The sequence below is a fragment of the Pterocles gutturalis genome, unplaced genomic scaffold (assembly GCF_000699245.1).
Source record: "Pterocles gutturalis isolate BGI_N339 unplaced genomic scaffold, ASM69924v1 scaffold5941, whole genome shotgun sequence".
In the NCBI taxonomy this organism is placed as follows: domain Eukaryota; kingdom Metazoa; phylum Chordata; class Aves; order Pterocliformes; family Pteroclidae; genus Pterocles; species Pterocles gutturalis.
The window spans coordinates 1,167-72,664 of record NW_010100170.1 but is presented as its reverse complement, the minus strand read 5'-3'; the positions used below and the strand labels follow the sequence as shown (position 1 = coordinate 72,664).

Genomic DNA, 71,498 nt, shown 5'->3' with positions numbered 1-71,498 from the left:
TTTAGGTCTGGGTTCCATAACAGAGAAAAACCACAGCGGTGGCATACTTCTAGTAAGTTTTTATTTAGTTTACAGTGCATCTGTGTTATACATTTCTTACAAAAGGTTATTATTGTGCTCGCAGCTTTGGTTGTCTGTTGTAAATATCACTTAAATCTTTAATGATACCTAGGTTGTTGCATTTTGCACAGTCTAGAGCTAGAAAATCATTGGATAATTGTTAAAATCCAAAGGTTATGCCTTCTGATGATGCTTCACTTCTAGTATGAGGCGTAAATGCTTGTTTCTGATTAAAATATAGACAGTGTCATTTAAATTAGCTAGAGTCTAGAATTGCACTAGTCTTCTCCAAAATTTCTTAGCAGCTTGTAGTAACATTATCCAAGGAAGCTGTAATGTAAGGAGAGTTCCTTCAACTCTGACTTTTTTGCCACCATTTTATCTAGTCCTATCCTGAGTGTATCTGAGTTCTACAACAGCCCCAAGTGCGGTCATTCTCTTCTGTTCTTACTGTGATTTTTCTCAGCGTTGTGTTGAATTTGTGGATTTGTAAATGTGCTATACTCTCAGACAGAATTCTTTCTTCCGCCCCCCCATGTTGAATTGCATTGATCATGTTCTTCAAAAAATTGGGAAATTACTGTTGCTTTGTGTTGCTCAGTAAATATTTTATGTCCTAATCTGTGAATTATCTGATGTTAAGATAGTTCCATTTGACTGCTTTCACTTACAGTACCAGTGACGGTTCTGAATGAAGTCTGTCAGGCTGTTTTAATCTTGAAGAAAGATATTTTAAAAATCAGTTGAAGTCTACAGAACTACACGAGCGCTAAAATATATTGAGTTGAATAAAGGTCAGTGCATGAATTTATTTAGTTCACGTGTTATAGCAAGCGTTTGTGTCAGAACAGTCAACAGGTGAGGATACTTTGCCAGCCACAAAGCGCAGTTACGCTGTGCTGTAAAAAGCGGCGATAAAACTGGAATGAGCTGGAAGAGTTTTGTTGGTAAAGAATCAGAGGTAGGCCTGAGGAGTTGTTAGATTTGGTTTTCCTCCTCCTTACGTAGGCTTTCAGGTTTCCTGGCAGTTTGCTGATTAGGGAAATACAAGCGCTGGATCTTGTGCCGTGGAAAATGGACAGCATCTCCTCTTCTGTCCTGCTCTCGCTCTTGTTGATTGGACTGTTCGTCCCTCACAGCACAAAGGTGGGGCTGTACTGTACGGTTAGAGTGCTACAGGAAGAAAGTGCTACTTTTTCTATGAACTTATTAAAAAAAAAAAACCCTCTTGTGCTGCTAATAGTATTTCTTGAGGAAGGTATGCATTATTTAGAAAAAGCCAGAATATTCTTGGGTTTTGCAAAATAAGGTGGGCTCTCCAAACCTGGCTTTTGCAGTGGGTAAATCTAAGAGTTCCATTAATACAATTGAAAACAGTGGTTAACCTAAATCCTAAATTCTCATTAGGGTTGTTGGAAGCAGGACTGGAGTTTATGTATGGAGAGCAGAGCCTCGTTGTAGGAACAGCGTTACTGATGGGTAAGGTAGCACCTGTGTTTGAAGGAGCAAGGCTGTGGTTTCACAGTTGGCTTCAATGGCAGTGCAGTCCTAGGTCAGCTTCAAGTCGGAGAGTCTGAGTGCTGGGGTTTTTTTCTCTTTGTATTCTCTGGCTTCACTTTTCTGGGCCCTTCCTTGTGTTGACTCCAGCAACTGTGTAGCTATGTGATGAGCTGAAAGCTAATCCTACCAAGAAAAAAACGAGGTTTTTGCATTGAAGGTGAGGGATGCCCAGGAGAAGCTGGAAAGAGGGCAGGACTGCCTCTGTAACCAGCTGTAGTTAGATGGGCTTCGGCCAGCAGTAAAACAGTGGGGTGCCTTCGTGTGAGGTGTGTTTGACTTAATGACACATGGCTTACTGAAAACTAGTACTTAAGAAATCAGAATCTAAAAATTACATAGTGGGTGGACTAAACTGGTGCAGTCATAACAAAGTCAACAGGCATGTGTCTAATCCAATCAAATTGGGACTGATGGATGCTTGGCCCTTGGTATTTTAATCAAAGTGTGAAGTGTGTGTGTATATATATACTTTTTACATATACAATATATAGTTATAGATATTTAAATACATATAAATCAGTTGTGGATCACACAGACGCCAAAGAATTGTAATAAACAACTGAGCAGCTGTATGGAGCAGCCTCAACTGCTTGTTTCTGTGGGATCAGCTTATAGGACAAAGTTTTATTCATCTGGGTATAAAATTATGTGTCTGTGTTCAAGGATATGTAATGGGGTATCATGGCAAGGAAAACACAGATCTTGGAGGAGGAAATCGTAGTAGGAAAACAGTTTTACAGGAGCTCCAATTAAAAGAGCAAAAAGGCCCAATATTCATCTTCGGTTGTGGAGTCAGGAATGCGTTGAGTAGAAGCTAGTACAGGATTTGTGTGTGTAGGTAACATATGGGACATAATGCAGGAGATGTATGGGAAGTATGCAGACAGTCCTAATGTTAATGTTTAAAAAAATAAAGCTGTTGGGGAAAAATTAAATAGAAATCCTGGGTGTGGAAAAATAGCAAGTAATTTTTAGAATTGTACTTTTAATTTACGTTTAAAGAGTTCAGGCTGTCCCGTAATGTCTGTCTGTGTAGCTAAACTTAGCTGGGTAACTCTGCTAGTGGTGACATTCTTTTTCTTCTTTGTTAATCACACTGAAAATCTGATCAGGCCCCAGATGAAGACGTTTTGTCTTTATGTCCTTGAGGTGGATAGGTTGATCCCTAAATGAAGACAGCTTTTAATGTTCTGTTCTATCTCATGGCCTTTGAAGTGTGTCCTTGCTTTGCCGTCTTACTTAAAATGACAGCTCACCATTGGGCCAGACCTTTCTTGCAGGTGTTTAAAAAAGGTGGATGATTTCTTTGGGTGTCTTCCCTCCTCTCATCACAGTAATGAGATGACCTGGCTTCTGACTTGGCTTAATGGCACGAGTTCGTTACCAGGCAGGCGATTATGTGCATGCTTTAATATATAAAGTGTGAGTGGTCACGACGTGCAGTGTCTGAGATCATTCTGATGACTTCTGGGAGGCTGGTAAAGATTAATCTCAGTGATGTTAGACAGTGCATATAAAGGTAGCTTCTGTGCTTGTCTGCTGTAAGCAAAGCTCATTTCCTATTTGGGAAAGAGGATCCAAATCTTGACATTGGCAGTGGCATATTCAAGGAAGCAGACTATTGACTTTTTCTTGCTACTTTAACTTTAAATACTTTCAATGAAAGCATAGATAAGAATGCTTGTAACTTTAAAGAAATCTTCATCTGTAGATAACAAAGCTCAGGACAAAACCGGCGAAGCGTTATCATCTGAGGTGAAGCGGGGAGAGTGATACAGAGTGGAGAATAGATGTGCTAAAGATCATAAAAAGGATAAACCAGGTAAAGCTGGGATTTAGAGCCACTGTCTTTTGACTTTCTGCCCATCGGCATTGTTTCTCTTGAGTTTAAATCTGCAGAAAACGTGGTTCTGTTTTGGGCTTTCTGAGACTCTGCATTTGGGGTGGTTCGGGTTCGTTGCTCTCTTACATGCCCTATTTGTGTTGGGCTATCAGCTGTATTTTAGCGTCCTGCAGATTCTTGGCAATTACTTTTTTTTCTACTTCAAAATACTCTTTTTGCTGTTGCTCAGGTAAATTAGACGAGGAGAAGTGATAGCCCCAAAAGTGAGTAAAAAAGTATGGCTTACATGAAGTGTTACTGACATTTACAAAATTCTGAAAGTGAAAGAAAAAGTAGCAGTGTGTGAGTATATGTGTCTGTATCCTGTTAATTGCCTGTAATGACTCTTGGCCAGTACGTATTTAACACAACTTACAAGGATTGTTTTCTTGCAGAAAGGGAGAGTCACTGCAGCCATGGCTTTAGTATTGTCAGTGTAAACTGGTTCAATGGGTCCTTTCTGTGATTCACGAGTTGTTCCAAATATGCAGAGCACGTTCAGACTATGTAATTTACAGGTCACAGTAAAAATATTTTTTATTCCTGCTTAAATTAGCATGTGTGATGCCATCTTGCTGCAAACATCCGAGTGACAATGCCATAGTAAGGTTTTCCAACCCGCAGCACCGTTTTTTGGGATGCACGCATGCATCCCTCTGCTCCGTCCCGTGCTGTTGGGTAGGGTGGGCTGAGGAATATATCCAAGTTAAAATCAGCCTCTTCCTCTTGCCCCCCTTTTTCTTTTTAACTGGGTGTAGAGGACTCCTGTGGGTTGGCGTGTGTGTGTGCACGAGTGGTAGCTCAAGTCAGCCAGATGTTTGCAGAACAGCAGGCTGTTTGTGGGATCGGAGGCGTATCTTGGCTGATCACATGAAATAGTTTTAAACAAGTGACATACACTCATTTTCGTTCTGCCTTGACCCAGATTTCAGTATCACTGATGGAGTTAAATGGAGTCATAACTAATTACATCTGTAATGATGCTTCTTTTTAACACACCTAACTCTTTGATTTGGAGTTTATATGTAGATACCTACATAAATTCAATTATAGATGCAGCTGTGCTGGGATTTAATTGAAGGTGGGAATCTGCATCAGTAATACTGGAGGCATGTTCTGAAAACTTGTGCCACCTTGGTGATTTCTTTCTGATACAAATAAAGACCAGGCTGTGCCCTTCTAAACCTGCACCTGGTGAAACTGCTACTTTGTGTGTACCGGGACATGAGGAAAGTAGATGGACTGGACTCAGTGAAAGTTTGCTGATTCATTTTAGTGAAAGGTGGTCTGCTACATGCAGGTATTTTTCGTGGGAAACATGTAAATATACTAAAATGAATCTTCTTTTATTCTTGGTGGGGGAAGAAAGATGTGTCTGGGTTACTTATAAACATGGCTGGTTAAAAAAAAATCCTTAAATGTGCAAAGGAACTAAATATGTCTGGATAAGATGCACAGAATTACATTCATGCTTAACTGTCTAGAATGAGAAATTCATCGTATTAATTGTACCAACCATTTGGGTGTCCTGATGACAAATCTTTAACTCTTAACAGAAATATTTCACCTTATATTGTTCTGAAATTATAATTTGTGATGTGTATAAATATTTATTTTCAGAACAAAAGCTCTCACCCGCTATTTTCCCTGACAGATTTATTAAAATAATGGTTTATAGCTCTGCATAGAAGACTGCATGCAGGACTAAATGAGAAGTAGCACTGTGCTTAGGTGTAGTAATATTACAGTATCCTCTTTTTTGTTTAGCAGCAAAATAAGTACTTCTGTCTTAATTTATACCAGGTGTGATCTAAGAAAGTTTGTAAGGTGGAGCTGGTGTAGGCAGGTGTTGTCATTTGGAAGCAAACGGAGTCACCTGTAAAGGTGAAACAGGACAGAGTTGGGGAGAAGTGTTCAAGACCTGGCTGGAGGAGCAGAGCAGACACAGGGATGCGAGGTATGCCAGGTTTTGTGTCACTTTATAGTGGGAGCAGAAAACAAATGCGGGGTAAAGCATACAGAAATCTCTCTCCTGTATTTCAGTGTTGCTGATGACAATAGTGCTCTTAGCCAAGTAGTAATGATTGCATTTTCAGTGTGAAAGTCTGAAGATAGTGAGCGTTTCTCTCCCTGGCACTGGTATTAATACATAAACAGACACGAAATATATGTGTTGCTAAGTACTCGGTGTAAATGGATGCGAAGGACCTGGTTCTCACGTGTGCTGAAGAGCACTTGCTTGTGATCAAAAATGTTTGGCTTCTTTAAGATCGAGCTCACGGTGTATGATGCATTAATTGACCAAACTTTAAAGGTGGGTATAATGCATGTTAGAGTGGAAATTTTCTAGGACTTTTATTTAGAAGATTCTAGTAGAAAATTCAAAAACATTTTATACTGCTGTTGCAGAAACTTCTCGGTAATTGAAGCCTGTGAACAACTGTATAACATTTTAAGTGCCATTTTTCATAATTTCAGAAAGGTCATACACGTGGCATTTCTAAATGTCTAAGTAGCAATTCTGGATGTTTGGTAAAGCATTGGTGAACAGAATCTTCAAATGTGTATAATACACTTTTATTATTATAATAAACTGTTGGTGAAGTAGGGATGTGTGGAATGGGGAAAAACTGCTCTTGACTTCTGGTCGAGCTAATCAGTGCTGCTGTACAGGGGAGGTGCCCGTGTGTTCGTACAGAAGCAAATGCTATCTGTAAATTCAAGATGCCAGGCAAAAATTCCAGTTTGCCTTCAATGGCTGGATAAGTGCTTCTTGTCAAAAAGCTAAAGGGTTTAAATCTTTGTGATTGCACTAATGCAGGAGTGGCCAAGGTGTATCCTGACGTTGTGATGTTATATTGTATGCCTTTCGTGAAAATCTTTCTTATTTGGGATTTCTACTTGAGAACTGCGTCGAATGATGATTTAAAATGTTGTTGGTTTCTGCTTCCTTCTGCAACAGGAAAAGAGAAGGCCTTTAAGGAAAAAGTGACTTGCAGTAATTTTCAATAGTACATGCGTCGTGCCTGGCTTGTCATAAAATAAAATATTTGTGTAGTCTTCTCTCCCTTGCTTAAGCAGTTCCCACAGTTCATAGTGTTCTCCCAATACCTGTCTTACAAGGGAGTGGTAGAAGAATCTTAAAATTTCTATAGTCCTGTCTGCAGGGAGAGACAATATTAAGTTTTTTGGTTCCCCTCCCTTACAGCAAGCGGTGGTTCTGCCTGGGGAGGTACTATATATTTACATTTATCTATGTCTCACTTGCTTCTGTGGCTAAGAGATCATGAAGAAATTTCTGTTCATTTGGGAAATCTGAATGTGGCATTGGGAGTATGTGCCTCGGATTTCCTCATTACAATGTTTATCATTTTTCCTGAAAGTTCCTTTCCTCTGGTGAATTGTTCATCCTGTAGAATAAGTCAGCTATTTCCTGTGCATCAGTGTAATGTAACTTAGCCTACGCCAGGTAGTACTTTGGACCCGGTCAAAAGCTTTATATTTTTTGTAAGTGTATTGAAATTTAGAAACTTCACGCTCCACGTTTGAACAGTTTTTCCTAGTGCAGTCCGAGCCTGGAGCTGCACTTGTTCTGCACCCACCCTGCGTCACAGTGATGGAGCAGCACTAAATTAAAAGAAAAATGGTCCCTGGTCAGCCTGACCCTTTTGGATGGTGCATTCACACCTCGGCAGCGTGGTGAGTAGGAGCACTGCTTCCAGCAGTTGCTTCTACTTTGTGTAGTTTGAACACGATTTTGAATTGCTCTGTCTGATCATCTTTGCTTTTTGTTTGCTGTCAGTGGAATTTATCGCACCTATAGTTGAACTTGTAATGCCAAGCTGGAGCTCGTAATGCCAACTCTAGGTAGCACTTCCCATGGTAAGAGTTTTCAGTTGCTGTTGAGCAGCCTGCTAACACGGGAATTCTTCATGCTGAGTAGCTAAATTGGGCTGAATTTATTCTGGGAAGATTCTGTCAAAATTCAGCTGATTTCAAGAGTGGGATTAAAATAATGTCACACAGCTTTTAACAGTCCTTTTCTCTTGTGAATCCTTTATTCTTGGGCAGGACTGCTGCCAGCCAGGGATGTGGTAACAGGCAGATGTCTCTGTATCAGCCTGGTAAGGAGCAGGGCACAGTTCAGCAAACGGCTGGGGACAGGAGTGGACCTCATCCTGCTGATGCTAGAGGCGGTGATGCGCTCCCTGCGTGAACAGAGGCATTAACGACAACTCAGAGGGTTCAAAAGTTGGATGAGGGTGGAGAAGAAGGGAGTGTCCTGGAACAAGGAACTGTCTGGGACAAATGGGCGGGTGGTGGAGACCGATTTTTGGCAGGAAGAGGTGCTGGGGATCTTTGGGTGCCCGGACTCTGGTGTTGTAGCAATGAACGTGACACAGGGTCACAGGGGCCGCCCAGATTCTCGTGTTTCCAAACTTTTTAACATTTGGCTTTGTAACCAGGGAATGCGGTTGCTGTGTGCTGTGTTATTGTTACTGATGGGAGTATGTTACTTACAAGAAGTTGTCATCCCTAGCAGAGGTGTTTTGTAAGAACTTAAGATGTACAGCAAATGCAGAGAATGTGAGCGGTTACTGCTGGGTAAAGGGCAGAAGTTTAGAAACAAGTAGGAAAGAACACCCTTCCCCCAGATTTCTCCCATCTGTTCCTTTGCTCCGCATGTTCGTCACCTTGATCTATAGAAGAAATAGGGAATTAAGGGCTGGCTTCTAAGTTGCCGTGATTCATAACATAATTCTAAGAAAAGCTTGCAGATAAGATCAGGATTACTCCTTACATGTAGAACAAAAGAAATTCTTCAGCTTTTAGCAAACTTGAGAAGTTGTTTTTTGTTTTTTTTTTTTTTAAATCCTCGATTCTAAGAATTTATGTGATGTCTTGGTCACTTCATTAATGCTAATATTTTATTGCTTTAAAGGAGTCGGAAGACTTTCTGTTAAGTAATATGTGATAATAATTGAGTTCTGTAGTTTTTAGTGTTCCTTTGGTCAATTTACATGCCATCTATTAATGAAGCTTTTGGTGTTACAATTAATATTTTTTTTCAGATAAGTTACTTGCTATTGATGAGTTAGTTGCATGAAATATTTGACTTTTTTTAGTTAGTCAATACCAGTATGTTAAATGGACAAAGAAAGCCATGGCAGTCATCACTTACATACTCTGATGGATCTTGCATTGTATGTAAAGATTTCTCTAAGGAAGAGGGGGAGGTCCTCTTAATTTTACAGTTTGTCCAGGAACGGCTTGCTGTGTTAGTGGATTGATTTAAAGTGCTGTGCTTGCTTTGTTCTGAGTTGCCTGTGCTGTGAAAAACTTTCATCCCCACTCTCACTATATATCAAACACAAGCACACTCAACATGAGTTTGCAAAAAGAGTTGAAACAGTGAGGAAACAGATCATGTAGTGGGCAGGTGTATCTCCAGCGAGAGAAGGGCATCGTGTCCTGTTTGCCGTGTCTTTCAGAGGCCTGTGCAGAAAGCGGCTATAGACAGACAAACTGGAGAGAAGTTACAAGAATGCTATCAGATGTATGATTTTTTTTTTTAAGTCAACTAAAAATAAATGAACTGATAGAATGTGAAACTGCAAAGTTTCATTTTAAGCAAACTTAACACTTAATATTGTCTAACCAGGAAGAAAAGTAAGCCTTTTTAACTGTTTTCATATTTATACAGTGCTACTCATTGATGTTTAACAGTGCTTCTCTTTTTTCCCCCCAAGGCTTAATTGGTACAAGGCTGGAACAGTGTCTGCCCCTATGAAGACATCTTTCCCAAAAGGCTGCTCATTTTCACACCTCCTTGAGCTTTGGGCAATTATAAAGCTATTAAATACTTGATTTTTTCAGCTGATCCCCTTTTTCCTGATTTAAGGTCTGTGAAAGCCCTAACTGCTTCCCAGGGAGTTGTTTAGGAGTCCCAGTGATGTTCCTGTCTTGAACTTTCCAGAGCTAGAGGTCTGTTTCTTTTTCAAATGCACTACATGCATCACCTTTGTGCTGAAATAAATATCTGTTTGTCAGCTTAATAGTGAGTTGTCAGAGTTTTAGAGGTGAGGTGTATCTCTGTTGTTTTAAGGCTATTAACTGAAGTAGCTAAAGAACAGAGTACAGTTTCCGTCAGATACGGTGTTAATGGTATTTTATGGAATTACCTTTTTCTAACAAGATTTTTTTGTTATTTGCACACATGTGTATTTTTTTAAGGGCATGCTTTCTTCCTTTTCTCTGGCTATGTTTTTAATTGAAGGATTTACGATATGGTTATTTTTGTTATAGTGAACCATTTCATTGTTTCAAAAGTGAATGAATCACATATTCTGGGTTATTTTTTCCTGGCAAATATTTTTCTTTAATGATTACTCAGGGCTAGCTTAAATTGTACAGATGAATAATACTTGAAGTAAAGTATCTGATTCATCATTTCAAATATTACAATGAAAAACCTTGTGAAAAAAAAATATGTAGGTCCTTTTCCTTTTGTTTGTTGGAACACCACCTTTACAGGGGACTAGACTGGCTACGTGGCTGTTGTAGGGCAATGAAATAATACTGCCTCTCAGTTCTGTTACGTGTTCTGACTGCATCTCCATTTCCTACAATCCCAAGCTCTTGTTCTGTTTCCCAGGTTCCTTTCCTTTATCCCACCTGGAAAAACAGGTACTGGCTCTGCAGCTGAGGCTGCAGCAGGCGGTTCCAGATTCTCTTTGCGAGGGGCAGGGTGGTTGCAGCAGATGAGCGGTTACTGGGGTGGGCTGGGGAGAGGATGTTCTGCAAACCCCCAAAGGGCTGTTCTGATCGCCTGTAGGTGGGTGAGCCCTGTGTGGAACTGCATCATAGCAATCTTCTTGCGTAGGTTTGCTACATCCCTGTCAATGGCTCTAAATTGTTTTTCCCTGCACCCGTCAAATTCTTGTTTCGCTTCCTCTTGGTTTAGGAACTTGCTACAACTTTTTTTCATTCATTCATACCATGTGTTAGCAATGCTGTGTGCAGTCCTCCCTGGATCTGTATTCTAGAAGCAATCTGTGCTACGTCACCAGTCTCCAATTCTTTCCTAAGTGGAGTTTGTGCTCAAGATTTCTTATTTATTTTACTATTTTTTTCCTGTCTGAAACCAGTCAAGACACCAGCCCATTTTGGATGTTGTGTGGATATGGTCATGAAGACAGACGTTAGCAGGGATGCTCAGCCAGCCTTCAAGTAGGCAAATACAGCTAAATTTAGCTTTGGCAGCAAATGCAGCAGAAGGTGGTGTGGAACCTGCCCACAGTAGATGGTCTTTGCTGAATCCCAGTTTCTGGCTGGCCTTCCAGGTCGGTCCCAGGTGGAAGAGTTCAGGTGCGCTTCCTCAGCTGCTCAGCATGAATTAACAACGCTAGGGCTGGATGCTAGAGATGAGCGAGCAGCTCCACAGCCCACTGAAAATGGAAGAGGGGAATGTAGATAGTCCATATTTTTTGTTAGCAGAGTGGATGCATTCTCATATTTTTGTTGATTATACTGAGTTTTAAAATCGTTGAAAGAGTATCCCAAGAGCATCTAATATGGGTATGTGTTTTTGGGAAAAGTGAGGTTTTTAAAGTGCAGTGGGAATTCTGGGCAGTGTATAAAACCTGAGAAGACTGAGTATACTTTTTTTTTTTTAAATCCATATAACTGATGTATGTAATCCAGAATGTAAAGACTAAATTCTGTTACATTTTGTTTTGGAGTAAAAATGTCATACATTAATATTTTTTTTTGTATGTTTCCCAGATTCTCTGTAGGTTTGGGTTGTTGGGGTTTTTTTTTTGTTTGTTTGGTTGGTTTTTTAGAAACACAGCAAAAACCAAAAACCCCCACCTATTTTCTCTGTTGCCCCTACCCTTTTAAGCTGCTGTCCAGACAAATATTTATAAACAGAAAGTAAGGCAGTTTCTTTTGCATGCACAAAGCCCTGGGGAAAATGAGGAAATGTTTTAGTGTGTGTGAGGCGTTTAATACTTTGTTTTGCTCTGATTTATCTTTCAAAGAGCTGTGGAGGCCTGCCTAAAAAACTGGGATACACTCCCTGTGAGCTTATGTTACCTTTTGTCTAAAATAGTCAAACCTCTGCTGCTGGGACTCAGGAGGAATTAATGGGCAGAATGACTAGAACAGCAAGTATAACTTAAAAAAATGTGGTTATTGGATAAAGTGGTATGAGCCCTGCTGCGGTGGATGAATTGATTTTGCTGTTGCTTTAAATCTATGATGTGTTGGTATTTTGGCAGAGTAAGAAAAACAAGGATATTAGAAAGTAATTTACTGCAGTGGGGTTAGTGAAGAGTGTTCTGTGTCTATGGCTGGGGCAGAACAGGATGGTTTAGATGTGTCTGATAAACAGGACGAGGTCTAGTCTGACAGCTGGCAACAATAGCTTTTGCTCAAAGTCAGGTGTACTAAATTAGCAAATCTATTACAGGGATACAGGAGAAATCTCACAGAAGACAGCCTTGTAGGCAGAAGGGTGCCAAATGGGAAATGATTCATCGTCTCTGAATGGGATGAGCACTGAGCAGAAGCAGTTTAAACCTCAGACTGCTTTGGCTCATAAACCACCAAATATGCGATTAACACTTTATCTTCTCCAATCCTGGGCTTTTTGTTGTCTCCTGAGCAGCACTCTGTATTTAGGATCGAAATCTACAAGGCTTGCCTGTTTGCTATAATTTCTCTTTCCTAAGTTTGAAGGTGATTAGGTACTTTTTTGACTTTTAGCTAAATCACAGAATGTTTGCATGCATCCTAAACGCACTCTCATCTCGTGACCGTTTGGCAGTATCACCTTTTAGCGAGGACTGTTACGTGTCTGGAATGCAAGCATGACACGAGTGACGCTGGCAGAACTTGGTGAACTGACCTAGTATAGATTATTTGCCAATATTTAGGGGAAATACCGGATTTGCTGGAAATGTAGTTTAATGTAGCATGCCAGGTGCTGCATTTGGATTTTTAGTATTCTAGAAACTTGTATCTATTTATTATTGACAGTGCCATTCATAGCCTCCAGTGCACAACAATAAACAGGAAATATATCTGTGAATTCTTAAATTTAGTTAATAATCAATGCAGAAGGTGGTACAGTTAACAAAGCTAGTTGAAGGAATGTAAAGGAGGAAGAGGCTTGTGACTTTCTTCCTTCGTTGTGCATATAGCTGATCAGAGTTTTAGCATGGTTTTGGTCTTGTTTTATTGAATAAAAATTGTTGTATTGGCTCTGAGAGATGTAGATGATAGAGAAACAAAAGGAATTGGGTCATTGGAAGGTGTTTGGTATTAAATAATTGAGATGTTAGAAGATTGTTGTGGGAAGAAAAATTATTTTCCTTGTTAAGTTAATATATTGTTCAGCAAATAATTATGTGGGGGGAGGAGGGACCAGGATAGCGCTCAATTAGCAGCTGAGATACCAAGGAGCAGTGTGCCTTGGAAGTGAATGTAAAGATTCCTCTGGAAGACTGGGTCTGCCATCCTTACCTTACCTTGCGTGTGCAACCCTGTGAAACGGTAGGAGTCAGGAGGAGTGGTGTATAAAGCTTTGGGAGTGGAACTGCCAGAGGCTGAGGGTTTCTAGAGTGAAAGGCACCAGAGTAAATGAGGGTTTTCTGCCTCTGTGTCCCCTCAAAGTCCCTTTTGTGTCCATTCAGACTTTCTGGAACTCCTAACTGGTGTTTGAAATCAGTGGAGGTGCTTGCCCGCTCGTTATGCCTGAAGGCTGTTCTGCCTCTGTAGGTGCCTAGTGATAAAATATCCTCTAACTTCTTGGAAACACCTTCCTGGATTTTTATTCATTTGCTGTACTGCCGGGAGAGTTGATTCACAGTGTTACATGCTTGACATGAACGTAATCAGCTTTGTATTCCTCCTTTCAGCCTCAACCTGCTTCCCATTATCTTCTCAGTCTTTACTCTCCGCTGCTTATCTTCTACCATGTGCTCCCCTTTCTCAAAAACATTGTTGTCTTTTCACCGCTTGAACATTGCATCTTCCCAAAAGGTTTCTGAAGTTGTAGTTTGAGTTGCATGGTAAGCTTTTTCTTGGGCAAGACTCTTTTTTTTTTTTTTCACATATTGCTGAGCTGTTTCGTTTGAATTGCTTGGCGTTCTGTTTCTTTAAAATCCCTTATATAAAATTTCTTACATTAGTATATGAATTGTACTGAGTTGACTAAAAAATTTAAGCAACTTGTGTAAAACAAAGCAAAACAAGAAAAATTCGGCTTTAATGTACGTTGCTTTATTTCTGATGAAATAAACAGGATTGCTCATCCAATTAGCTTATCTCTGTTTAACAGCAGCAGCTTCTTAAACTGTTTGGATTTGATCTGTAGAACACATCTGTTTACCCAGAGAAACTAAACTGAATCTGTTCATATTATTAAATGGCTGCAATAATTAAGTTTATAAATTGTATAGTCTATGCATATAATTATCTCCTGGTGATGAGGCTTCATGGTTATCTGATGGGGTTAAAAAGGGCTGGGCTGAGGTACATGAGAATTTTAATAATGCATGAATGGTGGCATTGTGTTGGTTCTCTGTATGTTCTCTCTTTAAGCAGCTGGCGTTTTCCTCACTTAGGTGGTATTACATTTCTGCAGGTAGAGACAGAGTTATGTAATCGGAGGCATAAGCTTAGTAACCAGGTGAACATGTCTGTATAGTCCACACATCTTTCTGCTGACCCTGGTTTTTTTGGCAGAAACCAAACTGTCAAGTTCCAGAGACAGTTTCCAGAGTTGAAAGCACTCCACTAAAAACAATTTTTCCCCCAAAAAAAGTAAATATAGGGACGTTGTGCTTAAATATTTCAGCTACATTAAAAGAGGAGGGTCAGGATCCCCATGTTGTCATTTTTGGCAGAAACCAAACTGTCAAGTTCCAGAGACAGTTTCCAGAGTTGAAAGCACTCCACTAAAAACAATTTCCCCCCCCCCAAAAAAGTAAATATAGGGACGTTGTGCTTAAATATTTCAGCTACATTAAAAGAGGAGGGGGCAGGATCCCTATGTTGTCAGGCACACAGTTCAGAATCTGGGTCTGAAGATGTGGATACTGGTGATAATGCAGGAGGTTGTAAGGAGTACATCACTCATCTTTATTCCTTATAGAATATGATTTCAGTACATCAGGTGTAGTAGTAAAACATAATTGTGCCGAACTGGGAGTTTAGATTAAGGTGGATGCTTAATTAGTGATTTTTACTAGTGATAGTTGAAATCATGGTCCTCATGAACTCTTCAAATTTTTACTAGGGAATGATTTTTTTAAAAATCACTCAACTGTTTAAAGTTGTATATTTGAAATGCTAGAGTTTACTTTTTTTTTTCCTAATGAAAGTTGTCACCTTATCTGTTGTCATTGTTTCTCATAAAGCAGCTGCCAATCCTTTTGTTAGTGTTGATAATATTAATATTTACAGCATTTTGCTGAACAGTGGCATGAGAATGACTCATGCAGGGTGAATGATGTGCATGCTTTTAGTGTCTTTTTTTTTTTTTTTTGGTGGTTCTTTTCCTTTCTCCTCTTCCCAGAAAAGCCCCAGCAGTAGCAGTGTCCCCGCAGGATCACGTCTGTAGCGGAGACAGGATTTTGAGACTTCCTGTTTAAATCAAGTATGTGACTGTGTCCCGACAGAGATGGCAGCGCTCCTAAAGTCTGGAAAGCTGCTGGTATCTACAGCTCCCGATACCCAAGAGTCTGGGTTAGTTGCAGGTGCCTCTTGTCTGAAGCCCTTTTTAAAATGCAGGGCATTTGTGTCTGCTGGGTAATTAGATCATGAGTTTCTTTTGTTGTTGCCTCTACTAGAGATCATTCAGAGGGTGGAGAGTTCTACTGCAGGGAAACAAATCCGAAGGCTCTGCTTCTTGTTAGCTTTTCCCCCAGCACGTTTTCAGAGGTGCATGAAATACATCAGACAGAACAGAGCTATAATTTGTTTCTTGTGTTTTCCCCCCAGCCCTGTTCCTATCAAAACGAGCTGAGGAATACATGGGTAAATGTCTGTGTTCCCTGTTTTCATTTACCCATCCTCAGAGGAAGAATCCTGTGCTTGCTCAGTGTTTTGCAAGTTGATAATTTTGGACTGATCACTTCTGTCTAAACTGGGTGTTGGTTAAAAACTAGCTGCTGGGATTTCAAACAAGTCTTTAAGGATTGAGGTAAGATTTTAGCACAATGATTCTTAAAAGTTTGAGATAAGGCTGCCCCCTTTTCTTTGCCAAGCTCTTAAATAATTTTTTTGTATTTCTAGGATAATTGTTAAGTTCGTAATACAGTTTACTTCTTTTCTTTGCCAAGCTCTTAAATAATTTTTATTTCTGTATTTCTAGGATAATTGTTAAGTTCATAATACAGTTTACTTGACTCACACTTGCATATAATAACCACCTCTGTAGGCTTGAGATTAGTTAATCCTGGTAATGCTACTTTAAATAAAAAGCTTTTTTTAATAGCAATTATGTTTTTAATGCTGCAGGAAGATTAAAAAAAAATTGAGAGGATCAGACAGCAAATCTAACAGCAAAGCTGGTGGGTTCGTTTATATTTAATGAATTTCTGTTTCCCACTCTGTTTCCTGGAATACAATTTTATGCTTACTGCAAAAGTGAGAAACTTAAAAATTGGTCTGAAAATTATCTTTGCTGAAATTTTAAAGTATTCTAATAGCTGTTAATGTAAAGCCGTGTTGTTTCCCCTGCTGCCCCAACTGACCGGCGTGGTGTTCAGCCTTTGTCAGTGGTGTGTTTTTGGTGAGTTCATGGTACGGTAGCGGTTTTTCAGATGCTGGGAAAACGGACAAGATGTGAGGGTTAGGCTGTTTTGGAGTGGGGTGGAGAAGCGAAGTGGAATTTCTAGTGTATGAAAGTTATGCATCAGATACATCCTGGCTGGTCTGAGAGGCTCCGTCCACACTAAACCAGGAAATGCAAATATTCCCAATAGCCTTTGTTTTCTTTCTTTCCCACGTGTCACTTCTGCTTCTTTCTCACTGTCCGAGGCTGTGACTGAAGCTTACCCAGATCCCTGATGGGGATGGTTTAATCCTGTATCATTCAAATTTAATTTGCATATTTGATCCATAGCTTTAAAAGAGGCAAAACAAGAACAACTGAAGGTGGTTGTAATATTTCATTTCACTGCTTCACGTGTGAATCTCTGTGAAAGGGACTTGTAAACCTTCACAGTAAGATTTGAAATGCTTGGGGAGGGTTGCTACCTTAAGTGGCAGCGTGATTTCTTTCCTTTACCCCTTGGCAGGCGTATCAAATAAACCGGACCCATGAATAGAGTCGGTGACGTGTGTGGCAGTAAGCCCATCGCTGGATGGATCTAGGAAATGTGAATGCGTTAGTCGCTTGGAGGAGGAATTCGGTGGTGTGGGGGGTTTTGTGTTTTGTTTTACTTTTGGCTTGGAGTGGATTAAGGGAGGAGAAGTGGAAAAGGAAGCCCTTTGTTTACAGTAAAACAATACTGTGAAGTAGACATCATGATGTTAAAACAGGAGTCTAAACATGGCAAATCTAGGCAGGCTCCAGCTGGCCATGGCCACAAGTCGTTCAGACATCCCCGGCGCAGACTGCTGGAGTCTTGAGTCGCTGTCGTGTCATCTTCCCCTTACGGGAATTTCAAATAACCTTGGAGACTCTGTCCCAGACTTTTGTTATTGCATGAGATGAATGATTTATTGGCTTAACTCTTTATATTCAGTGATGCAATGTATCTTCGTTAGTATATTGCGTTATTAGGAGGCTTTTCACTTCTGGATGATCCATATTGCTATTTGGTGTTGAATGCAGGTTATTGTGGTTTTGTTTGTTTAGTCTCAGAGGAATAATTCCAATTTGTTGAGACGCAGATTTCTAACTGACAGTGCTTATCAGCAGGTGCATGTGATCCTCTGAAATGGGTTTCACTTTACATGTACTCTATCAAGGATTTAGCATCTGGCTTTTGTTGAAATTGAACTTGCAGAAATGTGTTTATGGGACAATTTGGAATTTTAACGATTATTAAAGGAAAATCTTGTTAAAAGTGCTTTTCTAGTACTAAGGGTATCCCAATACATATTTTAAAATTGTATTTAGAAGCTTATGTTTGGATATCAGCCTAGCAATAGTGCTTTAATATGTCACTTAGAACTAGTGTTGAATTTTTTTTTTTTACAGCCTGTCAGGTTAGTATTTAATAGCACTTTAAAAATTCATTTGTACTTCTGAATTGTTCTAATGCATATTCCGAGTAAGGCAGCTAGAGTTGTTACAAGTCTAAATTTACATTAGATTTAAATTAGGTTTGTAATTCTGAAAGAGAATTGGAAATTAGTTTCCTACCCGTATAGGCTGTAAGAGTGTGGGCAGGTCGCTGTGCCTGCTGCAGAAGTTACCGTCCCTTCCGAGTTGTCCTGGCTGCTGGAGCTCTGGGGGCAGAAGGCATCGTGTTGTGCATTTCCTAATTCCCATCGGAGAAAGATATCTAGATGAAACAGCTCGTGAGGGTGGTTTGAGGCTTACCTGGCTGCTCTGGAAGGCAGCGCTCACTCTGGGCTTTCCTGCGGCAGAGCCGTGGATCTCGGGACAGCGGAGAGTGTTTACATTTCATCTGATGGAGCAGAGCGTGTCTGAAAGCAGCGTGGGTTTGTCCGGTGTCCCTGGGTGAACTGGGCTCCCTGTGCGTGTCATACGGCATCTGCGTCTCCGCGCGCTGGCTCTGCACGGGGCTCAGCAGAGGGTGGTGTTGGAGTTTGAATCTGGGTAGCACTGGATTTCAGATCGAGTGTTGGGGGAAATAATTCGGCCTTTTTAAGAAGGGCATGCCGGCCTCTGTGTTTTCACAGGGTTTGTACTAACTCTAGTTCAGAGCTTGTTAGGTTACTCTAAATTTCTGGTGCTTTGTGAGACTTGGAAAGAGCAGCTGTCAGCAGGTGAAACAGAGCAGCCTGAGAGCAGATGGGTGTATACTTGCAGGAGAAATGCTTTTTTTCAGTTTTTAATTCTGTGCTTCTCTGTGTGCTTCGGGAAATAGAAAATAAAACTCCATCCAAATGTTTAAGGTTAAGATTGTGTCTCTGAAAACCTGAAGGATGTGAGGTGTGATTTTTGGTATCCTGATGGCAAAAATCTGCTTTCTGAGTTTTTGTTTGTTTTGGGTGGGTTTTTTTGTTTGTGGGGTTTTTTTTTGTTTGCTTTGTGGTGTTTTGTTTTTTTTTTTTTTCTTAAATGTCTGGAACTGTGAAACAGAGACTGGAGGGAAATCTAGCAGTCTGCATTAAAATTAAAATCCTGGGGGAGGGTGTTTGTTTCTAGACATGAAAAACCTCCCTGGTGTGGAGTGCACTTTTACAGTGCAGCCGCGCGTTGCCCTGGGTCCGGCCGCTCTCCCCTCCCCTGCAGCCACGGGCTGTGTTAGATCCACGGATGGTGTGGCTGCAGGGTCAGTCAACGCAGCTCTTGGAGCCAGTGGCAAACTAATCCGTCTCCCCAGAAGGTTAATTTTCTGTTACACCAGTTTGGCTTCCTGATCTACCTTGCATCCATGGGATTGCTAGACCTGATCTGAGCGCGGAACAGCTGCAGCCCCCTTGGTTGTTAGGAGCAACATGAAACCCTCCAGCTCCTGTTGATCCATGGTCATGGTTAGAATAATGGTCAGCTGCTGCGTTTTCATCCATTTCGTGTTTCAATACCTTCTCTACTCAAAACCCCTGCGCACCTGCAAAGCATATATTTGTTAAGTTTCCCTATCTTTGTGGGTCCCTTCTTGCCGATAATCGATCACAATCTTCTAAAATGAATGAATTTCATTAACTGAAAGTAAACTCTTAGTTTATGATCGTGTTCTGTCACTTAGTTTGTTTATTTGAAGAAAAAACACCTTTCAAAGGAAATTGAAATGGAAAGGAAATGAAAATGAAAAAAAAAATCCTCAGAGAGATTAATTGTAAAATAAAATTTTATGTGAGTAGTTGGGATAAACAGGTTTATTTCAGAACCTTAATTGAGAAAGTTATTACCATAACAGCTGTATGTGCAAATCTGTATGGCGTTATTTACAGCTCTTTTTTCCGTGAATAGTTGAAGACCTCCTGTTTTATATCTTCCCATGTGGGAATTTAGGCAGGTCGAAGGAGGGAATGCAAGCAGAAAAATAAAAGCCGCTCGGTAGTGTGCCAACAATGGAAGAAAGCGGTAGGAATTGGTTAGAAACGTTTAAAGCATTGAGCTGTCCTGCTGGAACCTGTGCACGTGTGCTGTTTACGCGTCGTTTTTCTAAAAATCAATAACTAAATTTATGAAGAGCTTTATATAACGTGGAGAGAAGTACGTCATGTCATCCATAGGTTCAAAACACCCCAACCAATTTTGGGGTCCCAGGAGCAGCCATGCGAAGGCAAGAGGGGCGTGTGTGCGTGTTGGGTTGTCTCCCTCCCTCTCCCTCCCCCCAGCAGGCTCATTCCAATCAGCAGTGTAATTGGAATGCAACCACAGTCTGGAGGAGGAAGGGGAATTTTTGGCAAGGAGAGGCAGAGCAGTTGGGAGCTTTATTCAGATTAAAGCATAGACGACCATTCATTATCAGTACAACACACATTAGCAACAGCATAGCATTGTGTTTCTACAGCTGGGACTTATTTTAGTGGTTGTATTGCGCTGCGTATTACATGCAAACAACTGGGATCTGATCACAAAAAGCAACGCTCATGGCTTTCATTAAAAGATGGTGTTTGTAGGGGGAAGAAAGACTTGTCTTCAAAATGAACTATTGTGGTAAAAATTGATAGGCAGCCTGTCCTTCTCCTCGCTATCCCATGTGTTACATATGTTCTGGAACAAGCACTTTTTCTGGGAGAAAAACCCTTGGGTAAAGGGAAAACCAACAGGAATTATCATGTTAGAACTGCTGGTTGGATTCAGAGGGCTGAACGAGTTTTTCTGGGGTGATGACACGTGAAAAGCCAGAAGATTAAGAAACGTAATCTTAGCTTTGGACCCGCTCCTTTTCTTCCCCCTATAAACTCGGGGCTGTCTGTTGACACAGAGCTCATTGCTTATGGATGTGTGACATGAGGTGGGGGGTGTTTTCTTATTAAGTCACGTACTGAGTTTTAAATGTGTTGATTGGGTGTTTCCTTCTGTTTCTTCAGCTGGTGTTCTCACTTCCATGGGCATTTGTGGGTACTTTTTATTTTCTTAGCTGTCTTCCTGTATCTTTCACTGATAGTATTGATGTTTTCCCAATATATAAATTTAAAAAAAAAAATTTTCTTAAGAAGACAGCTTAAGCAATATTATTTTTTAATATAGAAATTTTAAGCCCAATATACATCTGTTGTGATCGTCTATAAGTGTAGCCCTGCAGTACTCGTACGTCATGTTGCTGGGTATAAACACATGTAAACCTTGTAATTTGTCATAAATCAAGAGACGCGCTACAACAGATAGATGAGAGTGTACAACACGCAGGTAACATAACCCTAAAACATACCTGTGGGGGCAAGCAGTATTCCTGTTCTGCAGGCAGGCAGGAACGTGGTGAACAAATCGGCTGTGCAGTTTGGTAGGGATTGCAGGAACAGGTTGATATCGGTTGGAAGTACCCGTGAGGGTTAAATACAAGATCGCTACCCTTAAAGGAGCCAAGTTCCTTAAATTCACACGACATTTCCTTTCTGAGTGTTGACTTCCTCAACGCTCATTCTAGGTCTGTTGTCCAGCCATTGAAGGTGAATGGGTTCATTGAAGACTCTTAGATCAGATCTAAGACGTGGTGATTCTGTGAAATCTTGTAGATCTTTATCACTTTTTACTTGTTTTCCTTGCAGGCTTCCTACAGTGGCACTCTCTATGTTCATGTTCTTCCCTTTAAGTATGGAGACCTTGTGTTTATATGCTTACTATTCTGAAGTAAACATACTTTTAAATACTTATATAAAAGTGGTAATGTATAACATAGAATAACTTCAATAGCAACTGTTGGCTGTCATAAAAAGTTGGACTTTTTCTGTAAAAATGAGTCCAAAGTAAAAAGCAGTTGTAACAAGAGTTCTTCAGTAGCTAGCAAAAAGAGTAAGAAGAGTTCAGAAAATAAGAAAAAGATTTATCTTTCTATAAAATTCACATTTTCAATAATCATACTTCCTTTCAGTTTTTTATGGGTTCCACCAATTATTTCATCTCCATCTATAATTGCTTGTAAATTTTAGTAGCTAACACATAAATTAGAATACAGGAATTTGGGGGTAGTAAATATTTTGTAATTCCTTGCAGTAGTTAAATTTTTTTTCAGTAAACCATTCCTTGTCAGTCACTGGAGTAATAAATCAGAAAAAGGAAACCGGCAAACGTGATTCACTTAATTCCTATTTTTGAGCATTTGAGAATGTCACATACCAAAGCAGTCACGGAAGGAGACTAGGTAGCTTATAATATTACGCTCTTTTCAGGTTTCTGTGAACTCACCTGAGGAGCATATGTTAGAATGAGATCATAAGCACGATAAAAAGATATTTAATGAACGTGCAGTATGTAAAACTGATGTGCATGTTTGTCTTGGCACATGTGTATTGTTCCTTCATATTGGAATATTAATGTTCTCTTTTCTGTAGACTACCCAGGAAGTCTGCAATAAATACAAAACATAGCTGTCCACTGACTCATTGATTCTTTGTCATGAATACTTTATCTACACATGTGCTAGAAGCCATTAATGTCTTTTGATGATGCACTTATGCTGCAATGCTTCCCCCCCCCTTTTTTTTTTCCAAAGCCAATACATGGAGGCATTGGTTTGTGTTCCAGGTTGTGAAAACCTTCAGTGCTTAACTTTTTTGTTTAAAAATAATCTTAATAAAAATGCTTTAAAACAAGCACGTACAAATAATTTTTCAGTGGCCTTGTGCCACCTCTGGAGGATCTGTTCATGGTGCAGCCGTGTAGATCTGACAGCGATGGGGGTTTGGGTCCAGGACCATCGGCATTTTAGCTTGGCTTTGGCGTGAAAAAGAAATCTCACTACGGTTCTTTCTTTTTTTTGAATCTTTGGCTCAAATTTGACACAGGATAGAGGTCTCAAAGATAACTAAGTCCCATGAGTTTTGTGAGAATGATTGCCTGGATAAAGAGGAGACCCTAGCAGTGACCTGAAATGAGAGGAAAAAGCTGCAGCGAGAGATCCCGTGTTGTGAAGACCGCTGGAGAGTCTGCGTGGGAGGGTGGCTGTCTAAATGCCCTACCAGTGGGAAAAGCCTCAGCTATGGCTTTCAGTCAACCGTAAAACATAAATCCATAGGAAGCCAAACTTCCTTAGTTTTTATTCTCAAGGAACTATTAATCAGTTGGTTATCAGAATCTTCAGAATGGGTTTTAATACGGTATTGAAACAGTTAGAAAAGAGGAACGGAAACTCTGGAACTTTTCCCAAAAGTTCTGTCCAGAAAAAATCCTGAGATAGATTAGAGCTGTGAGTGTGGAAGAAGATTGTTTGACTTAGAATTGAGCTGATGCTCCTGGGACCAGGGCTTTTTCCCCTAGAAATACCTGGCAGCGAGGGTGGTGTTAACGGAAGATTTCTCAGCGTCTCTCCCGGTTTGTTAACCTGACAAAGCCAGAGTGGGTTGACATCTGACTTTCCTTAAATGTGGTTACTAGAGAGGGAAACCTTGAGCCAAAAACATCAGTTTGTTCACTCACGGCGGATTGCTGGGGAGATGGGTGTTAGTCTGTATGCTACGTGTGTGCCCGAAGAAAAGTGAGCCTTGGGTGAAGTTGTGGTGGCAGACCTACTTCAGATTTTGAAAAGGAGTGTTTGTAATTAGTTAATCTTGTGACTTCTCTCTCAAAAGATTAGTCAAACCTCTTTTATTTTGGACATTATACAATTTCAGGAACATACTGTGTTCCTGTGGTCACTGAGCAATAGACTAATTTTGATTTAACTACGGAATTTAAAGGCTTTCAGCTCCACTCGGCGCTCCCTGTTTCTTGTAACGCGTGAAATTGTGCACATCATTCTATCTTTTTGAGATGTTTTTAAACGTGGCCATCTGTATCAGCATCTTTCGAGTTTTTCACCATTAGATAGATGAAAGGAGGCTGGTGAGCAGAAACCTCTCGTAGTTCTTGAGTGAGCGGTGTCTGTCGACAACTCAGGCTGAAATTGTAAGGAACTGCAGAAGCATTTTTCTAAGTTGGTCTTATCTGTTTCATTAAATGTTTTTTTAAATTGTTACCAACCGTATGGATAAAGTAGACTTTAAACTGCTGGGCACATGGAAGTCTTTAGTAACTGTGGGTTTTTATTGTGCCATCCTAAGGACTTTGAGTGTTCTGTGGAGCAGGCGGTGGTGTGACAGTCATGAGCCTGAACTCCAGGTACCAGAAATACCTAAAATGTTTAGCTCTCTATTACTATTTTACTGCTGTTGACTGTTTACCGTGGGATTATTGAGTGAAAATCCTTTAAATAGAGCTCTGCTTTAGGATTACCATTTTGTCTTTGAATGGAGAGAAGTATTTTTTTTACCTTTATCATCTTTTAAAAAGAACAATTAATAACAACCTGGAACCAGGCAATTTTTTTTCAGGTTAGCAGTACTGTTATTGGCACCCCCTTGCATCAAACTAATACACCAAGATTTTCCCGAGAGCTTATCTACAGGTTTCCTGTGGTATATGTCAATGTGCGGGGGATTGGTTTATGACCACCTGCAGTCATTAATAGGTGTCCCGTATGTTTTATGGGGGACCAACACTTGTTAGACCAGAGCAGAGTTTTAGCTAGATTTTGCAGTCCTGAATTCACATGGAGAGCAGTTTCATTAAAATCAACACCTCCATGAGCGTAAAAACTGGGGAAACATTAATTCCACTGATTTTAGAATAATCAAATTAGCTTTGACTGTGCTGGCATGCAGATATTTGGGGTGTGCTGCTCTGCCCTGGCCGTGGAAATCTCCACGAGAGCGCTCATGGACTGCCTCCGCTTGCTTTTCTTTGGGCGGATACTGGAAAAGAAATTGGAGAACCAGTAGCCCTGCAGGATCAGTTTGAGGATATCCTGTGGGGGAAAGCTTTGCCCGCTTAGGTTGGTGTTAGGTGATGTCTGTGGGATGCGATTGTTGGATGCACTTTTCCATCTTTGCATTTCCTGGTAGTAATAGGAATTGGCGATCTCACAGACAAAATATCCAAGGGAATCGTATACTGAGGAGTCTCTGCAGCATCAATTCCAACTAAATCTATCTTCCCACCTTGCCTTTTTTTTTCTTTTTTTTATACTAGCTGTGGGAATTCATATCCCACCTTGCCTTTTTTTTTCTTTTTTTTTGTACTAGCTGTGGGAATTCATGCTTCCACTCGATACCCAAGAATCCTTTTGTTATCAGTAAATATTTTAATGTTTCACAGGGGAATCTAATATTTCCTGCTTACTAAACCTGTGATAATAGATAAGCGGATGCAGTTGAACAGCGGTGCATTTTGTCAGGAGGAGTCTTGTGCGTGTACCTTGGCATCTTTATATGAAAGTTGTCCACTTTTTTTTTACTCTATTCTCATATGAGATTGTTTTCCCCTTGGTATTTTTGGTTGACAAGTGCAAATGTTCCTCCCTTTAATTTAAACAAAAAAGCCTGAAACTATCAGCTTCTACAAATAGAACATATCTTTGGAGCCATCAAAACTCTGGTGTTAGAAGTTAGTCTACTCCACCCAGATGTTTTTCAGGTAAAAACTTTTTATTTATTTTTCACGCAGGATAACAGAAAAGCTTGGACTGCCTAAGGTAGTGGATTTTGTGGTCAGGGAAGGTTTTGCTGGTGTGAAGAACCGAACATAAGACCCTGCTTGTGTAATACCACTGATTTTACTGGCACAATTGTTTGTGCTGCTGTATGGTGAGCTGGGTAGAAATGGTCCAGTTCCCTCACTGGGTAAACACAAGAGTTGGGAAAACCATTGAGGGGGGGGAAAAAAAAAAAAAAGTGAAATTATTGCCTGAGGAAATCACTGCCGTATCACTTCCCGTATAGTCTACCTAAAGGTAAATTGCCAAAAGATGACACTTCTGGCTCAGTTTTCAGGAATTATTTTACCTGACAGTATAAGTGATGTAGGAGCACAGTTGCTTTATGTTCATTCATTTTATTTTGAGCAGGATTTTCTGCAATGCTGGACAGGCAACTTGTTTTTTAAAGTTGGGAATCAGTGACTTAATTTTGTATTTCTGTTTTTCTTACAGTACTGTGTGCAAAAAACTTGGTGAAAAAGGATTTTTTCCGTAAGTATCTATGTGTATTTTATACATTTATAGATAGGATGCAGGCTCTGTACACCAATGTTAGCATGTGATCCTTGTATTGAGATATTTGCATTAAGGGAGCTGGAGGCTTTGATGTTTTCACACTGTTTAATTTCAGGGCTTCTGATTTTTTCTTAGGTGACACTAGTCACAGATTCATAATAATAATTAAAACACTGACATACTCCCTCGGTTTTTGATAGGAGTGAGAAACAAATTTACTCTTTCAGGCAAATTACATGTTATTCAGTTAGTGCCACATGTTTACTAAAATGTTTTGCGTTTAAAAACTTTGTCTAGCAGATAGATGTGTATCTTAATTATTAATAATTGTCATAATACTTGCCTACTCTGAAATTATATTTTAATTAATTTTAATAATGTTTTGAAAGAAGTGCTGTGAGGTGGATGAAGGAGGCAGAAAGGAATGGTATTGGCTGGGGAGGTATGGACACACAGATCACCTGCCTGCCGCCTCCCGGCTGGGAGTAGGAAGAATTCAAGAGATCAGACCTAAATTTTGAAAAGATCTTGAGGAAGGGATGATGTAGAGTTACATTGTAATTTGTGGTTCTTCTAGAACTTGAATTTTTTTACTGCTTGCAAGTTTTCAGGTGTTTAACAGTTTAATAATGCCTAAAAACACCCTGAAATCTTTGATGCACTTCTGAACCGAAGCACAAACCTCAGAAGGTCCCGTTCCTCCTCTTCCCCACGTGCTTTGCCTTTATAGCCACGTGCTTTGTCTGACACTTGTCTCCAGCCACTCTCCTGCTTGACTGGCTCCATCGTGAGTCACCTGAGGAAGCAGAACTGGTATAAAACTTGCGCTACAGAAAATGTGAATAATGTTTCAACCGCCTTCATTCCCTCAGCTGACTCACTGGGCACTCAGATGAGGGGAGGAATTAATATGAGGGGAAAAAGGGATAGGACCACATGATGTCAGGGCATTAGTGGTGGGACCATCCCTTGTGGTGTCAGTTAATAGGTGGGCTAGAGCAGCAGTTGCAGTACAGCCAATTGTAGGCTGCGCTGGTCCTGCTTCTTTCCCATCCTCAGCTTGTAGCCCGGCACCATCGTTGCAGAGTCTTGCTGATCAGCTGAGCCAGTGTTGAGTGTTTTCAAGGTACTAAGCTAGCAGAAAATGAAGTACAAAGCTAGCAGAAGACAAAGTGGAGCTCAAAAGCAAGAATAATCTGCTATAGGTGGTTACATGTAACACCAGTAACAACTGAAATAATTATTCTAATTAATCTTAAAAATAGGAAGAGTGTAAACCTGTTTTCTCTGCCTTTTGCTGAGTTCTTTGTATACTGAGAATTTACTCAGTCCTGAATTAGGAAGATTTAGGTGTTCAGATTTTTTTTTCCCCCCAACATGTTTGATTTAGACAACTTTTTCTCGGTCTGTATCAATGAAATAAATTGCTGATTTAGCCATTTTCTATGCTTAATACATCATGTTATTCCCATTCATTAGATATGGTACCTTCAAATAAAATTTATTTTAAAAAAAAATTGTGGTATGATATAGGACTTTAAAGCATCCTGATCCACTTATTAGGTTTTTTTTTTCCTTTTCTTTCTCTTAGGACTTCCTGATCCATTTGCTAAGGTTGTGGTGGACGGATCTGGCCAGTGCCATTCTACAGATACTGTGAAGAATACACTTGATCCAAAATGGAATCAGCATTATGACCTGTAGGTGGTAACAGTGATAACCAAAGGTTTGAAATGAAATCCTCTAAAGTACACAGACATTGTCAGATGTTCGTAATATTGTCCTATTTACAGCTTGGAAAATATCCCAGAGTTTATTAGTGTGAGTGAAAACTACATGTGTCAAAATACCGCTTTTTAATTTCCCTCAAAATCTAAACACTACACTTGATTTTCTTGTGATGATGTCTGCAGCATGCTTTACATGTACAACAGCATTATTTTATTGTAATATTTTATGTTAACACTTTTGTAAAATTAAGCAAATAATGGACAATATTCCCCTCAAACTGCTTTTCTCTCCGTGCTATTTTTGTCTGTTGCAGTGCTACGAGTGTCTTTTCTTCTGCGTGCCTCTCGTTCAGTCTTCTCTCCTTTATGTCATTTTCTGCCCAAATGTCCTTCTCAGTTGAAATCTTTACGTTACCATCACTTGAGCATCTTCAGTATTTTTGAGCAATATAATTGGTATGGCATGTATGTTGTGTTTTTCCTCTTTTTTTTTCTAAAACATAGAATATTCTGTATAATTTAAGTTACTAAAGCTTTTATTTTTTATATAGATTTCTTTGTGCATGCTTTATTTTCCCTGTCTTTTATTCTTTTAGTCTTTATCATGAGGAAGAGATGTAAACAGTTTTGCCTCATTGTGTTTCCTTTCTCTCTAAGGCATTGTTCTGATCTTTACCCGTGGCTCCTTTCCCTCTCTATATTATTAGAAATTATTTGAGCATATGTTAGCTTTGGACATCACCAAACCCAGAGCAAATCAAGTATTAGTACACAGAGAATTTCTTCTCCCCCTTTTTCCCAGTGAAGAAAGGCAGTTTGATGGGTCTTTCCGCAGAATGTGGAAGGCCTGGTTTGAAGTGATGTCTTGACCTACTCTTTATTTGAATATCCCAGACTAAATACGTGAAGTCATTGTTCATAATGTTTTAGTGCAGTATGCAAAACGTTTTCATTACTGCTTAACAAAATATCGTTGGCAGTTTAGTGAAATAATAGCAGTTTCTCTGAGGAAAGCTGTAGCATTATAGTTTTATTATTTGAACTCACTCTAAGCTTAGATTCTGCATGTGAGACTGTAATTCGTATTCATTAGAAAAATTTATATAAACCAAGTTTAAATTCACGTAGAAGGTATGGTTCTTTTTCATATTTAAACAATTCTAAGTTAATTTTGTTTTTTTATGTTATTAAACCTATCAAAATGTCGATTTGTATAGAATGGATATAAGAGTATCCCCTTGGTGAAATTCGAGAGTAGGTTGTACTGATGTTGCAGCTTGCTGCCACCAAAAATGGAAAGCCCACTTTCTCTCCTGTTTAAGCCCCTTTCCGGATTTACTGCATGTGTTCGTGCTGCTGCTTTTGCACTGGCTCCGTCCGGCTTCTGGGTAAATGGATTTGATTCACTGAACCCGCAGGAAGGTAGCTGGATAGGGGGGAAAAAGTGTGTAGTTCTTTGCCAATGAAATGAGATGCGTTGGGTCAGTAATGGTGTGCCTGTGTTAGCACGTAAGCTTGCATCAAGAGTGAGCTTCTGTGGGGAGTCCCACCATCGTCCCCACTTGCTGTGTTGTGGCTTCCGTCGGGAAGCAGTCGTAGAGTACATGAACCCAACTGTGCTGGAAGAAGCTGAACCACGAGGTGCATCCCCTGAGTACCGCTGGTTCTCTCTTGCTGCAGGAATGACATGCAAGCACGGAATTTTATTGTTGTTTACTTAGGTGAGCCCGTTAGTCATCATTAGTGACCAGCTTTACGGTGATAGAAGGAGAGTAAGGTGGAAAAGAAGGTGCTGCCAGCGTGACCGGAGTGTAAAGCCTTCCTGTAACCCCTGTGCAGCCAGGGAAGGGATACTCTGGAAGGAGGAATGGTGGGCCGTCATTTGGCAGTTACCTGCTACTAAATTCTGTGTTGAAAATTTTGTCAGTTCACTGCGTCTTCTCCAGTATCTGCCAGTTGTCGTGGTGTTGGAAGTGCAGCGGTGACAACGCCGGTAAGCAGTGGACAGGAAGGGTTGTAAGGGATGGGACGTGGTCTATGAGCCAGTGACTTGGAGTCTTGGCTCCCTTCAGGAGAAGAGGAGGGGCAGAGGACATGGGAACAGAGGGAGGATGTTAATATGCAATGAGAGTAATGGAAAAAATTAGTAAAATCTTTAGAAAAAATTACTCTGATTATAATTTTCAAAGAAGGATGAAGAGAAGGTATTTTTACATTGTTTTACAGAACAAGTCATGGGTGTAGCGGGATACTGCAGTTGCCTTAGCTTTGAAGCAAGACTGTGATTGCAGTCCACAGCACATTATAAAAACCAGAGAGAGAGATGGGGTTTCTGGCAGAATATTTTTGCTTGGGCAGATTTGAGGCATTGCTTGTTGGATTCTCCTAAGGAGTTTACACCTGTATTAAATATTTTGCGTATTTGTTTTGGTTTTTTTTTTCCTTTTTGGGAAGATCCCTAAAAAACCCTAGGTTTTGCTTAGTTAGGATATTATTTTCAGTATAAATTTCTCATCCTTTAGGGAAAACTAATTTGCTTGATCCTGGCAGTTGAATCCCCTGATGACAGAAGCATACACGGCGTTTCACAAGTAAAATTTAGTGTTATGTCAGGCCTTGTAATATGAAAATAATCCTTTACCTCTCAAAAATTGCTTTATAATAATTTAACCCTTTTTATTGTCTTGCCTGTTATTCCTTACTCTGGAAATTTATTTCCATTTATGAACATCAGTCACCTAGTCTTCAGTTCCGATTTCAAACAGCAGCAGAAGATTAGATCTCTCTGATACAACAACTCGCTGCCTGGCTTTATCTTAAGGTCGCTTTTTCCTGTACTATACCTGGGTCAGGTCTCAGCTTTTCCTCTGCACCAGATATTAAGATAATTTGGGGGGGGGGGGGGAAGAGAAATAACAGGAATAGTAACCATCCTACTGCTGAGCACCCGATGGCAGACCTCACAGATTACAGAACTTAATCTTTCCTCTCATCCTTTGATAATAATAGGGTATTTTTAAACTTACTAATGTTTACCCTGACAACACCCCATTGCACGGGAACGCTAGCCTCTGCCTCACGACGCTTCCACTGCTCCAGGAAATGCTTTGCACACCAAGCATAACAGATGGAGTCTCGGTGGCAGCTTGCCTGCTCCTGCCACCACGCCGCGTAGGCAATCAACCCGAGGAAGGTGCAGTTATGTTGAATTTTTTGAATGAAAAATCTTGCTTTTTTTCCTACAGTGAAGATTTCTGTTGGTTTTTCAATGACCGCAGTAGGCTTATGTGCAATGAAACTGTCTCTTGGCTGTGTTGGGTTGATTGAAGTGTCCCCAGCCTGGCATTTGTATAACAGGTTAACACTGCTGCTAATTAAGGGTCTTGTGTATCATCTGATGGTGTGTGCAAATGACACGGTAAGAGCGATCTGCTGTGATGTATTTATGCAATAATGTCTGCATTAAGTTGCTAATTCCAAGGGAATTTTGTGGCTTGCAAACCTGATTCAGCATAATAGATATTCTGTTGTATCAGATTTTTTTTTTTAAAAAGAGACTTCTGCAGTGTTATAAAGAATAAAAAAAGGTTTTGCCTTTGCCTTATGTCGTTCTTAATTCAGCTTAGTGTGAAAGGAAGCAGCTGAGTTAGTTGCTCAGACTCTTCAGTCTAGATGGGTGTGTCTAAGGGGAGGGGGGAATCTGGGAGGCTTTCCAGAAAGAAATTGCCAAATAGTTGCTGTCTGGATGCAGTTTAATGTCAGGAAAATACCGTGCTTACCCTGGATGTATTCCCCTTCCTGATTTTCAGTCTTGGTTGTGTTTTTCCCTATTGTTCAGGCCTTTTCTCAAATCTTTGAATAACCAGACTTAGCATATTTACAGACTTTCTTGCGTTCAGAGCATTTAAACCCTACGTAAACCAGCTGTTGAAACTTAACAAATCACCTTTTTCTCTTCCTTCCCCTTTCTTGTTCTGTAATAGCCTCGGTGTCCCCAGCAGCCGTCCCGCTCTCACCTGTGCCCCCCAGCAGCCTCTGCCCTTGGGGCTTAGCACGCCAACAGCTACAGCGTAGTGCTGGACAATCCCGAGATTAGTCTCCGGAAGAGCCATCAAACAACTCCTGTATTTTTACATTCTCTTTACTCCTTCTTCTCCCCACTCTGAAAACAGCTGATCTCGCAAAGCATAACACTCCCCTTATACTAGAACAATTTCAGAAATGGGAAAGTGGAGAAACAAACTTCAGTAATTTGTCCAGGTCATAAAAAGCATCTGTGTGACAGCATGGGTTAGAAATAGGGAATTCCTGGCTTCCAAGCCTGAGTTCATACCTCTTGATGTTGCATTTTTCTCTCCTCCTGCAGGGAGTATATCTGGCTTGTGATCACGAAGAGATGTGTTTTTTCAGGAATAATTTTTTTTCCTCCCACTTTCTTCATTCTGCTTTTCTCTACCAAGCTGAGCTCCTCAGGGAAGGTGTGTGCAGTGCTGTGGGGATGAGAAGTCGCTTGACACCAAACCTTCCCCAGTGGTATATCGGCTCAGAAGGAAACACCACCTTGGCAAAGATAATTTTATTTAGACAAAGGAGCAGTTGTCCCTGTGTTTTAAAATTTGGTTAAAATATTTAGAGGTTTTCAGTGTGGCACGTACTTGATTTTTGTTTAGAAGTGGAAGTGCTAAGAGGAGACATTTTTCTTAAAATTTCCAAACACGCAATTCTTATCCAGAGCCCTAATTTTACAGATTCAGGAAACAGGGGAGTTAACAAAATGTATATGGAAACTGAATTTATAGATTTCCACGTCATTAATACTAATTCTGTTACCTCTGTTGAAGTACTGAAGCTGTGAAATAGATACTGCTGATGGAGTAGAGTCAAAAAAGGTGCTGCAAGAACTCTAATAATGAGGAGGAAGAGGGAGGCATCCAACAAAATGGGGGTTTTGTTTCTGTTTGTTTAAAAAAAAAAAAAAACAAACTTGTTCACTTTATTTTTTTGAGCATTATTTTTTAATAACAAATAAAATTCCTGACTCGGGCTTTTATGTTGGAACTTTATTGCCAGATGATGTAAACCAAATGTAACTTATCCACCAAATGAATTGGAAATGTCAACTTGTCCTACTGTCTCTAAATGCAACCATGTATTTTCATGACTGAAATTATGCAGAAATACAGATGAAACTTTTTGCTATAAAGCCAACTAGCTGTTACTATTTATTTTCTTCCTTTGAAAAAAAAAAAAGAAAAAAAGAAAAAGACATTTTTATTTGGAAAATGCAGCTTGTCTTGCTTATTTCCTTTAAATGTGTGAATCATCTGGCTTTTCTGGTGCAAATTCGGAGTAGGGTATAGCAGTAATATAGAAATCCTCACCTGCTTGGTATGGATGGCTTACTGTCTGCATCTCAGCCATGAGAACCTCACCCTGAAACGTTACAGTAATTCTTGGAAACTGTGTTGTATGTTCAGCTGTTCTACGTATTATTCAAACTGTTATGAAATTGTGTTTAACCATATACCTTTGACTTTTTTAAAGCAACAAGGAAAACTGGAAAATTCAAGACAGGTCATGATAAGTCCTTGTTTTTAAGTGCACCTAACTTGTTCTCATAAGAATTTATTTTAAGTACATGAAACATTGTAAACTGCAACTGTGCACGTGAATACCCATCTTCATTTCTCGTTTCTTTATGCAAAATTGGCATTGTCAAGGTTGTAAGGCCAAAAACCTGACCTATGTTACACAATCAGTTTATTATTCCAAAAACTTTGGGGGTTTGTTTGTGTGAAGTTTGTGGGGTGTGTTTTTTTGTTTGTTTTATGTATGCACCGGTTATTTTAAACCGTGCTCATGGGTCTATGGTTAGGCTTTGCCGTCTTCTGCTTCTTGGGTGAGTCCCTGTCTACAGATGGGAAAAAGAAGTTGTCAAAGTTCTGCTTTTTGGAAAAGGAAAAAGGGGGGAGGTGTTAATTGGGAACTTACCTGATCGATCACGGCTGCAATTTTGAAGCCGTGACAGTTAGCTTGGTTTGCCAACCTTGACAGTATCATTTCTATCTTTATCAGAATATTAAGATGTTTTAAAGGCAGTAAAGTTTCAGTCAATGGGGGGAGATTTATTTAGACATTGGTTGAGTTTGATGAGTTTTCCTTCAAAAACAAACAAAAATCACTTGGAACTAAACTGCAGAAGGCCAGAATCTGTGGTCTGGGAACGGAGAACTACAAATAGTTCTCAGGAAATTAATTTTCCTCAACTTGAAATAACTCTAATAATTTGGTATTGGCAATAGCTGATTTATCTTTGGTGTCTTGAAATTGTCCTCTGAAAGTTTTGAAAACAAAGACTAGCTCATGAAGGAACTGCTTCTGAAGAACAAAGCTTCAAACAAAAAAGCAAAAATAAAATCTCCTACAGTGTCCAGGCTTCCCCAGGTTGGTGAGGTGCAGATCTGGGTTTTGCAAAGCATGTCCGTGGTAATCGGTCCACACGTGAGCAGGGGCAGGAAGGGCATGTGGCCCACCTTGACTGAGATACTGTATGAGCTTTTTGTAATGGGTCACATTCGTAACATGTAATGTGTGTTAAAATGGGGCCGTTCTGAACCTTTCCTAGTAGTAAATTAGCTTCCCAAAAATTCATTAAAGGCAGATGTGCAGCTAGGTTTACCTTATATTTTCCCTGAGCGCTCAGAAGAGCTCTACAGGAGGGTGACTTGCATTGCCGGTGGTTGGAAGGGTAGCCCGGAAGGCAGCGGCAGGGGGGGGTCTGCAGAAGGGGGGTCCAACGATCTAACCGCTCTGCCTGCTCGCGCTGCTCACAAACACACTGCCGTGAGCATTGCCCTTCTCCTTGGTCAGGCTGGACAGCAGCATGAGTCTAAGCATGTCTGTAGCTGCTTGAAGAGATGTGGTCACCGCACCAGCCCGCAGCCTGTTCATGCTACCGTTTGGAACAGATTTTGGTAGATTTTGGATTCATATGAATGCCTTCTTCCAGAATCAGGATTTGGGATTAGTTTGTATTCAAGTAAACTCCTTCATAAGACATGCTTTCATTAAAGTATAGTGTGCACCTCATCTCTGAAGATGACTTCCTCTCTTCTGCTGATACAGTGTGTGCTCAGTTTTTGATGTAATGGTTGATAGTCTTTTTTTTTCCCCCAAGGTGATTTCTGGAGCATCTTCAAAGTATTCAGTAAGTGCCATTCACAGTCCTGTTTTTTTCACCTTTTTTCAGATATATTGGGAAGTCGGATTCGATAACAATCAGTGTGTGGAATCACAAGAAAATTCATAAAAAGCAGGGAGCTGGTTTTCTGGGTTGTGTGAGACTTCTTTCAAACGCAATCAACCGCCTTAAAGACACTGGTTGTAAGTAAGCTAAAGACTACTGCTGCTCCTCTTTCAGACCAAACCTGCATGCACAGGCTTTTTGAAGAGTGACAGTTAATTGAGTTTTTGGTGTTTTTTTTATGAAACTTGTACATTCTAATTGACTTGGTGGTTTGTAATGGTGTCTTGTGAGAACAGCACAGGTAGGTCAGGGAACGTAACTTACTTCTGGCTTTTCAACTCCTTTGCCCCGTGTCTGTAGGCAGTGGTAACTTCAGTGCCACAGTCTGGTTGTGGGTTGTCAAGGCTTGAACTGACTGTGTTGGAATTTTAAAGGAAAACAGATCCTAATTATCTTCAAATTATCTTTTAATTACCTTCAGAAATGCAAGTCTTAAGGAGTAAATGAAAGGGTAAATCTATCTCAAAGCCAAATTTCAAAATGAAATAGTAAATTTTGTCATAAGATATTAAGTGCTAGCACTTTGTATTTACTTTTTCAAAAATTAACATACAAGATGCTGTTTTCTCATTATCCTAATGTGTGCCGTTTAATTCTGAACAAAATGTGGGACACTGATGGAAAAGTAGTGCTTGGCTATTTAGATAATTTTTTAAAAAAGGAAAAAAAGTGACATGCTGGTTGAGAAGTGTTGTGATATTTATCTTCAGTAACAGGTTCCCTGGCGATAAAGGTATAACAGAAATTCTGATTTTTAAATATTTGTCACTAGAGCAGTGCTCCAGTGCATTGTGCTTCGCTCAGTGTTACAAAGTTCTGCCTGTTTAGTGTGGAACGCGTGGGTTGATGCTGCAGGTTAGCTCTGTGCTGTACTAATGAGTGTTGAACTGGAAATGCATTATTTCAGTGGCTGGTCTTCACAAGGGAAGAGATTTCAAAATACTTGTTACAACCACTTGAGACATCCTAACTAGGATAATGTCATTTCCTATTCATCAAAACAGCTTTGGGAAGTAGGAAAAACATTAAAGCAAAGATATTTTATTCTTATTTTCTGATATCAAACTATGAAAAATGATGTCTCGACTGAAGATTTTTAGCTTTGCTTCCATTCCCCTATCTCTTGGAAGTTTTAACTGTCTTAACACGAGGCTGAATTTTGTTCTGATAGTGCTTCACTGTGCCTTTCAAAGGCAGCAAAGTAGTGTATGACTTATATTTTGTGTCCTTGTTTTGTAGATCAGAGATTGGATCTGTGCAAGCTTGGGCCAAATGACAATGATACTGTTAGAGGACAGATAGTAGGTAAGTAAGGGGTTTAATAGTAGCTATAAGAATAACCTCCATAGATTACAGTTTTCTGTATTGATTTTTTTTTTTCCAAATTCACTGTCTAGTGCCAGAGTCATGTGGACCTCAAGCTAGAAGTATGTATGTAGAGAATTTAAAAAAAAGGGAAAAAAAAAAAACCAAACCCAAAACCCAACTAAACACCCAAACCACCCCAAAAAAAGCCCAAAACAAAACCCTCCAAATATTATTATGTGTTGGAACAGATGAGACCATAGATAACAAAACTTATGTAGAAGGTTCTTAATTTCACTGTGAAGAATGGTGACAGCTTGAGCCTGAACTCCCTGTGAAAAACCGACTACAAATTTCTTGGCCATTGAGAGTTCCAGCAAAGCTGTGCTTCCTGTAGGTTTTGCGAAAGGGTAAAATGTCTTGCTGTAACAGGAGTGGGCTGCTGTCTGGGATGAGTTGGTCAATTCATTTTGTGTTTTCACGGGTTATTAACAAGTCTGTCACCAATCTCCATAACTGTGCTTTGTCATTCTGCTAACTCATAAACCTCAAATAACTTAAGAATTAGAAAGAAGCTGTCAAATTAAAAAAAAGTCTCCACAAACAATAAACATTCTCTTTTTGCTGCATTATAAGTTGTTTCAGAAGGCAGTGTTTCTGGTAGGTCACTTAAGTCAAAAAAAAGTTGGTCAGGATAAGGAGGTCTTTATTTTTATGGCAAGATGTTAATGAGAATATTTGGACGTGGGGGGGGAAGGTGAATTTTCATGCTGTTTTATGTTCAATTCCTAGTTCACATAATATCCAAATAGCATTCTTGTTTTGTCAGCCAGGGAAAACTGTTGAAATATGAGTCAGCAAATAAGGGCTTCAGTGCACTCATCTGCTTTCCTTGAAGTGCTCTCTTCAGTAATTCCTGCGACTTCACATCTTTGTGTTGCTGTAACCATCTGTCTAGCATCTGATGGGCAGGTGTTTGCACAGTATTCTGATAAGAGTGAGGTGGCACAGGAGAGTCAAATGATGGTAGAAATGTGGAATCCTAAGTGCCTTGCCAGCGCTTCAGATTGTTCTTTAATATTAAATTTTCCACATGAGCTTGTGCAGAAGAGTAAAGGGTTAACCAGTCATTTTTCTAGGGCACGTTATGTTGTCGGTTTGGTTTGCTTTTTGGTTTTGCTCTAGTATACTAGTCCCCTGATCATCCATGCTGTATGTATGCAGTTTTGTGGGGTTCCTTGTAAGAGGAAGCTGAGCTCAGGTGACAGGAGAGCTTGCTCAGGGTCTCCTCCAGGCAGCAGAGCTGTGCTCTGCCCCAGCGGTCCTTCAGACATGGCACTGTCAGGGACTGTACCCTCACAGCGTGACGTGCTCTCATGCTGCCCTCCAGAGTATGCAGTATGCATCCTTGTCATCATGACTAGAACGCTAGCAGTAATTAAACAAGAAAAAAAACCCCACAAAACCCCACCCCAAAGCCAGAAGGGTCTCCATATGGGAAGCCTGGGGCACGTACCGTGCGTACCGTGCGGTGTGGGCACGGCAAATACACTTCACAGATAACTAGTTGTCAGAGATAACTAGTCAGAGGTGTGGCATAAACTAGACTGACCAGTTGGCTGAACCTGATGGGATCATGAAAAGTGGTACCGCCAACGCAGCTTTAATTCCTGTGGCATGCTGCTGGGCTGGCCCTAAATAGCAGGAGCTGCTGGCTGGCGTATTGAACCCAGGAAAAACCGCAGCTTGTCAGGTTACGGCAGAGACTGAGAACAAATCTGTAGGTTCTGCTTTCCGCTGTTATCAGAAAGGTCGAGTTTCCTCCATCATGGCTGTGTTTTTTAATTTAATGCATCCTTGGTAAGATTCCAGGGACTCCTGTCTTTTTTTTAGTTGAAATTGTCATTATTAATCTCCTTATATTTTAATCTTTCTTCACTATTGTTGAATGGGTGAATGGGCCCGAGTAAAACTAGGTAATTCTGCTGCAGTAGTTGCATTGCGGAGAAATCTTGATCAAGAGTGAGTGAGAAGACAAAATAAGTTATAAAAGTACTCTCAGTCCTTCTAGTGATAAACTGGCTTAAATTAAGAGGCTCTGCAAGACTGGAAAACAATATTAAAATGTAATTGATACCTTCAGCAGATCAAGTTACAAATCAAGAGTGCAGTGGATATGCCTTTCTAATTTGGGACAGGGAGCAAGGGGATCTTTATCTTAAATATCTGGGGTTATCTTCAAAGCGGGGAAGAAGAGGGGACGCTTGTGAGTAGTGGATGCAAAGGGCACCTGAACTGTGTCTTATTCTTGCAGCTCTCTTCTGTGCCACCATGTTATTTCTGATGTGGCGGTGCAGAAAAGAAATGAGTCCTTACTCATTACAAAATGAAGCCGTGCACAAATTTTGGTCCTCACGTAGGCAAAGAGGAGGTAATTGCCTTTGTTCAGTTTCATTTTTGTCTGTGTGTATTGCTTGCCAAACCTTGCCTACACGCAACAATGTGAACTTGTAATGCGTGGGTTTGTTGCAGAATAAATACATCATCTAAGATTTTGGTTTGGTTGAAAGTAAATTTAAGGTGTCTTTTGCTCTAGGAAGTTAGTGTTCATGGAGACAAGGAGTTCATCTTGATTAGGAATAAGGCAGGCAGGTACTGCAGGGCTCCCTGGGTTGGGCTGTTGAAAGCCCAAAATCCTGAATTTCAGAACATGTTGTTGTTGAAAATTTGGACACTGGCAAAAACTCCCAGTGCTACTACATCTTTTTCAACTTTGTTATCCTGACAGAAGTTCGGTTGTGTCTAGGTTAAGGTCTGAAAGTTTATGTCATTGCGTATATAAAAATAGGACTTGAAGACAGTTGTCCAGAGGTACATTAGTGCCTCCTCAAGAAATGTGTGCCGCAGCACGTATCTAGCTTTTTTAAGTCATTGTTTTATTGTTAAAGGCAAAACAAAGCAAACAAACAAACAAAAAAATAAAATCCCAACCCCACAGGAACACAAGTCTCATAAATTATCAGATTGGACACTTGTAAATTATGATATTGGGAACAAAAGCTGCCCCAAAAATCTTTGTTTTCATAATTGTAGTACAAAAGCTTCAGGCATAAATATCCATTACAATAAAACATGTAAAAAAAAATTAATTTAAAAAAAAGGGCTACAGTTTTGCTGAGGACTGTAAGGGCTTCTCAGGGTGCTGAGCACTGCATCGCGTGAGGGTTGCATTTAGCTCCTTACCACTGGTGTTTGAAAGCAGACAAGAAACCAAAGGTGTAGTGCTTCGAGCAGTTCAGTTCTGCCTGGTTTTGTGCGCGCGCGCGTGTGCGTGCGTGTGTTGAATCCCACGTGCACACACAAAATACATAAGGAGTGAAAAACCTACCGGCATCTCTTTGAGGTCTTTCTGCCAGCAGTTCTCCCGTTAGCAGTGCGAGCCTGGCAGGAGCACTGTCCCGCTTGCTGTCCCAGCCACGCGTGGGGTTGGCCACCCTGCTGCCGCCAGCCCAGCCACGCAGCTCTGCTGTGCCACGCTCCGTCTCGTTTGGAGAAAAGTTAACGACAGCTTCGGAGTTAACTTCTTTTTCTGCCTTAACTTGCACTCATATTCTTCTTCAAGCTAGCTTTTTTGAATTAATATATAGAGAATTGCGTGTATGAAAACGTACACTGCTTCTGTATCACTTCCTTTGATTCGTGGGAAGGAAAAAAAAGCCAGAACATTCAGCTTAGTCCTCCAAGTTTTACCATTTCTCTTTCAAATATAACTGTAATTTGCATTCAGATGTCATATTTTTAATAATTCTTTTATTATCTTAATAGTAAGTCTTCAGTCCAGAGACCGAATAGGCACAGGAGGACAAGTTGTGGACTGCAGTCGGTTGTTTGATAACGATTTACCCGATGGGTAAGCTGACATCACTGTGGTGTAAATACAAATACAGCTCATACAATAGACTTGTGCAGTAATGAGAAGTCAGTGTAGAAATTGCTTAATTTATATTTTTATTCTCACACTCAGAGTTCTACAGTTTTGAATTCAGAAGCAGGAGATAAGCCAGCTGGGATACAGAGAAGAGTTAATAGTTTGACCCTTGTTTTGTCTCTTCTTGAAAAATGGGATGTGCCATATATGAGCAGATGCATTAAAAAATATTCTTGTCTAAGAAAACATGTGTCTTTCAAATTATAGAACTGATAAACTAGTATAACATTAAATCACAGCCAGCAAACTGACTTCATCCATGTAGTAGGTTTGTAGCAAGGTGGCGAACGCACGGGCCTGGCTGTCTTCTGCAGCGCTCTGCAGAGGTGCACACTACTGTAAAAATGGATCACTTTTTCTTCCTTGTAAATCATAGCAAAAAAAATGTGACGAGAAAAGGTAATGGAGCCTGAGTTCTTGCTGTATTTACCTGCCAAAGGCTGGGTTTAGGATTTTGATTTGTCCCTGTGAGAGTTAATGACATCATTAACACCTAGAACAGTTTTGCGAATACAGAAAAATGCTCTGGTTTAGGTTCTGGTGCTGTCATCAGCTCTTTCAGAGCAAACACAGACCTTCTGAATGTGATTCTTGGCAGGTAAAGACAGGAGAAACTGATTTTTCAGATGATGAATTTTAAACTGTAAATGATCATCTAAGTCCTAAACAGCATTCTTTTGTTAATTTGGAGTCTGGAGAAGTCAAAAAACATTTTTGAACGTGCTTTTAAATTTTCACTTCAAAATGTTCCTTGTATAAATACTGCTTAATTAGTTGTGTAACCACAAAGCTAGCAGTATAGCCTTATGTATTTTAGAATGCAAAAGTAACAATAATTAAAAGGTCCTGTTATTTGAGGGTGACTTTTTAATGAAAGCAAGTGCGTGAAGATGCTGTGAAAGCACTTACTAGAATCAGTGGTCAAAAAGTTAAATGCATTATTAAACATGATGTTTTCAGGAAGTTTCTTTATATGGCTGTTTGTATTTAATTAGAATTCAAATATTTATTGAACGTGAAAGTGTGATATTGTTCGTTCTATGTGTGGTTCCAAGGGAAGAATATGAAAACAAATTCTGAGTTGAACTTTCGGTTGTTTCCTGTTACCTTGTTCAGCTAACATGATTCATAATAGTGTAAGTCTTCCTGAGTTGGCATTTATGTTGGAAACATTTTGTGCCCTGGTTTCCTGGAAATACCACTCATTGCCTTATCTCTCAATGTCTGAATTCTAGCTGGGAGGAGCGGAGGACTGCTTCTGGAAGGATCCAGTATTTAAATCATATTACACGAACAACTCAGTGGGAGCGACCAACACGGTAAGAAATAATTCAGGAAGCTGTGCGTGTGATGAAGTTTGCCTGCTGACCAGGAGCACTGAGCACAAGCGATTCTAAGTGGCTCTAACAGTATTCAGCATTCCTCTGAGACACTCTACAACCGCTGTGTGCCTTTTTCCTCTAACATCCTGTTCCTGTAGTCTGCCTTATATTTAACTCGGAAGAATCATTCTGATTAGATTTTTTTCCTCCCCTAATACTAGCATCTCTGGTTTCTTGTGGAGCTGCTATGGTATAGCTCTGTAAATAGAGACATTACAATGTGCAGAAATTGTAAGACGTTAAGAGAAGAGATGAGGAGTAGCTGACAGACATTGTCTATGTACATGCTAATGTCCGCAGTAATCCAGAACTTCTGAAGCTGATGGTTACAGGGCACATTTCGAAATCATTGCAGTCACCTTTTCTAATAACCGTAGATGTGTGTTGTGAAGCTGCTGCTCAAACCAGTTTTGCTGTTACCTGAACTGTAGACAGTGTCAGTGCATGTTTTTTCAGACTCTTCTGCAGCCTGTCTCTTCTATCCTCAGTAAATATATTCCAGTCTCTGCATGGATATATTTAACTAAAATAATCTGTGCTGTTAACACTGCCAGCTCTGATACATATTTGCAGTTTTCAAGTGAGTGAAGGTACTGAATAGTTTTTTAATTTATCTACCTGTATTTTTCCTCCTATGTTAAAATACCTATTCTAAGCTCTAGACACATTACAGTAGAAAAACAAATACAAAATATGTAATTTGTTTTGGGGATTTCCTGCATCCTTATCAATCCTTTTAACCCATTTTGAAATCCTTTTGAAAGCAACATTGAGATACAAAACCACATAATTCAGTCTTCCTCTTGCAGTTGAGGTCTCAAGAGCAACTGGTTTTTATCTTAGCCCTTTTTCACTATCCTTGCCTAATAACCTTCCTTAAAAATTAGAAGGAATAACAATGCCTGATCACTTCTCAGGTGTATGAAGGCAAGGTGAGAAAATTTGGGCTGTATGCTGCTCATTTAAAAAAAAAAAAAAGAAAATAATTTTACTCTCAGCACTCAGTTTAAGGTGGGAACTGCTCATGTGAGCACTTGGTATGATCTTGATCTTGCAGCATCATACACTGTCAGATCAGACCCCAAGACAGGTGAGGAGGTTTCCTAATTACTCTGGGATGAACCAGTGAGCACAGAACAGGAGCTTTCTGCCCCTTGTCCGGGTATCCTGCTCGACAAGTCCACTGCTCAGTTCTGCCATCCACAAAAGTTTCCCGAGAGCCCTTAGGTGTAGCTTCCATAAAGCACGTTGTGCAGCCCCGTGTCCCGTCAGCGATGCAGTTTTCATGTTTCTCCCCACAGGCCAGCGTCAGAGTACTCCAGTCCGGGCAGACCGCTGAGCTGTTTTGTGGACGAGAACACTCCAATTACAGGAACGAACGGTGCGACCTGCGGGCAGTCGTCAGATCCCCGGCTGGCAGAGAGGAGAGTCAGGTCACAGAGGCACAGAAATTACATGAGCAGGACACACTTGCACACTCCTCCCGACTTACCTGAAGGATATGGTATGCAAATTAAAATTTTTTAATTGTAGGTCTCCCAAGAAACTGGGAAAATGGGTTGTGTCTTCTCCTTGTATGCCAGATCCTTTTGATTCCTTAGTTTGGGGAAATCACTCTTTGTAAGGTTTTTTAATTGCATTTTTTGTTCTTATTAATTTGTCTTGATTTCACAGAGCAAAGGACGACTCAGCAAGGTCAGGTCTATTTTCTGCATACTCAGACTGGTGTTAGCACGTGGCATGATCCGAGAGTACCTAGGTAAGAAACAATGGAAGTATCCTTAAGGTGTCATATCAAAATAGTTTAAGCAGTACTCTCCTTAGAGTTTCCCTGTCTAATATTATATTTATGACTCTTGGCCCCTAATGTATCGTTTTAACAAGACATTCATCAAAATAAATTAATCTCTCTTCCTCAGTTCTTCAAGTTGTTATTTTAATGCAAAGATGGAAAATCAAGAAATTAATCAAGCACTGTTGTGAGAACAGGGGTAGTTAACTGATGCTACATCTTGCATATGAATTATAGCCAAGTCCAGGATTTAATATTCTGTAAAATAATGAAACAAAAAGTAGGATCTAAGCACTTGCAAACATTTAGATTTATCGAGATACTTCAGTGAAAACTGCGTTGGTTTTGGTTTTTAGTCCAGGCTTTGGAAGTTAACAGGACCTGAGAAACTGGCAGCGTATATTTATGAAGAACAAACTTTGTGACAAACAGGCTAGACAAATGTGATGGGTTCTGATGGAGGAGCAGACAAAGGGGAAAACCTGGAAAACCTAGTGGATGCCCCTTGTATGTTTAGACACACACAGTTTGTAGGGAACTACAGTCTTATCATTGGATTAGTTTAAATTTACTTGTCTGTGGGAATTACTGTGCCATGCACAGACTACCAAACGTAATTTACTGACGGAATGGGAAACTTGGTGCATTTTGAAGAAACTGATTGGAGTCACTGGGTCACAAAAAGCCTGGAAGCTGAAATGGTGAGCTGTGTTTGCAGTGCCAGGATGTTGGGGTTTTTTTAAAAAAGGAAGGGGGAAAAAAAAAAAAAAGGAGTTATTCTACATTTGAGTGTGGTAGCAAACATGTAAAACGCACGGGCTTTTTTACAGCAGTTTTGCTGTTACAGAGCAGAAATTAATATTTATTTTCTTTATAATGCTCTAACATGGATATTCCTAGAGCAATCATATGTGTGTTCAAGCATCTCATCAGCAGCGTATAAATGGGAATGAATTTGGGAGAGAGAGGCAAACAGTTAGGGAAGCTGAGAGGGACAGACCTGTGAGTCAAATACACAAACTGCTATTTTCAGTACTTAAGAGAAAATAAATCTGAAGTGTCCTTTTAGTTTAGTGCCCTTATTTACGCGATACGCGTGTACATATTGTACACGATTGTACACATGATTATTTCTGATGTGTTTGAAAGGAAAGAAGGATAACAGAAATTATTGTTAGCTTCTGATTGTTTTTTAAAAAAAAACAAGAAATCCTACTGAAAATTATTACCGCCTCAGGTCTGTGGATGGTGGTGTAAAATGGTGTGTGCAATTATTTATGAGAATTGTAACAACTTTGTCAGTCGCTGCTGCTGTTCATTCCCATGGAAATGGATTTTGGGTATCCTGGGAAGGTTCCAGTGCCTCATAGCCATAACTTCATTGTGTTTTTGAATTAACTTCTTTTTAATTACTACTTTTGTGGTACAAGAATATACTTGGATGCATTATGTGTAGGCTCGAGGGTGTGATGCAGCCGGCAGTTGTGCATTAGGAAGGCTGTGACTTGCATATTATACACAATGAGAAACTAGACTCCTCTAAAAAAACTATATGAAGATCTAATCCTTGGGTTTGTGGTGTAATAGTTTTGTGTGGAATCTGAGTTAGCACCGCTCGTGGGTGTGGCAGCAGAAACTGCACCAGCGTCTCTGAGAACAAAATGTGTTTGCGTGAGGATAGAGTTGATGTCATTTCTAAGAAATATTGTATTTTCATGCTGATGTGCCACAGTCATTTAGTTCATAATTTAGCAGCATGTGCATGGGTAACATCAGCAGAAGTTTGATTCCAGAGCCTTGGATTTCCATTACTGGCTTCTCAGCCTTTGGAGTCCCTGCAGCTGGCACCTTTTCAGCCACTCTGCCCCTTGGCTCTTTCCTCCCCTCGACTCACTTCATACTGGGAGGTCTGAAAACTTACACCTTTAAAAAAAGCTGCACTTGACAGTGTGAGGTATCCGAGGTGTGAATTATGTACATGAAAAAATCAGTAAGTGAACATTTTTGAAGACTAGTATTTGTTTTTAGTGAACCTCTGGAATGAATCTACATCTTCCTAATTTCAGCAGACTTTTCCTGAGAGCCATTCAGCTATCTCTGCATTGCTCAGTGCAGAGCTGAGTCATTGTTCATATAATATTTTATTTGAAATATTTTCTTAGAGAGCCGTTTGCTTCCCACTAGCACTTGGGACTTGGGGGCAAAACCTCCTGTGGCATACGCGTGTATCCCGTGTGTAATTCTTCATGGAAAGTGTAACTCTTCAGAAGTATAGTTTTGTTTTGTAGGAGTTCTTAAAGTGTGATTCAGAGTTCCTTACATGACTAATGTTGTTTTTAAAATGTTTTCTGTCAGAATTGGTGTAGAACTGCAATTCCATCTTGGCAAATACGGCAATGGTTTTATTTTTGTTTTAAGCCTGTATTAATTGAACATCTGAGGTTAGTTTGTAAAAACGAAGGCTATTTGATAAGAATTTTTTTCCTTATGGCATGTATTCTGGGGCGTGTGTTTTTTCTTTGGTGGGCTTGCACTTTGGGAGTAGAGATTCCAGCTGAACAGATCAAGTTTCTGAAACAATACATTTTCTCAGGCTTCATGGAATTGTTCTGTTACATTTACGCTTGCTTGGCTCGGAGGCCAAATGCTGAGGTATTTTTCATTTTATGTTTGTTTTCACAGGGATCTTAGCAACATCAATTGTGAAGAGCTTGGTCCACTGCCTCCTGGATGGGAGATCCGAAATACAGCAACAGGCAGAGTTTATTTTGTTGACCATAACAACAGGACAACGCAGTTTACAGATCCACGGCTATCTGCTAACTTGCATTTAGTCTTAAAGTAAGTCTGAAGTCTCCGGCACTTGTTGAGAGTAATAGAGGAAAGAAAGTGACTCTTGAGGGGTGCTAGTTTCTATAGCTATAGCAAGATTTATTTTGCCATCCAGTAGTATTTAACATATAGTTTTGTAACACACCACCAACCTACTCTGTTACACAGCAAAGATGACAGGTTTGGCTGTTCTTGAAAAAACAGAATCTCTACCAGCATTTAGGCAGGAATGTGGCTGTTGTGATGCTGGGAGTTGGGGCAGCAGGGGGGGAAGCAGGTGCTGTCTGGTGGAAAAGATTGGCTCTTAGAATGTTTTCTAACTGCAAGAGAGACACTTTCTTTCCTTTCCTTTATACATCATATTACTTTTAAGTCACTCACTATTTCTTTTAAAATACGAGGCTGCATTCAATAGCCAGTGGTACGAAACACTGTGAGTTAAGGCAGGGTGCACAAGTGCCCTGGTGTAAAGGATAAATAATTCAGGTCCTGTCTTCAGTTTAAGAGTAAGACTAGTTGAGATGTTCTCAAAGTAAGAACCCAATCAGATTTGTTGCCAAAAGAATAAAACGAAATAGGAACTGTATTTTTTTTCTTTACCTTAGTGTTCTCATAGCACATTTTTATATTGCATTTTTTAAAAGAGAAAGGGAAACTCAAAAGGATTCTGGCTCTTGTTTTTATTCCCTAAGCGCTCATTCCACACTGGGGGATTTTCTACTAAAAATGGAAACCAAAAAGCAAACAAACATTTCTTTTATTTTGTGTAGACATGGCTATGAGTTTGTCCAAGGTATTTGGGAGTTTGACACTCTTGTTTCTCCTACTAACACGTTTTAATACTCTTGGGAAACACCTGTGAAGTATTGAGTAGGTGTTAAGTGGAAGAAACAATGAAGAGCTGGTCAGATAGAAAGCCCTGCAGCCCTGGGCAAGGAGTGAGTAGGAGAAATAGTCCTTTTAAGGAAGTGAATCATTGGGAAGAAAAGCTGAAGGATAGAATAATGGGAACAAGCACTGAAAAGACAAAACCGAGGAATGGAAAGTAATATCCAGGAGGTCAACATATCTTTTGTGTAATACATAAAAGCTGGCTAGCCTGTGTCTGCCCAATATACATTTGAACTTAATGCCCCGAGAGGGAGAAGAGTCTGAAGACTGACAAATAAGTATTTTCTTTAGAGAAATCATTGGTTATGTACATGTATGTTAGAGAACTTTAGTAAGCTGCCATCATCCTGATGCTTTTGGCTTTTTTTTTTGTTTATAATTAAAACAAAGAAATCGCTACTAATTTTAGCTGGATTTAGGTTGGTAGTTTCAAATGAACATGATCTTGAAAAAAATTTACCAGTGGAGTAGCATGTTCGTGTTTGAAACACAGAAAAGTTCATTGCATTAAAAAGGAAGGAAACCTTCAGACCCTCTTAGCTACACCAGTGCAATTCTTGACCTGTAGAAAACTGAGTTAACTGGACCGTATTTGAAAAACTGCCCTTCACAGGCAGATTTATTTTTAAATGGCAGTAGGGTCATAGTGGCTAGTTCTACATGTATTGTGGAAGACAGATACATAACTAGCTTGTTATCTGGAAAACCCAGTTTGACTTTCAAGTTCTAGAATCATGGAACCATTTTGCATTTCTTTAAACTTAAAGTACTAATACAGTGTGCTTAAGTTTTTAATTTGTACATCTGTCTTTTATTAGGGAGGGATTTCAGAAATTCAACCAACAGTGTCATCAGTAAAGTCTGCTGCCTGATAAATCTTTTCTGGTGTTTATTCTTTGTTGCACCAAACAGGATATGTGAAAGCACCCCCCCAGCCCCTTCATTATTTGTTCTTTTTTTTTTTTTAAAAAAAAAAGTAGTTTGCCTTAGGCCTGTCATCAGCCCCTTCATTATTTGTTCTTTTTTTTTAAAAAAAAAAAAAAATAGTAGTTTGCCTTAGGCCTGTCACTTTGTAAATTATCTGAGAAATAAGTTGAGTATTTGGGTGGGATGGGTGTGATAGAGATGTAGGTTCAAAGGCAGAATAAAAAGTTTGCTCTCAGTGATACTGACTTTTCTATCGAGCTGAGTAGAGCAGATTGTTCTTCCAGTGATGACACTGTAAGTTATGACAATAATCAAACTTGTTACCAATTCTGTTTTAAAATATTGGCCAAGAGTTTGTGATAGGTCTTGATAGTTATGACACCTGACAAGTACTTAGCTATATCCTTAAAGCACTGTACAGAGTCAAGCATAGCCATTCAGCTGTGAAAACAAACTAAGAAATTAGATTTAATTACTTTAAGCACTGCAGATTGTTTAGCTAATACTGCACTGATTATTTTTAGTCTGATATGGAGGATGGCATTTTATTTTTCTCCTCCTAGTACTGCCCTATTTTAGATTGGTTTAATTTGATGCGTAGATGGTAAATTCATGCTCATTTCAGAGATGACGTTTTCTGTAAGACTGGTATTGGCTGGCTTTGTGTTTAGGGGACTTCAAGGTCGTATGCATGTTACTCACTTCAATATATAGTTATAACCTTCTCTGGTAGGCAGATACAAATAATATTTTCACGTTTATCCTTATGGAATTAGAAAGTTCATAAGGTAGAACAATTATTTTGTTTTAATTTGTATGTCAAGTAAATAACCCTTTAATTGAGGTTCATATTTAATACTAATGACAAGTGAAAAGAATTTACCATGCGCATAGCACAAGTGACATAGAGCCATACTCTGGAACCACATCGAGTGTGTGTCTCTGAATTATTGGAATGACTTGGTTTCTCAGGAATGACTTAAAATAACTGTAGTTTGTTGTAAGACCAATGTGATCAGCTTGAGAATAAAGTAAAGGTAGCCTTATTGAAAAAAAAAAAAACAAAAAAACCCACAAAACCAAAAAGACCCCCAAACAACAAATCACAGTGAAACTAACAAAATCCATTAAGCTAACTTCTGAAGTTCTGCATCCTGGGGCATAGTAACAAAGTGGGATTTCTGTGAATTATTCCCTCCCTAGAGCCCAGGAGTAAAGAGATATTATTATTAATATGAAGCTTTGAGTTATTGCTGAAGTGACCCACAGTGTGTGCCATTGCTAAATCTTGTGCTTGTAAGACTCAAGATAAAGATTTCCTGGTCGCCTGGAGTTAGCTTCCCTTGAGGCTGGTTTGTGCAAAATGGCTTTAAATGGAAGGTTTGCAAATAACAGCATAGCTGTCAGGACCACCAGGCAAGCTGGGAGCACCCCCACCCCTTTTTTAATGGCCAATTCTGGGTGTTCCTGTGGTGAAAGCCCGCTGGAGGTGAGTTGGGGCTGGCCAGGACAGCCTTGTTTCAAAACACACAACAGGCTGAAATTTTAAAATTTATTCAACCTGTGTTTGGTTCCATCTAATATTTTTTTGGTCTTTGATGTTGAAAAAACTCCACTTAATTATTACCAATCCACTGGAACACATTCTGAATTGTAAGCTTTCTTATTTAGCCAGTAAATCTCGGGTACTCTCTTGTGTTCCACGCAGATATTTTTCTCATGGTTTAGGTACAATCTGACTTTTCTCCTGTGTTGTTTGGAAATGCCATGCTAAGAAGCTATAAAAATATCCATTTACTGCGTACACGCAACGACATGAGAGGGGACATCCCTGCAACGTGATTAATTTACTTTTCCTAGTAAGAAGTTAGATTTACAAAATCTCTCCGAATTGCTAGTAAAAATACTTGTTTATCTGTGCCAATTAGCTCCATGCGAACTCCCGCATTCCTGTGGTCCAGACTAGGCCAGGTACAAGGGACACGGTCCCTGCCAGGCTGCCAGCACAAACATCTTTCTGTAAGCTCACTCTTTTTCAGACAAGCCATTTCAAACAGACGATGGTATTGACCGTAGATTAGAGGCATAGCGGTTGGCAGATCCCTGAATTTTAAAATGGAGGAAGGCAAAACACGCAAAGGAAAGATGGAAATGGTATCTGAGAAATTCGGTGTCAGCAGCTTAGTAGTGAAATAATAGGATATTATTTATATTTGTATAATAATAGGGATAATACCTTCCTATGTAGTGCTGAGCCTTTTACATCTAGTGTAATAGAAATAACAAACCCTAAAAACAACTGATAGTTGCCAGGAAAGACCGAAGCATGTGTCTCTAGTCAGGATAAAATCTCTCTGAATTTATTTTCCACTGCACCCGGACATTTTTAGCGTAATCACAGAAATAATCATAGTAAACTGAAAGTAGCTTAGTTACAGATTTAACTTTTAAGAAACATCTGAAGAAAAGAGGGGATGTATGACTTGAATATCTGCAAACAGCTGTGTTTGTTTCTAGCCGCCAGAATCAACTGAAGGACCAGCAGCACCAGCAGCAGCCGCAGGTAGTGTCCCTGTGCCAGCTTCCAGACGAGGCCGAGTGCCTGACCGTGCCGAGGTACAAGCGAGACCTCGTGCAGAAGCTCAAGATCCTGAGGCAAGAGCTCTCACAGCAGCAACCTCAAGCTGGCCATTGTCGTATTGAGGTCTCCAGGGAGGAGATTTTTGAGGTAATTTGAGAATTTGACCCGTTTCTGAACGCTGAGGGAAGGGGAGGAGGGTTGTTCATACCCGCCTGAAGTCATTCAGTTAGATGAGATCTTGGAGTCTGGAGATAAAGCTGGAATTTTACCGGCGGTGAGTGGGAAAAGGAAGCATTTCAAGGGGATGTTAAGAACAGTTGTGTGCTTAAAGTAAATGTATTTATGCTGTAGAGAAGAAGAAAAGTGAGGAAAGCTTTCCCTGTGGCTGGAGATGTACAGACTGTGTCAGGGCTGAGGAAGGAGTCCGAGCGCTCCATGTATCTGGAGATACCGTCTCGCTTCTTCCTTGAATATCAGAACACTGATGTCTGGTGTAGAAGGAACGTTACAAATTGAAAACTAAACTATTATTAATGATGTTTGATCTATTGTAACTCAAGTAAAATTGCTATTGAACAGCATTCATCTTTAGAGTTTGGATTACTTAGCATCTGTCTCAATTCAGGTTGATTTTTTTTTTTTAAATTCAGAATCAGACTAATTTTATGAATTGTCTATGCTTCTGAATGACCAGAGATACCCACAGTGGGATGTCTGCATTTTATTTTGTGACATTACTCAGCAGAATAATTGTGCTGAATTGATTAAACGCAGTTATAGTTCATTGGCTTTTTCTGGAGAACAGTCTGTTTTCTTGAGAACTGTCACCCATCCCACCCATCCCTGCTGCATTTTTACCCCACCCACAAACTTGACAGCCCCACTGCGTTGTCACAGTTTTTCCAGCCAAGAAAGATTTGTGTTGGTCTTCCCTTTGGAGACAGTCAAATCACTTCATAATCAGATAAAAAAGGAGAGGGGGGGAAAGGCTGCTGTACAGCAGTGAGAATTATGATGTTCTTGTTCTGAAAACTGGGGTCCAGGCACACCTCCCTCTTCTCTACTGCAAAGCCAAAGACTGGGGCACTGGACATAAATACAAAGTAGACTTTTTTGGTTTAATTTCTTTTAAAAAAATAGCTTTAGTTTTGCCTCTTTCAGCTTTCTTTTTCTGTTTACTTGGTGAAGTGTTACTGATAGAGGAATAATTTTGTAGATTTACGGGGATGGTATTGATGCTTCTGTTCTTAAGATGCTTCTTGAAGGTTTGCACCTGTGTTACACCCAGAGTAGAAGCTCCACTGTTGGCTTTTCAGACTGCAAAAATTGTGAGCCTTTATGCAAAACAAAAGTTTATTGACACAGATTTTAATTTTTTATAAGTTATATGAGAATGAGAGAATGTTCTGAGCACTGTGCACCTCTGGAAATCGAAGGGAAGGTGGTTCTTCTCACGTATCTGTTTCATTTAACAAGTGCTACCACATTTGTAGAAAACTAAGTAACAGTCTGTGATTTGAGAAACCGGTTAGTATCTAGGAAAATAGCATCCCCTTTAGTAGTGTCCCCTTTGGACTTGGAGTCTGAGACTCCATTTCTAACAACCAGTATTAGCTTCTTGTCTGTAAGTAGCAGTTAACCAAGTGTTATGTGTTTACAGGAATCCTACAGGCAGGTCATGAAGATGAGGCCAAAAGACCTGTGGAAACGGTTAATGATAAAATTTCGTGGGGAGGAGGGCCTCGATTATGGAGGTGTTGCCAGGTAAACAGTCCTTCTGTCTCTTTCCCCGCACCCCAACCCCACCAGCTACACCTGTGCTTTGAATCCAAAACCAGCCCTCTATAAGCCCTGTTTATTTAGTCTTATTTATATTTATTTATGTAACAAATTGCATGTCAGAAGAATGTATATTTTCAGATAGTCTTTTAAAGGAAAAAACTGCATCAAAAGAGAACGAATTTATTGGAAATAATTCAAAATGCATGTTACAGATCGCATCAGACATCTATCATCTATGTGAGACAAGCTTTTGGTATCTATTGAAATTACCATGTTTTTCTTTGGTTAGTAAAGCTTGGGTATTTGAGAATTTACACCACTAAATACTTGGCTTTGTGGCAGAACTTTGATCAAAAAATATGCTTTATTGCAAATTCCCGCTATTGTTTGAAGCAAAATGTTAAAAACTAGCAGTTAGTAGGCAGCTAAAATCTACCAATAGTCTGAGGTTATTTTTCACTTGATTATAAAAAGTGACATCGATTGTATGAAGATATTCTTCACATTTTCAGACAGTGCTAGTACGAGAATTGCACAGATGTTGGTTTACTTCACTGAAAATATTCCCCACCTCTGGCGTGTGGATCTGCTCTCTCTAACTGAGTGTTGACTCATTTAGGAGTGTTCGCTGTTTGCGTTGCATTGCATTTTTTTGACATTAGTATTCATTTCAAAATAGGGACGATGCTCCCAAACAGCCCATCTTCTGCATCTGTGGGTGGTGTCTGGGACGGGGCTGGCAGGTTATGGGTGTCGTCAGGAGTTTGCAAACGGCCACCTGGGGTTTTCACTTAACCCAGTCCAAAATATTTTAACATGGTAATTAGCCATAAGGAGTAAACAGTCTTGTTGAATCAATTACTATTAATTGTTTGATGATGATAATAGCGTTCAAACTAAAGCAGTTACAGATGTTACTGCGCACTGGTTTCCAAAGTATCTGCTGGTGTCTTTGGGCACGGGTTTTGTTTCTAGTCTGTATGCTGTGGAGCCTTTGCCATCTTCCATACACGAACACAAAACCAAGCTAGGAAGCGCTGTGGTTTTCCCAATCCTTAGACCATTATTTACTGGTTTGTGAACATGTAATTACAGTTGTAACTAAATATATCTGTTACCTGTAGACAGTTTATGTTGAAAGCTTTGACTCGAACATCTCTGTAGCAGAGTCAGTAGAACACGTAGTGTCTTGTCTTGATGGGTGAAGGAGAATCACAGCCAGAAACTCTCTTGGAAATAGGTAACCTGGCGGAAAATCTTGGAAAGCTGGGAAATACGTCAGCTGTCGGGTGCTGTGCAGTTACTAAGCCAGTAAAAATAATTCTGATTTCAGTCTTATCTAAGCACGCTCAGGGGTAGCTTCCTTCCTGTTTGTGTTTAACAACAAGATTTAAAAACCATACTATTCTGAAAAGATTCTCAGTGTTGGAATGCATTTGTCTAAAGTACATAATATGTCATTTTATTTTCTTCAGGGAGTGGCTCTATCTGTTATCACACGAAATGTTGAATCCATATTATGGTCTCTTCCAATATTCCCGAGATGATATCTATACACTGCAAATCAACCCAGACTCTGCAGTCAACCCGGTACGGCTGGTAACATGAGTTCTGTAAATGATCGTTTTGTGAGTAGAAATTAAATACATCTGCAGAGAGTTCTAGACTCAGGAACCTAATTCTCACGTTAGTATTGCTAGAGACTGGATTTGTGCAATAATATGATAATTTCTTTTTACTACTGATCAAAGAAACTTCTCAAATGTGTTCTTAATTTTCTGTAAGATCTCAATTTATGTTTCCTTTGGGAGAAATTAAGTTTATTTTGATTCTTAGTAGTAAAACTTCTAGACTGGAAGCAATATACTCAGTGTGCTGGGTATAAAAACACAAAACAAAAGCTCTGGATGTGTTTTCAGGTTTGTTTTGGTTTTCTTTTTTTTTTTTTTTTATTTCTATTGAAATTTTATTTCGTATTCAGCAGATATAACCTGCAGGTCTTACTTAGCCGAATGGCTTAGTCTCTTCTTTCTATTCTAGGAACACTTGTCGTATTTCCATTTTGTTGGACGGATAATGGGGATGGCTGTGTTTCACGGACACTATATTGATGGGGGCTTTACGTTGCCTTTCTATAAGCAGTTGCTAGGGAAGCCAATTACGTTGGATGATATGGAATTGGTTGACCCTGATCTTCATAACAGCTTAGTCTGGATCCTGTATGTACTGTGTATTGTGTCTTGTAACGTTAGCGTTCTGTCTCGGTTAGCATGTGATAATGTTCCTAAATCCAGGTGAAAAGGAATTAAGTGTATTTTGATTTCCTCCTCAGGCAGATTTAAGAAAAATCTTTCTTGTACAATTCAGCTTCCTTAAGGCTTAAGATGCTCAGGGTATTCAAATTTGGGGAGCAGGGGGGAGAGAAATGGTTACTGAGCTGTAAAGTGCTCAGGTCATAAATTTTAATTTATTAATTTTGCCTATCATTAAGAGTAAAATGTTACTAAAATATAACAGTGAACCTTTGATCATGGGTTTAAAGTATAACATAGTAAAAATGAATGTTCACCTTTTATTTCCAAGAAGTAATTAGAAATGCTTTTGAAAAACTCAGCTGTGATGTCTGTCAGATCTATTTTGGCTGTAATGTATTTGTAGAATGTATTTTCACTGAGTCACTTGCTTGTTTCTTTCCCCCAGTGAGAATGATATCACGGGAGTCTTGGACCATACGTTTTGTGTCGAACACAATGCATACGGGGAAATTATTCAACACGAACTGAAACCCAATGGCAAAAGCATCCCTGTGACAGAGGAGAACAAAAAGGAGTATGTCAGGTACGTCAATACCTGTTGCAAAGTTTTTTTATGTTCCTCATAGTGGGGAGGAACTTATTTGAAGTAATTGATAGTGTTGTGTTATTGGGTTTTTTCCTCAGTGGTGGTGTGATGGTGGTGGTGTGTGTATTCTTGTCAGTAAGGCCCTTTTTTTTTTTTTTCTTTCTTTTTGGCTGGATAAATTGCAGGTTTATTCTATTTGAATACATCTTTCACAAAACCAATTTGCACTTGCTTGCAGACTTTATGTAAACTGGCGATTTTTACGAGGAATTGAAGCTCAGTTTCTGGCTCTACAGAAGGGATTTAATGAAGTAATCCCGCAACATCTGCTGAAGACATTTGATGAGAAAGAGTTAGAGGTCAGTACACCAGCGTTAGGTTATGTCGTCAAGTGTAACAATGAAAGCCCCAGGCGTTCTTCTGAGACTGAGTAACATGCGAAGCTGTGTCCCCAGTGCTGCGGGGGTTTGCAGGTGCGCGGTTACAAGAAATACCGTCAGTGTGAGGGGTTACCGGGTCACAGAGTCACTGGGACTGTGTGCCTTCCACTGAGAGCTGCGAGAGTGTTTCTCAAGGTGACATTTCATCACAACTGCAGAAGTGGTGGTGGAAGAGGAGCCCCTCTCCTGTACCTGCAAACCCCGCCGAACCCACTGAGAAGTGTCTGCAGGGACCTCAGGTTGTTTCAGAGAGCGTTGCTCCAGCAGAGCTGGTGGTGCACGTTTATCACGGTGCGCTTTCACGATATTAAATTCAGTGCTGCCAGGAGAATTGTCTGTCTCCCTTTCACCTCCCAGCCCTCCCAGCGCCCTGCACTGACTGTCGTGTCAGGCAGCTCTGTGGTTTTGCAGAGCTGAGTTGTGCCAGACTGAACTGGCCCTGTAAATACAGCACAAGGAAAGGTGCTGTCACCCATAAATGTGCTACAACATGTCAAGATGGGCATCCAAGCAATATCCTCTCAAGGCAAATCCCACAGATCCCAAGCTTGTTTTAAAACTGAAATCTAATATACAGTCTGTTAGCTGTGGAGCTGAGGCTTTAGCTGTATAAAATGGCCACAAGGTGAATTATTCATGGTTTCCTCTGTTCACTGCACTCGAATGTCAGTGATTGCTCTTCTTTTATCCTGAGTGTTCTCATCCGACACCACTGAGCCAGCCATGCCGTTAACCCGGGATCATGGTGCAGATGCAGAATAAGAAAGGGGAAGGTCCGATGTTCTTAGTCACAAGCAAATGTCTTCATAATCATATCCCTGTTAAGCTTAAACTGATCCCTTCTGGGTCTCCGTTTTAGAAATGCTGAAAGCTCTTCCTCAGGAAAGAAGTCTGATTGTGTTACACAGATGGTATGACAAGAACGAGATTACTTTTGGCCGTCCAGAGTCGGACCAGCCAAACTACACCCTTAGCTGTGCTCTGGAAAGAAATCAGGAGTTCAGATGTGAATTCTGCATGTGCTTTCACACATGGGTAGAATCTGTGCTTCGGTTATTTGATGACAGGTCAAGACACTTTAATATAAGCTTATGAAATGGTAGATTTTTTTTTTTTAATTTGAATTGAGGCTATTTAAGAACTGTCTTGTGTACAAAGGTAAGATTAAAAAAAAAAGTTCTATTTCTGCATTGCTTAAGATTAGTAGGAGGTTGTAATTTGCCTTTGGTATAAAATATGTTGATTTTTCAGAATCAGTTATTCATCATTTGGCTAGCTCCAAACCCATTTTTATGTTGATCAATGATGAAATATTTCATTATATTTTAAATTTACAGCTCATCATTTGTGGACTGGGAAAAATTGATGTTAATGACTGGAAGGCAAATACGAGGTTAAAACACTGTACCCCAGACAGCAACATCGTGAAATGGTTCTGGAAAGCTGTGGAGTTTTTTGATGAAGAGAGGAGAGCACGGCTTCTCCAGTTTGTGACTGGCTCATCCCGAGTGCCTCTGCAGGGCTTCAAGGCACTACAAGGTAACGTTCTCCACAAGCCACTGCGAGCGCCTGTGCTTGGAGGAAGCTGTAGGAGACACATCACAGAAACATGCGCTGAAAATTATGCTGGCTGGCTGCACTGTGGCTTCAAGAGCGATTGTTAATGCTCTGATGAATAACAATCACAAATAGTCTTCTGTGTGTGTTTATTACCTTTTTATTTATCTGTACAGAGCTCTTTTGTTTCAGTTACGCGCTTGCTTCTCTAGCAAGAAGCTCTGATCAGCAGAGATCTTAGTGGGTTCTCCTGTGTTTTCTGGCATCCTGCTTTTTCATTTGTCTTTTACAAACCCTCATCACCTGTACAGCTCTGGGGCCAGAAAACGCCAACGTGCCGTGTTCTTGCGGTTCTGACAGCAGAGCCACTTCCTAATGCTACTTTTATTGTAAGAGCAGCACAGTCACAGACAGCCCTGGCGTCAGAAACAATCACCTTAATTACCCGCCTGGCTTCTGAGCCTGGTGGAAGCTCTGGTCTCTCTCGCAGCAGCTCTGGCTGCAGCCCGTGCTGCTCTGCCAACACACGTTACCCTGTTTCACCCTCCCACAAGGTGGGAGAAAACTACCGGGGGGAAACTTCAACAATTCACCCTCCCACAAGGTGGGAGAAAACTGCCGGGGGGAAACATCGACCATTTCAACAGGTAGAAGATTCCAGCAGCACACAAATGCGATGGGAACAGCTGCCATGTACTAAAGCCAGTTGCTCTCGAAATCCGTTTCTTCTTCATTATCCCTTCGTTACAGGATAGAAGCCCTTGTTTTCTTTTTCCTCTGTTCTTGAGTTATAAAATGTTCAAGCTCAGGAATACTGAGTTTGAGACCCCAGCTACTGTAAGCAGCATATGATACTTGTGTTTAAATACCAGTGCAGAGAGTGGGGGGGCTTGTTCAGGCAAAGCGTGTAACCGTTAACCACCTCAGAGGAGTTACAGGTAATTATTAACCCTACCACTGATGCACTGTTAGTGTAGCGGAGCGAGTGTGTGGAGAATGGTGATGGAAGTAACAGCAGATAACTTCATCTGTGCTGCGAGTTCTGCTGTGTCCGTACTGTGAAACAAGTGTCCTGTGAGCAGAGGGAACCTGCTTTCCTACTGATCGGAACATGAAGGTTGTCAGACTTAGACCAAGTTGTCCTGGCACAGCCCACCAAGCTCACGTTCTTGTTTAACAGCAGAGTCCCCACGAGAAAGACTGACCCTGGGGATTGTGTTCTTGAGTGTCTGTCTGCTCAAGAATTGAGGTTTTTCTAAGGTTAGGGCATTTGTAACCTCTTTGGGAAATCTTCAGCATGTAAGTCTAAAAGACTGCTGTGCTGCAGGCTTTTTTCTTTAGCAGAGAGTTTAAGGGAATCTCTGTAAAGTCAGATCATAGAATCGTTAAGGTTGGAAAAGACCTCGAGGATCATCAAGTCCAACCCACCACCACCCAACCCACTAACCCACGTCCCTCAGCACCACATCCACACGTTTCTTGAACCCCTCCAGGGACGGTGACTCCACCACTGCCCTGGGCAGCCTGTTCCAATGCCTGAGCACTCTTTCAGTGAAGAAATTTTAATTTAACTAAATTAATTAAGAAAATTAATTAAACAAAATTATAGGAAGTTGGTATTGTGACTCTTCTATAGAATTTGAATGGACTTGGCCACTACTCGAGACCTGTTACAAACTGGGGACAGGTACGGCTGCATAAGTTTTGTTCTCTAGGAAGTGCAAGAGGATTTAAATTAAAAACTTTTAGAATTACATAGTGCACTGTGTAAAACAGGTATTCTTCCTTATCAGTGCTTCCTTCTTGTTTATCCTTCAATGGTTTCAGTAACTGCATGGTTATTGGGGTGGGTGGAGGGGAGGAGTCGCTCCGATAAGCACTGTGAGTTCGGTTTAATTTTTTTTTCCTGCCTGTTAAAGATTTCAACTTCTCTCTTTTTGTGGTTTTAGTTAATTTTTTGTTGGTGTTGCAGTGCAACAAAGACACTTCATATTATGCAATACAGTAGTAGCAGAGATCTTTTCTGGGTTTTCAGGTGCTGCAGGCCCACGACTATTTACAATACATCAGATTGATGCCAGCACTAATAATTTGCCGAAAGCTCATACCTGGTAAGACTTTTTCAGGTCTTAATTATGATGTATCTCTGAATTTTAAGCAGTCTTTTTTTTCTTCTTCTTCTTTTTCCTTTCTCCTTTTCTGACATAATAGATGGTGTCCTTTACAGAGTAGTAAAGGTGCGAAAACTAGAGATTTATATTATTTATATGAAGCCCTGTTGGCCTTGAGAAGTATTCTTTTGTCAGTGTTTCAAGTACGTTAAATAAAGTGTAACAGGACTGTGCTCGGTGATGCTCAAAGTTCCAGATCGCTGAAACTTCTGCCTTCTGTCCACAGCTTTAACCGAATAGACATTCCTCCTTACGAAAGCTACGAGAAGCTATACGAGAAGCTGCTAACTGCCATTGAAGAAACATGTGGGTTTGCTGTGGAATGACCCTTCACAGGCTTACCTGAGACTCTATTTATACTCCTGTCAGCCAGAAAGCCCTTCCCTCAGCCAAGACTCAAGAAATGCTTGAAATACAGGAAACTTTCCCTTTTCTACACTAGGACACTGGGAGGGAAAGGACAACTTTGGAATTTTTTTTTTTTTTTTTTCAAGAAAATAGGTTCTGTGGTTCTGCCATGGGATCATTCAGCTGCTATTAAAAACTAATATCTTGAACATACAGAATGCTGACTTTTCCTACATTTCAACAGTTAAGCAGTATTCTATACTTAAAGACTACTACTATTTTTGTAAAAGGTAACCTATTATATTTGCCTACCTGATTTCTATTCTCAGATACCAAGACACAACTTCAGCAGTCGGTACAAGTCACATTTCAGCCTGTTTTAAATGTATGATACTGAACAGCATCTATACCTGCTATTTTTGGAAAAAATATTTTGGATTATTCTAACTTTGCATAAAATTGGCTGAAAGAATCATTAATCTTTTTAATTAAAGCCACTTACATGTTAACTGCATTTTCTTATAGTAAAACAGTATATTCTGCAATGTAAATTCAACTTAAATGTTACCACAGGGGACTTTTTTATATTTTTCAAGCATGAATTACAAATACAATGTTTTGGGGTTCTATTTATATCACTTGTCAGATTCCTGAAACAAAATTTTTAGTGCGAGTGACACATACTGTATTTGGTACAGTACTTGTGTGAACACGTGGAATAGACCTTTTTTAATGAACAGTAGGTGTTTTGATTTTTTTAAAACAGCATTTTTTTATAACAAGTCTGTCAAGAGTATTTTTTGTTGCTTTTGACTTTAAACACTGCATTTTTCAACTTTTTAAGCAATGCTGATGAGGTGATATTTGACAGCACAAGCCTGTCAGCAGTTCATTTCAGAACCCATCCTGTCCAGTCAACCAAAGTTTGTTTGAATGCAGCCAAATCACATTGTGTATTTGTTGATGCTAAAGATTTATCAGGTAAAACATGTTGTAATCTTTATCTAGCTGCTCATGACATGTGGGTTTAAGTTACAGCTAAGGAAAAATGGTGTATTAACTGAAATATGTGTAATGTGCTTCGAAAATGAGGTTTTAAAAGCACATAATTTATTGATTGTAGGGATGGAAGTAAGTATATATATGAATTATAACATGGGTTGATCTCTTCAAAGGGGAATAAAATGCACTACCAGTAGAGGGAACAGAACTTTGACGTTAGTTTGGAGATTCTCAGTTATGTGTGATCTGCTCGTGGTGTGTAGATAAATCACTCTGCTCAAGAGACGGTGGCATTCTCCTCTCAGCGCTGAGAACATTTGGAATAGGTAGCTTTTTTTTTTTTTTTTCCAATCAGTGTTGTGTTTTTTAACTTGGGTTACAATTAATCATCAAATCTGCACTATTTTTACACTGCCAATGAGAAGAAAGTCAAGGGTATGGAAAATGCTAAAAGAATGGGACGTAAGCAGCTGTTCCATTTTTGCAGTGTAAGTCCCACAGTGAGCTGGCTAATCTTCTGTCTGCTCCGTGGAGCTTGAACTCAGTTTTGTTCTGCCAAATCTGACTGCCACAGTGAGTAAACTACTACTGGATGTTGTGTATTAGAATAGTGGGCAATGGACTACTTTTGTAGAATTGTGGTAAGAAGCTGGTGAGCCAAATCCACATGTTCGTTTGATTATTTTTTTTGTACAGCTGTTGCTGGAAGGTTTGTTCTAAGAGACTTGCTTCCCATTCTGGGCTGGCTGCAGAGAGGAGGCTACTTAGGGATGGAAACATAAAGCCAAGAAACGTGCTTTGACAGCCAGGTTTGAAATGTGTCAGACCCTTTTTTCCTTCATTTCAAGGGACTATTGCACTCGCATCAAATGGCTGGTGCCTCTCCAGCTACAGTCGGGATCCCTGATTCACGGCTTGTCTGGGTTTCCTGGGAGAGAGCAAAGTAGGTTGTTGCCCAGCGTGTGTCTTAATTCAGTACTGCTGCCTGTGGTTGGGACCACTGCTTTAGACACTCCCAAAACCTCTCCTCACCCCTGCAAGTTTTGAGGTATGGTGTGAATTGCTATGTACAGACAGGTTCTTCTGACCACTGTTCACAGGAATGTGTAAGTGAATTTTTTTTCCTCCCCCCTGCTCTTGCTCAGGCTGTGGCTGCAGCCTCCCTGGTCGTGAAACATGGAAAGTGTAAAATCCCATTTGCTCCAGCCCTGGGGAGAGGTCAGGACTCTGTTGGGTGATTGAAGGGGGAAGGTGTGCTGCTGTTCCCTTCGCACCAGGCAGCTCCCCTCCTGCGAGACCGTCTCTGTAGTGTCTCCTGACCACACCATCTGCACCCACCTCCCAGGAACCTTCTCGCTCTCAGCCCACTTAGGCTGGTAGATTTATTGAACACACAGTTACAGCCACCCTTACGTCATAAAAGCATTTTGGAGGAGGGAGGAGATGAGCTCTGCAGAATACAGGCTCTAGAGCAGCTGATAAGCACCATCTGTTTTCACAGCAGCCTTAGCAGTACGTCTGTTACCAAACATTTTGGTATGGCATAGAGAATTTTTTTTTTAAAGGCCACAGATAAATATTGTAAATTTAATATATTATAGGCAAAACTAGATAAATCTACATTCGACTTTCCATAGCTGACAGATGAGGATGAATATACCAAGTATTTTGAGTGCCTTTCCTACCTTCACAATGACTGAGAGCTTTAAAGCACCTCATCGCCTAGTCAGGTGGTTATCTGAAAATGTTCAAGCGTTGATTCCTTTGCAAAATTTTGTTTCAAGATCATGTCAGCTACTTTCCCCTCAAAAAGGTGCTAAGCCTAATGTTGCATTTTAACCTTGGACTTTCACCCCATGATTAATGTGAATATTTATTTCAGTGTGTCCCTCTTACTGAGTTTTACTTTATCCAGTCTTTAGTTGTTTTAGAGAGATGTCACATCATGGTTTTATGCTGTTGCTTTTCATGATGAATGTTTAATTATGAACAGTGACTTTTGTAGATTTCAAATATACAGTACACAGTTGAGTTTCAGAGGATTTAATTTCTCGGTGTAAAGAGTTTTGTAATGGTGCTTTGTACAGTATGTATTCTAATTTTTTTTTTTGCACATAGTTTCAGTTTCCCTAAACTGATTTATTTGTACCAAATTTTTGTGTTGTACTAAAGTCCAGAGCACACAAGCCGTTTTTAAATTCTCGTTCTACAACACTACATCTGTATTGAACTTCTGGTGCGTTTAAACTGGCTGCATTGATGGAAGTAAAAGCTTTGCTTCTGTACCATAAGTATGCATCATACAGCTTAATGTAGCATGCTCCAACTGCTTCAGATTTTAAACAGCACCATTTAGTTAACAGGTGCCATTGGTTGTACTTTACACTATGTAGTAGGTTTCTGGCTCTACCACATCCTCAGAGCTTTTGTCTGTAGTTGTAATTAGTTTATACAAGTGTAATTACTCCTCCACAAACTGACAGTTCTTAGTTTATCATTGCCATTGTATTTATTACAGTGTGTTTTAGCATTGGTATCATTGTATTTTCACCCAGCTGTTACATGAGCTTTAACAAAAAAAAAAAAATCTGTATAAAATGGTTTTTAAGTACTTAATGTATGTACCCATGCAGAAGTTGAGCAATAAATTGTATGCTGTTTGCACTGTCACAGCATCAATGGTTTTAAAAGTTTTAAGTTTTTCTTAATTAAATATTTACTTTAAAAAGTAACAATGTCATTTTTAAGTAACTCAACTTTGTTTCAGGAGAAAATATTTAAAACTTGGTGTCTGTTACCTACACCACTCAGCATTGTGCTGAATGTTCAGTCAACCAGGGTCTGACTTTGGGCTTTAGTGTCACGGTGTGCATCTGTCTCAAAACTGGTGAACGGATGTCTCCTCTCGAAATTCAGCAAACCTTAAACCATCTTCCTTAAGGCAGGAAAAAAGGTAAACAAAGCTGGTAAATACTTGTTAAATTTGCACAACTGAGCTGGTAAATATTGTCCCTTGGATAAAGACTGTCAATTAGCCTGGCTTAGAGCAAGTCCCTGGATAATGGTTTAAGTCAGGGTGTGGTTTTCTGTTTTGTGGAGGTTTTTTGTTGTGTTTTTTGGGTTTTGTTCAGTGAAGTAGATCATGCTCTAACTGCCAGCTGTTGTGTTTAATCTGTAGAGGAGGCATCTCCAGCTGCTGGGGGCTTTTTTTTCTGTTTATTTTTTTTAATTTTTTTTTCTTTCTTCGCACTGCATGAGTCTTAACTCACTGAGAGTGGTGTTAGTTCCATAAGAGGCACCATCTCAGGGCAAGCTTTAAATATTGTATATACAGGGCAATTGATTCCTGTATGTTTATGCAATTTTAAGCAAGAACTCTTCTACTAGAGCCTGTTTAAAAATTCAGTTTAGTTCATCCACATTACCAAGATAAACTACTTAAAAATTGCAATTTTCATTGTTTTCTATTTAAAACTACTTTTTCCAGTGTGTTTGTAGCACAGGAAGTAGAACCTGAGATGCTTTGCCATTAACAAGCCAGCAACACCAAAACTGCAAACACAGTACGGTGTGGAGCGAGTAGCCCTCCGCTGTTTTGATTTTTATGCCAGGTTTATTGCAGGCACGCTCTAACTTGTCCTTTCACAGGAAACTTGAACCACTGATGTTCTTTTAAAGAACGATCTTCTTGTCCTTTGTGAGCCTTCCAGTCCACTGATTTCTGGCTAATGGTGTAACTGCAGCTTTTCAGCGCCAGCAACAACAGAACCAGCACAGGCGTAGAGGAGATTTAGCATTCAACTGCTGCACTAAGGTGACTTCACTAAAGCACCCTGACTTCATCCCACTTCCTTTGAGCTCAACATCATCTCAGCCCTGCTAAGAAGGTAGAAAGTAGTTTAAAAACTTTATTGGTGATCATAAAAGTGCTGTAGAGATCCCAGCAGCAGCACCTCTGCCATGTCACAATGCTTTTAGAGAAAAACAGCCCCACACCACCTTGCTGCTGCAGCAGCTTTCAAAGATTCTCATCATCTTAGCCAGAGAGAACTGCAGTTACGTTTACTATAAGTCTTACAAGAGACGGCTTTTGCTGTACTGAAAGGAAGCCATCTGAAGTCTAGATTTTAGTCTCTCTGCTTCTAGTTCTTGAAAAAAGGTGTCGTCATCATTCTGCATTATTGCTGCTTGCAGTTGCTGTATTTCCTTTTCCATCCTTGATCTCAGTTCTCTCTTGGCTTTCTGTAGCGCCTAAAGAAAGTACAGACATTAGCCACAGGACATACAAAGAAAAGACATTTACACAAAATTCAAAATACTTACTTGCGCTTGTGTTTTCTCTCTGGTTTGGATTTCTTGGCGTTCTCGAGACAAAGCCTCTGCTAGCATGGAAAACTAAACACATGTTTCAGTTGAACCAATTAAAGAAAGGGAAGAGATGCAGTGTAAAAAATATTAAGTCTTTGATGCAGATTAAGCTTTACCTGATCTTTGTAATAGTTCTCCATAGACTCCAACTCATTCTGATGCTCTCTCCTTTGCTCAGCACGCTTCTCTTGAGCATATGCTCTCAGATCCTTCAGTCTTTGTTTCTGAATTTCTAAGCCTTCTTCGAATAAGTGTTTAAATATCTACCAACAATTAAAAAAGCAAACCTTAAACTTTCCCAGAAACTTTTAAGAATACATTTACATTTAATAATACATTTTTCAGCTGCTTTATCTCCTGATGGAATGGTGATCACAGGAAGACAGGTCATTGCCCATCACCAAGTACACAGTTCCATATGTAATGGTGGGGCAGAGGCAGCTGAGCTGTATTTGTATTATTCATTTAGCGGAAATTCTGATAGATAAATTTTTTCATGTCAGCTATTTGACTAAGAAAGGGGCTAGAACACAAGTGTGTATTACATTTTAAAAATAATTCAGACAACCTGACAATGCAAGCCAGAGTCTTTGAACACACACGGTGATTTCCAGCCGCCCCTACGTTCTGTTGTTGAACTTCAGGACCTTCTTTGCAGGAAATCCACCCTGCGCTCAGGCTTTCCATTTATACAAGAGAACAGTTCCCAGCTCCGGTGCAGCTTGAGGCAAACAGTTCTCAAATCTCTAGTAGTGGCTTATGCACTAAACCTCTAGTCTTGTATTTTAAAAGGTGCAAGAGCAGATACACTGTTCTGAAAGGGCAATAACTCCACTTGCTGTCCTTGGCTCTGATGTCCAGATCATATCTGTCAAAAAGTCCACTTTGTTTAACAAACATAACTGGACAACAAAGCTCTCTTTTTGATCAGTTTCCTTAAATGAAGATTTAGATTGTTTTCTTTGGATAGTAACTATAGGAACAACTTCTTAATCCTACTGTTTCTGAAAACCCATTTCCCCAATTTCTCATGTTACCAGCCCTGTTTTTCCATACTGATACTTCACTTTCTCTCCTTCTCTTAACCCCATCAAGTTCCTTTCTTGTTTTACAGTCGTTTGCCCTAAACTGTATCAGTGTTTCCAAAGAAAGAACCTTTTCATCTGTGGCCTTGACTGACCAACCATTTAATCCTGGCCCCAATGCTCTGTTCACATAACTTGCTCTCTGTCCACTTGTACCATTATTGGAACTACTGGACAGCACAAAAAAAGAATTCCACACTTGCAGAGCAAGACATCTTGTACTTACCCTTTCTTCCCGTGTCCTAGCCCGCATCATCTTGGCACGCAGCTGAACCCGGTAATCTTCATAATATTTCCTGGCTCGCGCAATTTGCTGGCGTTTCTCTCTCACTTTATTCTGAGCCCATTTCTGCCGGCAGATACGTTGCTTAAATTCTTGCTAAATGGAGAACAGTAGCTGTAAGACCACCAAGCTTCCAACAGATACTGCTGCAGGCAAAGCTTTGTTAATCATTGTTAAATAAATAGGGTCCTTCACTAAGGACCTTCTCTCTACCCCTATTTTCCACTGCATTTATGGTTTAAAGCTTTACTCACCCCTGATTTAGCAAACTGGTGCCATCAAGAGCACTACACAATTAAGGAGTCAGCATTGCCATGGTAGCTGGTGTTTTTAACAGCAACACCAGGAGCCTGAAGTTTCTCCTTCTTGCACATTCTTAGAATTTGTTTGCACTTCTAGAGTAATAATAATATTCCATTCCCATGACCCCAGCAGCCATACAACAGACAGATTATCTGGCATTTGAGACCAAGCTACTAAAGAGGCATAAAATTGTAAAAAGCCACTTTCATGGACCAGGGAATATGCATTCTAGCTAGTTCAACATGAAATTTTTGTATTATGTAAAAAATATCCTTCAAAGAACATACCAGTCTCTTGTTATGTTCTTGGTCTTTTTTAATAATTGCAACAAGAAGCTCGTGCTTCTTCAGGGCTTGTTGAACCTGGGGGTTAAAAAAAAAAAGCTAATTACTTCCATCATCCTGCAGGACAAGCAGTTGCGTGTAGGAACTATAAACATTGTCCCTCTGTATCTATGCTGCATACACAGAGTCAGGATGATTTTATTATTATTTTGTCATGCAGTACAAACTGATGACTGCTCAGAAGGTAAGAATAGGAATGCTCACTTCATTTTGGAGTTTTGGTCTAGTTCTGCCAGAAGCTGCATGAAGTTGTTCAGTCTGTGCAAGCTGCTGCTGCCACATTTTGTTCATAGTCTGGTGGGAAATATGCAGGTGGGGAAACTCTTCCAGTAGCTGGAATAGGAGGTCATTGTCTCTTACTTTCACTACAAGGTAAAGACAGATGTAAGTAATAAATTCCTGGAGAATACATTTAGCGGTAAATTCTTCCAGCCAGTGTCAGCCAAGGTTATGAAATATTTCAGGTTGAACACTACACAACTACCACGCTGCTGTTATGATGTCAAGCTAAACCCAGCAGGACATAACATCACTCTGTCAGTACAGCAGCAGAGAAAGTAATCCCAAGTTTTTGTCGTGTGTTTGTTTTTTCTGCTGCAGAACTGCTTTTATAGCTCAGGCATTATTTCATGATTTCATGTAAGCATACACAATACCATTTACCAAAACAGAGACTAAGTTGCATGTTGGCTGTTCCTGGAGCATCACTTGCTCAGCAAAACCAGTGGCAGTGTTAACACCACCATGGCAGGGTCTGGAAAGGAAGACGATAGCAATTCACAGATTCTGCTCTGTTGAGCCTACTCAAGCTAAAGGTCCAATTTTAAATCTGATACATGCTTGGGGAAAAAAAACCACCAAGAAAAAAACAACCACTGAGCTCAGACTACAGTGGAGCAAGCATAGGAGTAGCAGTAATGGAAACAAGCTTTGAAAATAATCCAAGGGATTTTAAGGAGGTAGCAAAAATCACAGTTTTGATTGTGCATTGGTGGTTTACATTTACGTAAAGCATTATCTTCCCTAACAAAAATCCAGACATACAGAGGTCATAAGAAGGGGAAAATGCTACAGCTGACTGGTATATGTTGGACTGATGCCTTTATTCTTGGAGTTCAACACATGCTTTCAAAAGATGCCAGTTTTCCACCAAGTATAGTTTTGCAGTTCTTACTTGGAGCTGCTTTCTTTGGCTTCACAGTCCCTCGTTTTGGAATCCACTGGCTGTATTTGGGATTCCGAGGTGTGGTTTTTCTAGAATAAACTTTCACTGGCCGAGGCATTTTTGGAGGTTCTTTAAAGATGTTTTCTTTGTATTCTTGTTCCTTAGGAGCAGATGTAAAACAGATGGAGAACAGGTAGGAGAAGGGAAAGACTGATAGATCACATAGTTTGGATATCAGAACTTAAATGTCTTTAAAACTTTAGAATGAGAATTTGGACATATTGAATTGGATTCTCCAGAAGGCCAAGATTTACCAAATTCAGGTCAGGGTTCAAATAAAGGTTAAACCTCACTGTTGCATAATGTCAGGTCTTCTGCAGCACTTAACGCTACTGCCGCAGCCTACGGACGGCTGCTGCACAGGTAGTGGGAAGGGCTGGTGCAGCCCACATTGGTACGATGTTGGTATGACAGAGGCTCTCTTTGCTCTTCCACTAGCATGGAAGAAAATAGCAAAAACCTCTTTGTCATATTCATTACATTAGAGAATCATCCCTGCACAAACCCAGCTTTTAGAGTAGTTAAAAAAGACCACGACAATGTTAAGCAGATTTAAGCTAGCTGTTGGGGATGTGTGCGCAGGAAGAAGTGCCCATCTGTGCAGAAGTTTAGGCCGGTCTATGGAAGTTATCTACTTGCTCACTCAGCTTTAATTCTTTAAATCTGAGTGTCTTGAAGTTACCCCTTCATGGGAGAAGCATGGTGGTTAAGTTACCCTCGAGAGCAGGCATTAAATTCTAAAACTACTTGTCCCTTGGATTTCCCTCTGAGGAAAAGCTGTCCTTCTGTTTGCCACTTTAGGAGCATGCAGTGCTGTGACTATGACACTGGAAGTCAAAGAGTTCTTTTATCCAAAAGACATATCCAGCGTCTGGACAGATCATGTTAGACAAATTTAAAAAGAAACAGGCCCCACAAAAACCAAAACACAACCAATAATCGCTGTAGTGGATCACATACCGTTTCCTTGATGACTTCTCTGAGCCTGGAGAGTCTAAGCCTCTCCCTCGCTTCATAAATTCTTAGTTCATCTTCATAAGCTTTAGCGACCATCTAGGAAGTAAAAATAAGTGGAGTTTTCAGAGAAAATAATCAGTCCATATGGCCACCTCATTAGCTTGTTCAGTGTATGGGTCAAAGTAACTTCTTCCACTTTAAACTTCCCTTTTTGCAAAATTTGGAGTTGATGTCTTTTCCTCGGCAGTCTGCAGATTCAACAGTTAAAAATTACTGAAGTGGGCCAGATGCCCCCGTTAAGAGCATTCAGTTTTAATGCTTTTAGTATAACTTGGTAAGAATGACCAGTAGGTCTAACCTAGAAATTACCTTTGCTTTTTTTGTTCTTTCATCCCTTTCTTTTTGCAACTGGCTGCGCATTTTCCTTATTTGGCCTGTTCCATTACTGCGAAGCTTATCTTCCAGCTCAGAAAAGAGCTGATGCTGAGATGAGGGTGAGGATGGAGAAAGGGATCGTGGCCTGCCTGGGTACTTTAAATGTGGTATGTCTGTAAGGAAAGGTGATTCATTGAGTATCTAACTTGAAACAAAAAAACCCTCCTGCCAAACATAAGGAAAAAAAGCCCCCAAAACACATAGCATAAGAGTCAAAAAGTTTCTCACAAATCATAAAAAGCTAAAGCCTTTGCCTTTAGAATTATCGCTGCCCCAAATCATGAATTTGGGGGTTTATATAATAGCAAAGGTGGCAGGAGATATTCAAGATGGGAAAGGAAAAAGCAGCTGAGGGTAGCTCAAGGTGAGAGACTGTCTATATGCCAGGGTCACAAACAGCTCCATCTTGCAATCTGATGTTGTGTGTGTGGATTAGATCACGCTATAGGACAGGTTGATAGCCTGCTGTATATACAGGGTGGTTATTTAACCATATTGCCACTAACACACACACTGCTCAGTATGTTTGTAAGACACTAGATACACAGCTGTGTTCAGCACAGAGGAATCTCCAGTGCAGTGCACTGTGCACAGCCCCGCACCTGAGAATCACGGTCCTATCCCTGAGCATGTGTTCTGTCCCTCCCCCACTTAATGGGTTTTTTACTGCACCTGCGTTTGCCTTGTATTTTTAGTACCATAGCTATTTAAGTGTTAAATGGGAACTTATTTGTAGTTGTTACTGTTGCTCAGGTTCGGTTCTAAGACAAAATATAACTGAACAAACAATACAAAACGTGATAACTAACTGTGAGTGGTTCAGTGTATCAGCTTTACACAAGAAGGATTTCTTTATAAATTCCTTTTCATACTAATACTTAAGTGGCATAAGAATCGTTACCTCGTTCAGCTTTCCTTCGGCGATAATCCATGACACTGTCACTGTGCTGTGACAGGTTGTCTTCATCTGTCAGCTCTTCCCTGGTGTGCCCACCCAAAGCGCTCTTTAACATCTGTTGGACAGACATGGGGGGGTCAGGTTCCATAGTTCATGCAAAATTTAGAACTGTCTATAGTCGGCTGTTAGTTGCAGATACCCTTTTCATCAGTATTACATTTATATTCTGGTTCTCTCCACTATCATCACTAAGGCTTGCTTGCTCAGATACAACAAAAAATAGATTTCACTTACTAAATCTAGTTCATTTAACCTGCGAGAGAGTTTTTCTGACACTTCGTGAAGCTCTTGCTCAGATAGCTTTTCTGTTTTTCTGTGGGAAAGAGACTCTTCAAGTGAATCTGTGGTAGAACTTTCGTATCTGTTAAAACAGAAAACAGATTTCATTTCTATTCTAAAAACTTGAAGAAACTACCTTGTACAATTCTAGTTCACTTTTTGCATGAGCGCATTTTTATACGATGAAGTAGAAGCTGAATGTGTAAATGCCTATAACTATGTTTAAGAAAATATGCATATATAGCAGAAGAAACAGGAAATCTTTCTGTTAAAATTAATCTTTCACTGTCATGCTGCCAAGGAGGAAAAGATTTTACTTTAGAGGGGGGTGGCCCTGGGTGGCCATGTGTATGGAAGTGCTAGCTTGGCTCAGTACTGAAAAACTGAACTTGCCTTTTCTTTCTAGGCAGATATCTAGATTCAGGTCTTGGCGTCTGTGTTACTGGTTCAGCATGTAGTGAGAGTTCTTGAGGTAAAGAGGAAGCAGGTGTAGAAGTCCCAGATGCCTGAGGAACCTAGGAAAACGAGTAAGAGT

General features: G+C 40.0%; 2 protein-coding genes across 2 annotated transcripts; one reads left to right on the top strand and one right to left on the bottom strand.

Moving 5' to 3' along the window:
• Positions 1 to 20,154: 20,154 nt before the first annotated feature.
• Positions 20,155 to 59,702, top strand: SMURF2 (SMAD specific E3 ubiquitin protein ligase 2). Its single transcript, XM_010078603.1, has 20 exons — positions 20,155 to 20,318; positions 25,789 to 25,827; positions 27,443 to 27,551; positions 34,831 to 34,964; positions 36,127 to 36,192; positions 40,018 to 40,102; positions 41,416 to 41,499; positions 42,864 to 43,066; positions 43,237 to 43,321; positions 46,037 to 46,195; positions 50,522 to 50,732; positions 52,246 to 52,349; positions 53,843 to 53,957; positions 54,408 to 54,586; positions 55,068 to 55,205; positions 55,447 to 55,567; positions 56,986 to 57,187; positions 58,135 to 58,143; positions 59,241 to 59,316; positions 59,603 to 59,702. The coding sequence occupies exons 1-20, from the start codon at positions 20,306 to 20,308 to the stop codon at positions 59,700 to 59,702; spliced, it is 2,232 nt and encodes a 743-aa protein (XP_010076905.1). The 5' UTR covers positions 20,155 to 20,305.
• A 4,918-nt stretch (positions 59,703 to 64,620) lies between these two features.
• CEP95 (centrosomal protein 95kDa) lies at positions 64,621 to 71,478 on the bottom strand (the record flags this gene model as incomplete). Its single annotated transcript, XM_010078615.1, has 12 exons — positions 64,621 to 64,977; positions 65,050 to 65,121; positions 65,211 to 65,357; positions 66,406 to 66,558; positions 67,053 to 67,127; positions 67,314 to 67,474; positions 68,284 to 68,434; positions 69,295 to 69,387; positions 69,661 to 69,839; positions 70,628 to 70,739; positions 70,919 to 71,045; positions 71,357 to 71,478. Coding segments are annotated over 12 exons (1,569 nt in total), but the record flags the coding sequence as incomplete, so codon positions are not given.
• Positions 71,479 to 71,498: the final 20 nt, after the last annotated feature.

What these genes read in the sequence shown, in the direction of transcription:
- SMURF2 (XM_010078603.1), top strand. An exon ending in CGACTTACCTGAAGGATATG is followed by an intron (nt 43,067 to 43,236) that starts GTATGCAAATTA and finishes TTGATTTCACAG; the next exon opens with AGCAAAGGACGACTCAGCAA. An exon ending in CCAGGGAGGAGATTTTTGAG is followed by an intron (nt 50,733 to 52,245) that starts GTAATTTGAGAA and finishes ATGTGTTTACAG; the next exon opens with GAATCCTACAGGCAGGTCAT.